A 67,453-nucleotide genomic window follows, 5' to 3' on the forward strand; every position below is an offset into this window, starting at 1 on the left:
TTAGGCTTTTCAATTATGCTGAACAAAATAGTAATCTCAGAATTTTGATCGGATGATTTTAGGAAAAAGGTGGCGTTGGAGGGTGCCTAGTTGCCCTCCAATTTTTGGTCACTTAAAAAGGGCATAAAAACTTTCAATTACCGTTAGAATGAGCTCTTGGCCCCAATGTTCTTGGCCCATTGGGTCGGTATGATCACCCCTGGAAAAAAACAACAACAAATAAACACGCATCCGGGATCTTCCTTCTGGCAAAAAGTACAAAATTCCACATTTTCAAACAGTTCGTGGTACCGAACTGTAAGTAAGGAGCGACCCAGCTCAATGGTAACCGAAACTCTAGAAAACCAATTTTTGAAAACAATAGATACATCAAAAGAATTAGATTTCAATACTGATTTCAAATATATAACTTTCATCAAGTTAAGTCTTACCCATCAAAAGTTAAGCGCCTGAGAAAATTTGGCTGACTTTCGAAAAAAGAGAGAAAGACCCCCTAAACGCTATAGAACTTAACGAAAATCACACGATCATATTCAACGTATCAGAAAACCCTACTTTAGAGGTTTCAAGCTCCTATCTACAAAAATGTTGAATTTTGCATTTTTTGCCAGAAGAAAGATCACGGATGCGTGAATATTTGTTTTTTGTTTTTTTTCTTCCCCAGGGGTGATTGTATCGACCCAGTGGTCCTAGAATATCGTGGGAGGACTCATTCGAACGGAAATTAAAAGTTCTAGTGCCCTTTTTAAGTGACCAAAAATAGAAGGTAACTAGGCCCCCTCCCACGCTCATTTTTTTCCCAAAGTCACCTGATCAAAATTTTGAGAGAGCCCTTTTTTGTTCAGCATGGCTGAAAATATGATAACTATGTACTTTAGGAGGACTTAATCCCCCGAAGTCTACGGGGGGAGGGCTGAAAGTTATGAACTTTACCCAATGTTAACATATAGTATTGGTGATTGGGAAGTGTACAGACGTTTTCAGGGGGGATATTTTCTGGTAGTAGGGGGATGAATCGGGGGTTATGTGGGAGGATCTTTCCATGAAGGAATTTTTCATGGGGGAAGGGACATAGCTATGAAGGGGGCGCCGGATTTCCCAGCATTATTTAAAAAAAGATCAGAAATTAAATATAAAAAAAAACAAGTTTTCCAACTGAAATAAGGAGTAACATCAAAACTTAAAACGAACAGAAAATATTACGTGTATGATTGGGTTCACCCCTTAGTGAATACCTCGCTCTTTAAGCCAAATATTTTTTAGTACTTTCATAAGAGCTATTTATTATAAATAACGGCCTTTGTGATTAAGGTGTCATTTTTAAAGAATTTGAACAAAATTCAAACTTTAGCTTAAAGAGCGAGGTATTGACTAGGGGGCGAGCCCCCCAATATACGTATTAAAAATATATGAATATAGAAGTTCGTTACGTGAGTTAATTCGAAGGTTACGTATATTTATTACTAATAAATACGTTCGTAAATAAAATTAAACAAGTTTCGAGAGAGCCATTTAACCAAATAAAAGTAAAATTAATATGCAAATTTTGTTTTAATTATTCATGTACGGTGGATCAAAATCAAAACCTGCATTAATTCAAAAACGTTCAAAAATTAAATAAAAAAAAAAGTTTTTTTAACTGAAAGTAAGGAACGACGTTAAAACTTAAAACGAACAGAAATTATTCCGTATATGAAACGGGCTGTCCCCTCCTCAATGCCTCGCTCTTTACACTAAAGTTTGACTTTCTCACAACTCTTACAATTTTTTAAACAATAAAAAACTTTAGCCTAAAGAGCGAGGCGTTGAGGAGGGGATAGCCCCTTTCATGTAGGGAATAATTTCTGTTCGTTTTAAGTTTTAACGTCGTTCCTTACTTTCAGTTAAAAAAACTTGTTTTTTTTATCAAACAGTTCGTGGTAACGAACTGTAAGTAAGGAGCGACCCGGCTCAAGGGTAACCGAAACTCTAGAAAACGGGTTTTTGATACCAATAGATATATCAAAAGAATCAGATTTCAATGCTGATTTCAAATATATAACTTTCATCAAGTTTAGTGCTACCCATCAAAAGTTACGCACCTGAGAAAATTTGGCTGATTTTCAAAAAAAGGGGGAAAAACTCCCTAAGAGTTATAGAACCTTAATGAAAATCACACCATCATATTCAGCGTATCAGAGAACCCTACTGTAGAGTTTTCAAGCTCCTATCTACAAAAATGTGGAATTTTATACTTTTTGCCAGAAGAAAGATCACGGATGCGTGTTTATTTGTTTTTTTTGTTTGTTTTTTTTTCCCAGGGGTGATCGTATACACCCAGTGGTCCTAGAATATCGTGGGAGGGCTCATTGGAACGGAAATTAAAAGTTTTAGTTCCCTATTTAAGTGACCAAAAAAATGGAGGGCAGGTAAACCCCCCCCACGCTTATTTTTTCCCAAAGTCATCCTATCAAAATTTTGAGATAGCCATTTTGTTCAGCATGGTCGAAAATATGATAAATATGTCTTTTAGGGTGACTTAATCCCCCGAAGTTCCCAGAGGGAGGGCTAAAAGTTATGAACTTTACCCAATGTTAACATATAGTTTTGGTTATTGGGAAGTATACAGACTTTTTCAGTTGTTTTTTTTTGGGGTTGGGGGAGGTACGGGTGGGTCGGTAGTTATGTTGGAGGATCTGTTCATGAAGGAAGTTTTCATGGGGGAAGGGAAATTGCCATGAAGGGGGCGCTGGACTTGCCAGCATTATTTATTGGTTATTGGGAAGTATACAACCATTTTCAGGAAGGATTTTTTCTGGGGGGGGGCTAGAGGAGGGGGTACTCGGGAGAAGATGTCCGTGGAGGATGTTTCTTTGGGGTAAGAGACATTTCTATGAAGGGGGCGCCGGATTTCCAAGCATTAGAAATTAAATCGATCATTAGACGATCAGAAATTAAATAAAAAAAAAACAAGTTTTTTCAACTGAAATGTAAGAAGGAATATTAGAACTTAAAACGAACAGAAATTATAAAGTATGTGAGGGGGTTCTCCCCCAAGTCAATACCTCGCTCTCTACGCTATTTTTTTTAGTGCTTTCAAAAGAGCTATCTATTCTAATTAAACGGCCTTTGTGATTCAGGGGTTTGTGAATCAAAATTGTTTTTAACTTTTAACGTAAAGAGCGTGGTATTGACTAAGGGGAGAACCCCTTCATATACGTAATAACATATATGTAATAAAAAAACAATAAAAAAACAAGCGATTCGGCTCAATAGTAATCGAAACTTTTAAAAACGGAATTTTGATGTCAATAAATGTATCAAAAGAATGTGTTTATAATGCTAATCCTAAATATATAAATTTTATTAAGTTTAGTATTACTCATCAAAGGCTAGAGGCCTGAGAAAATTTACTCGATTTTTTAAAGAGGGGGGAAACATCCCCTACAAGTGAAGGAATTTTAATGAAAATCACACCGTCAGAATTCAGCGTATCAGAAAACCCTATTACATAGGTTTCAAGCTCATACCTGCAAAAATCTGCAACTTTGTATTTTTTGCCAGAAGAAAAAAATACGAATATAGAAGTTAGTTACGTAAGTTAATTTGTAAAGACATCCATTTAGCAAAAGAAAAGTAAAATTTTTATGCAAATAAAAGCTGCATGAAATTAAATAAAAAAACAACAAGTTTTTTAAACTGAGAGTCAGGAGCGACAATAAAACTTAAAACGACCAGAAGTTAGTCCATATACGAACGGAGCTGTCCCCGCTGCGAGGCCTCGCTCTTTACGCAAAATTTTGACTCTTTGTAACAACTCTACTTTTTAAAACAATAAAAACTTTATCGTAAGAGCGAGGCGTTAAAGAGGGGACAGTCCCGGTCATATACGGAATAATTTCTATTCATTTTAAGTTTTAATGTCGCTCCTTACTTTCAGTTTAAAAAACTTGTTTTTTTATTTAATTTAATTAAAGATAGAAGCTTGAAGCCTCTACATTATAGTTCTCTGATACGCTGAATCTGATGGTCAGATTTTCATCAAGATTCTGTGAATTTTAGTGTGTATTTCCTCTTTTTTCGAAAATAAGGCAAATTTTTTCAGGCTCGTAATCTTTGATGGGTAATACTAAACATAATAAAACTTACACATTTAAAACCAGTATTAAAATCCAATTCTTTTGACATATCTATTGGTATATAAATTTCAGTTTTTTAGAGTTTCGGTTACTATTGAGCCGGGTAGCTCCTTTCTTACAGTTACAAAAATGTTAAGTAAAATCTTATATTGCTGAGATTTCCAGGAATTAATATAATTATACATTAAACATAATCATTTTCAATATTGTTCATCATTATTATCATTATCGTTATTAGTTATTATTCATTATAGCCATTGCTATATCAATCATTATATTATCAATTATTGTATATTATATCAACCACAATGTATCATCAGCCATTATTCCCTATAGTCATTATTATATCAATCATTATGTTACCAAACATTATTATTATCAATGTTAGTAACAGTATTAATATCAATTAGTTTATTTTCATTAGTGCTTTCCAGTAATCTTGATTGCTACGGTGATTTGTTTTTGTCATTGTTTAAAACATCAAAAACAAACAGTTTTCAATAAAAAGCAAATGATACAATAGTCTTTAGAAGCTTTAAGGGCAGTGGTGAGGGTGGGAGGGGGGGTAGCCCTACTTCTGTTTTTAAAGCTTGACTTTTTTGTCTACTTGTTTTTGGGTTATGTCTGTTGGGGTTATTATCTTCATTTGTTTTTGGGGTTTATTTATTCATTGATAATAACTTCTGGTCGTTTTAAATTTGAGTAAAGTACTTTATCTCTGGTCGTCTTAGGTTTTAATATGGCTCTTTACTTTTCTTTGAAAAATTTATTTTTCGGAAAAAGCTATTTTTAATTAATGAGAAAACAAAATTAAAACTGGGTCAAAACGGAAGTGGTACCTGATTAATAAATTAAAGTGTTATTTTTTTCCACTTTTCCCATGGGATTCAATCGGGGGGTATTTGCCCCCCCCCTCCTTGTAGTTTTCATCTCTCGAAGATTTTGAAAAATGCATTTTCCGGGTTCTTTCATTGAACTCTTTTTTTAGTATTTTCATTGAAACACAGCAAGAAACCTCCTCTCCTTAGATTCGAAAACTTAATTTTGTCCTTCTACATTTTCCCGAATAGGCACCACTGCTTTTTATATATATCCAGTCACATCTCTTTTTTAAGTAAAGTTAAAAAAAAAAAATTTTGGCTTTTGTCACTTCTAAACAATGTTTTGGCATTTATGAATGAATGTGTGATATAAATCAAATTAAAAAATTGCTGAAAGAATAATTATCTGTTGTAAAAAAAGAATAATACGTAGTTTTCATGGAAAAATGCCTTATCAACACCGGGCCTTTAAATCCGGCCGGGAAGCATTAACAAATTTGCACAAGCATTTAGTTAGTTGGCGATGAAAGATAGGCTTCTCAAATTCTTCGCATCATGTTTGAGTAGTAAGAACAGTTAAGTTTATGTTTTTCTTTTATTTATCCTTGGCTATTAAGCAATAACTGCTAAATGATCAGACTAGGCGGAAGATATTTCATGCGTTTATCTTCTGAAATTACAAAAAAAAAAACTAGGTGATATATCTCTCATCAGGGGTTGAATTCTACACATTTATGAAATCCACCCTTTCACTTAGATAGAGCCCAGACACGTTGAAAAAGTCCTAGTCAAGTTCCAGTTCCAATGAAATTCATGTGAGAATTCAGAGGATAACAAGCTGACCAAAGCACCTTGGTACGCCGTAGAGCACGCGCAATTTTTTTTTTTTTTTGGGGGGGGGGGTACGGAAAAATAAATGAAAAAAAAACATCATCAGCGTCTCTTTAAAGTATCTAGACATACATTGTGATTGACAAGTAGGCGCAGTGTGATTTTTTCGATGGGATGAGAAAAAGTGCTTGACCAGTAATTTCACAACATGTTAAAAGTATAATCAGAATAATCAGAAAAACGATTGATTTTTTACTAATTTAACTTATAACTGAGTATGTTAACGACAAATAAATTAAGTATAGTCATAAGAGTTGAAGGAAGAAGTAAAAGGAGCATCACAAAAAAATAAACACCAAGTTAATTTACAAAACGAAAGTCAATTTCTTTGAAATCTCCTTCACATTCTCTAAAAGAGCCCTCAAATTTGAATGCTTTTCGTTTCTTCTATATCCCCGTCATTTTAATCTAGTGAATGACAAATAGTTTAATGGTTCTTAAATAATTTACTTTTTGTACGTTTTTTGTTTTATTTTCCGAATATTTTTTTGTTTACTGTTATTGTTTTTTTCTTCGTTACAGCCCTTGGAGACTTCTTTTTATATACTTGACTTACTGACTTATGTCCCATCCGTCCTTGAAGGTCGTTTTGGGGCCTCTTCTTTAACCAGTTCATTGATGTGCCTCCTGTAAGTGCTTCTGTTGTCGGCCAGGCGGCAGAGTTGTGGCAGGTTGTAAGGTGAAAAGTTTTCTTTTCATCTCTTCGGAGGGTAATCTCTGGGTCGAGAACCCTGTACTCGTCCATCAAAGGTTATCTTCGGGAGAGGAGTGCTAGCCATGCGTTGTGTATGTCCAAGCCATTTGAGAAATATACATAAATCATATATATATATATATATATATATATATATATATATATATATATATATATATATATATATATATATATATATATATATATATATATATATATATATATATATATATATATATATATATATATATATATATATATATATATATGTATATATAAATCTTTTTATATATAAATCATTATAATCAATTATTTTGTATCTGGAAATCAAATACGCTGAAAAAAATGGCTATCTCAAAATTTCGATTGGACGTATTTGGGGGATTGATGGGCGTGGGGGGAGCTAGTTGCCCTCCAATCACTTTTGACTATTAAAAATTTTACTAACGCTTCGAATTTCCAATCGAATGATCCTTTATTTAAGTTTCTACGACAACGCTTTCTATAAAAACCTTTATGCCCCCAGGGCATAACTTAAAATCCTTGCCCTGGGGGTTTTGGGGGAGTGTCCTCCTAAAAAACATATTTATTAGACAGCGCTAGCGCACTGCCTAAGTAATTTCTAAATAATTTCTAACTCTCTCCTTGGAGGTAACGAACCCCTCTGTCAATATAATAATGACGGTATCTCGTAACTCTGTTCCTACCCTGTCTGGGTTCCGGGAAAATTAGTACCCAGTTCGTAGAAAATATCTTACTTGTATTCTTCCAAACGGTCACAATAAACACATCTATAAATTCCCATTACAGACTCCCTATACGGGGTCTCAAAGTAGACTAACTAAAAAAACCTTCGCTTGGCCCAGCCAATCCTCTCAATCCCCATTCAAAACCCATTCTACTTTTTCTTCACTTTACCTTTCAATGACTCAGACCAGGAAGTCCAAAATAAAAGTTAGTTCAGAGCTTACTTATTGCGGAAGAATCGAGCTTAGCAACCAGAATTCAACTTAGGATTAAGAATTATCTTACAGGCAAATGTAATTAAAGAAAAGAAAATGGGTCATTTATCTGAAAAGAAAAGAAACAGGGGTGGAACCCCAACAGTGTTATTTTCATTTCTGAATATTTATTTTGTTATTTTTTTTATGCTACGGCCCTGCGTTAAAGGCCATTGAGACATTTGTGGGGTTTCAAGAAGAGTTTTGGTTTTTGTTTGATTACTCAATTAAACAAACATTTGATTCAAAGGTTTTTTTTTACATTAAGAGAATTTTTGAACTTCCATTTCTGAAATGTAGTTCTCGTGGAGGCTTTGACCTTGGCATACAGAAGGATGTGACCTCGGTTCCATTTGTGGAACCGACGGGAGATTAGTATAAAGACAAAAATTTGTGTCTATAAAGTGGCTGCTAGATCTGTTCTCCTCTATGCAGTTGAAATTTGGCCACTGAAGGCACTTCATCTCCATGGTATGAAAGCTTTTAACCACCCTTGCTTACAAAAAATCCTAGAGATTCGATACTACGGCATAGTTTCAAATGCTGATGTGCCTCACCACTGCTGTAACATCGAGCCCACAGCCCCGATTTTCAAACAGAGAAGACTGCGCTTGCTTGGTCATGTCCCAAGAAGACCCAATGGCTGCATTATTAAGCAAGTGCTTCTAGATGCTCCTTTGCCAGGTTGGCGCACACTTCCTGGCAGTTAATTGAAGAATTGGTAGGCAACTGTCAAAAAGACCTCTATACCAACGGTATCGAGGTTTCGAAATTTTGAAAGAAAGTGGGAGATCTGCTGGCTCCAGTTTGCTGAAGAGCTTGCACGAAATTACGAGAAATGGGAGTCAACCATAAGGAGTCTTTTAGATGTCGGGTGAGACGTCGACTTCTGGTCCCGCACCAAGTACAAGTAAATGAATATTCTATAATTTTCTTATAATTTTTTTATGGTCAGTTAGCAATACTATATGTTAACAGAGGCAAGGGTGCTTTGAAAACTTTAAATTAATGAGGAAAGAGTTTATTTTTCGACAAGGAAGTCTAGAAAATTAACCCCCACTCTATTCCTGGAGGTGCCTTTGTTTCAACAGCAAAAATGCAACCAATAAATGAAATATTGCAATTAGACATTTGGTCGAGATAATTGACATACTCAAGGAGGAATGACCAAGCAGGGGTTCAAAAGCAATTTTGTGTTGTTTTTCTATGCATTTATTTTGTCCTAACTTTTTTACACCAATATTTTTTTTTTGACTATCTGTTTCATGGATAGCGAAAAAAAATTAAAATATTGACGTTAAAAAACCTATGTTTTTAACCAAAACTATCCAAAATCAAAAAACTAGATAGCTGAAAATTTTTGAAATAGCTTGTGATCGCGTTTTATTTTTGTTATCTCAAATCAAATTTGAATTATATTTTTAAAGTTTTAAATTAATAATCAGCTTCAAATATGCACGGTTTCTTACGACAACACTTAGAAAATGAGTTTACTTGTTTTGGCGTATTTAGTTCAATTATAAGAGGAATTTGAGCAAGAGTAAAGATGATAAATCATCCATCCGAATATTTTGAAGGCAGTAGGGGGAAAAAACTTTTGTCCTATTTGTTGCATTCTAATGAGCTGTCGTTAAATTATCAAGAAAAATACATCATAAATATCTTGTACCGTAATGTCCTGTACCCTGCCAGTTTCTTGGGAGGGAGGCAAAGAGAGTGGGTGAGTTTTGAGGTGGGAAGATAGGGACCAAACACCACTAGCACCACTCAAAGTGTCGCATCTGATGTCTTCATTAGAAGAGTAGAAGATTTGAAAAAAGACTGGATTTTGATAAGGTTAATCTACAATTGAAAATGATTAAAGCTGAAATTTCTTTGTAATTGCAAAACATAGACTTTTGATTTCAAGAATCATTTTCTTCAAGAAAAGTCAGAATCCAATGTGCACGAAGTAGGCATAAATTAACTTGTAAAAGTCTTGCAGTTTAAGAAGGCTAGTTGTTTTTAAGCTGGTAAGCCTACTGTAGACAGAAAATAAAAATAAACAACAGGTAAAACAATAGGGAAATCCCCTATTGTTTTACCTATCGTTTATTTTTATGATGGAAAGGTAGTGTGACCTTCGTCGTCATTTGCAGGCAGATGATTGATGTTTTCACCTCTTCTATTGTTTAAATTATCTGAAAAGACAAGTTTGCAATAGGTTTGGATCAAACAAAGTCGTCAAACGGTAGATGGTGTAATTTTTCTGACACTAGCAGCGTTTTCCACGCTTAAAAATTTCTAATGCTCTTTGGGAGGAAATAAAGAGGGAAGGTTTGAACATACTGGGGTGGGGGAAGAGCTCACGCAGCTGTCTCGACCTCAGGTGACTTGGTGCTGTGGTGAGCTGTAGCTGCAGCAGTAGCAATAAAATTTTAGAAAAGTGCAAGCTAAATGTATTATGAAGAGGGATTCTCTTCAATATTTACGGAGCTAAAAAGCCCTCATTTGTGAAGCATATGTGTCCCAAATCTTTCAAAATGTATTCACTTTTAGTGTCCTTACTTCCCACATTAAAATTTAGCATAAAGAGGAGGGGGTAGCAGGTAGACCCATTCGTATTTATGATAATTTTTCTTCTTTTGAATTATAATTTCCATGTTTACTCGCATTTTTTGCCTTGTTCCCATTTGTTTAAAATAAGTCAATTATGGACCTCTCAATAATTCGGGTTTTCGGGTTTAGGGAACGTGCCCTTCAAAACTGGCTAATTTTTATAAGCTTTTACAGTACTTTAAATCAAGGGTTTATATCATGACTTTGGGGTTTTTGACATTTAGACTGAATTTGGAATAGTATTATAGTTTTGTGACACAAATTCGCCGGAAACAGCAGTTCGTAGGGACACAGCCAATGTTTTTACAGAAAAATTTATTGTCAAATCAGAAACATTGTCAAATCCATGACTGGCCTTCTCAGTACAAATGCAAAATTTGATGTTTCCAAACAGTTCATGGTAACGAACTGTAAGTAACTCTTAAGTTTTGTTACATAAGATTCATTAAGTTTAGTCTTACCCATCAAAGGTTACGAGCCTGAGAAAAATTGCCTTATTTTCAAAAAAAGAGGGAAACACTCCCTAATAGTCATAGAATCTTAGTGAAAATCAAACCATTAGGTTCAGCGTATCAGAGAACCCTACTATAGAGGTTTCATGCTTTTATCTTAAAAAATGTGGAATTTTGTATTTTTTTTACCAGAAGAAAGGTCACGGATGCGTGTTTATTTGTTTTTTGTTTGTTTGTCTTTTTTTTGTATTTTTTTCCAGGAGTGATCGTTTCGATGCAGTGGTCCTAGAATATCGGGAGAGGGCTCATTCGAAGGGAAATTCAAAGTTCTAGTGTTCTTTTTATGTGACCAACAAAATTGGAGGGCAGCTTGGCCCCCTACCACCTCCCTTTTTCCTCAAAATCCTCCAATCAAATTGGAGATAGCCAATTTATTCAGCATGGTTGAAAGGCCAAATAACTATGCTTTTGGAGATATCATGACCCCTTTCTCTCACAGCCCCTGGGGAAAGGTCTTTAAGTTATATAATTTGTCCATTGTTTTCGTATACCATTTGTTATTGGGAAGTATGCATACATTTTTTGGGTGGGGACAGGGGCGGCTCTTGGGGTAAGCGAAGTAAGCGGTCGCATCGGACGCCAGTGACAGGGGGCTCCTTGAGCAAAGGGTGCCCTCTGTGGCAAAGGGTGTCAGAGGCGCACTCTGTGTCTGAGGGATAGACCACCGCCGGGCGCCATGTGACTTAATCAAGACAAAAAATTTTATTGTTACACTTTTTACTAGAAAACCCTGCATACCTTAATTAAGGACGTGTAATTATATTCCGGTCTACGAGGAGGAGCGCTAAAGAATAGTCCACCTACCTCTAAAAAACGTCTAGGGCTGGTCCTGGATGGGGAGTGCAAATTTTCTGCTGGTGGGATTTTTCACGGGGATAATTTTCCATGGGGAGGGAAGTTTCCTGAGAGTGAATTATGCAGGGAAAATTTTACACTGAGGAAATTTGCCAGAATCCTTATACAAAATTCTTGTTATATTTCTTGCTTTCTCTTTTTTATCTCAATTTTACGCGTGGAGTTTTTAAGGGTAAATTACCTGGGTAAATTTTCACCGGGATTGAATTTTTCTTTTGAACTCGTTGGCAGACTAAACCCACGTTAAAAATAGCTCAGTAAGATATTGAAGAGGATTACACTTTAAAAGATTATATATCTACACTTATATACACTATAAAATAATTACACTATCTGTCAGAGAACCCAAGAACAGCTCTTTGTCTACGATTAAATAAAAAAAAACAAGTTCTTTCAACTGAAAGTAAGGAGGTACATTAAAACTTAAAACGATCAGAAATTGTTAAGCATATGAAGGGGGTTACCTCCTCCTTAACACCTCGCTCTTTACGCTAAAGTTTGAATTTTGCCCCAATTCTTTAAGAAAGACTTCTGAAACCCTATTTTCGTTTAATTGGAAAATAAGAAGCTTTTTTTTCAAAAATACTAAGAAACTTTAGTGTAAAGAGCAAAGTGTTGAGAACGGGGCAATCCCCTTCATACACAAAATCTTTGGATATTTCGGTTACATACGCAGTGGCCGTCTTCAGTAGATAGACTAAAATGATACAAATAGAATATCGACATTTATACAAAACAAAACAAAATTAATCATATGCTGCTTAACGCTCTTTCTCCAAAGCAGTTACAGATGCAAATCCTTTTGACTTCCCAGTTTCCGGGTCTTCATCAACAATCCATTATGTCAACCATGAGGAAAAAATTCAAATCTGAAAGTTTCACGTCATTTCTTTCTTAACATATTTTTAATTTCCCGAACCAGTTTATTATGTACGAAAATGTTTCTCTGTTTTCTAGAGAACAAAAATTTTAAACCAAATTTCTTAGGGAAACCATTGAAATTATAAAAAAAAACTTATTCAAGAGCCTGGCTTTGAATAGAGATACAGATGAATTTGGCATAAATTCTATTTATGATAATTTACTACAGTCAAATAAAGTAAATTACGTTTCTCAAGATACCAATGACCTTTGTTGACTTGGTAATGAACTTTCACATAAAAATAATGTCAATGGTCCAGAAACTAGGAAGTCAAAGAGATTTCGATCTGTATCTGCTTTGGAGAAAAAAGAGCGTTAAACAATCAGGATTTTTTTGGTATAAATGTTGATGTTCTATTTGTATTATCTTAATTTATTTACTGAAAACGACCATTGTGTATGTGACCAAAATATCCGGAGATTTTGTGTTTTGCTGTCAAATAAAACAATTTTCTCTATTGAACGTTATCTATACGTCCAATCTGTTTCTTTGAATGTTTCACATCGGAGAAACAGTCTTTGGCCTTTTCAGGGTGTCACAAATCGATACAGCAATTTCTTTACATACAGCTTTCGTCTTCATCGAGGGCCCATGGTATCTTTCTACATTAAATAAATAAAAAAGTTTTATTTTAACTGAAAGTAAGGATCAGCATTAAAACTAAAACGAACAAAGATCATTCCTTATATGAGGGGTTGTTTCCCTCCTTAACACCTCTTCAAGGGAAAGTTTTGAATACTTCTACAAAAAACTTCTTATTCTAATTAAATGTCCCTTGCGTTTCAGGAGTCGTTCTTAAAGAATTGGGACAAAGGGTCAAACTTTAGCATTAAGAGCGAGGTATTGAGGAGGGAGCAACCCCTTCATAAATAAATAATTTCTCTTCTTTATAAGTTTTAATGTCGTTCCTTACTTTCAATTAAAACTTATGTTTCTATTTAATTTCTGATCGTTTTTCAAATAATACCGGGATAACTCTCTCCACCTCCAGGAAAAATTCCTTCCACTCAGGGGAAACTCATCGGTGGAAAGTACCTCCCACGTAAAATATCCCCCAGAAAATTACCTCCGAGCAATTTCATCCCTGCTGAAAATTTCCCTGCTGAAAATTCTTGCGGACGATTCCACCTGAAAAATTTTCCTTATCATTCTTTCAATTCAAAAAGTCTTTAATTCCTAATCATTCTTCAAACCATCCAGAATCGTCCTTACCACGGCAAAATTCCAACCCCGCTGAAAATTTCCCCCGGACAATTCCCTTGAACATCTCTGCATTCAAAATGAGTTGGCAAAGAGAAAGTAAGACAAATTAAAAGAATTTCGTGCAGTAATTCTGCCAAATTCCACCTGTGTAAAATTTTCCCTGGAAAGCTCGCCCCCGGAAACTTCCCTTCCCGTGGAAAATTCTTTCCAAGGAAACCCACCCTCATCAAAAATCCCCCTCCAAATAAATTTTGGTAAACTTCCCAATAACAAATACTGTGTGTAAACGATGACAAATTTCATAATTTTCCCCAGGAGCTGTGGTGGGTCATTTCATCCCCAAGTACAGTTATTGGACTTTTCAATTATGCTGAACATAATGGCTATCTAATAATTTTAATAGGCCTACTTTTGGGTAAAACGGGTGTGAAAAGGAGGCTAGTTGCCCTCCAATCTTTTTGGTCCCCTGAAAAGGGCACTTTAGTTTTTAATTTCTGTTTGAAGGCGGACTTTTCCAATTTCCTAGAACCATTGGTTTGATACGATCTCCTCTTGGAAAAACAACAAAAAAAAAACAAAAACAAATAAACACGCATCCGTGGTCTTTTTCTGGCAAATAATACAAAATTCCACTGTTTTGCTGATAGGAGCTTGAAACCCCTGTAGTAAGGTTCTCTGACACGCTTAATCTGATGGTGAAATTTTCATTTAGATTCCTTAACTTTTTGAGAGTATTTTCGAAAATCAAGCAATTTTTCTCAGGCTTGTAGGTTTTGATGTGTTAGACAAACCTTAATAAATCTTATATATTTGGATTCAGCATAAAAATTAAATCCTTTTGATATATCTACTAATAAAAAAATTTTGTTTTTAGAGTTTCGATCCCTCCTTACTTACAGCCAAGTCCTTCCTTACTTACAATTCGTTGCCACAAAACTGTTTGATATCCTGTAAGTCTAAGCCAATCTATGAAAACAAAATTTGTTGACGCCTTATTTAGGTGTCGCGTGTAGATGTCAATTCTCAAAACATGTTCTTTTCATTAAGGTATTACTGATCCTGCCTACATGTCTTATAAGTTGCAAACCTATTAGAGACAAAATATTGGACCCCTTTTGAGACATACTGTTGGTTACCTGGCAATACATAGTGCTCTTTACTCACCTTGCTGCTAAACTTTGGACAGATTGCTGGTACCATAGATTGTTATAATGCAAACATGTTTAGATGCAATGGAGGAAAAATATTTTTAACCTCTCCCCCCCCCTCTAATCACTCTCACCAATTTCAAGTTTGAGGTACGCTTGGGTTTTCTAGTCCTCCCTGAAATTGCTAACTTGATACCCCAAGCTGTTTCAGATACATTGCAAATATTGCATATATGCCATTTTGATGGTTTAGTTCCAAATAGAGTATTTTGGTTCATCTTACTACTAAGATTTGAGTAAATTCTGATTTTCATATGGGTCAATTTTAAAAAATATTTGGGTGAACCGGAAATATAACATTTTTAGCCACCCCCCCCCCTTACGTGAAATGGTTAAAACTTTAAGTCCCCGTTTTTATATCCCCTTTCTTCTCCTAAACTACCCGAAAGGTTCAACTCTATCTCCCTAGTCGTTCCCCAGATGTTGCGTGTTACAAGTACATGGGAGCTCTTAGTTCAAAACAGTTTTGATGGACCCGGGTGAAATTGTTTTACTCACTTGTTGCTCCCCCAAAATAAAAATAAAAAATTCCCTTGCCCCACACTTCCCTCTTCTCTCTTTCCACATCACTTGTAAGATTTAACTTTATTCCCAACCTGTTCTCAAGATACAGCAGATATGCTCTTTCGAGGATGCACACAGTGTCTTTTGATTGCCCCCCTCCCCGGGTAAGAAGTTAAGATTCACTTGACCTTCTAAGACTCCCTGGCAGTTTCAACTTGATTCACGAAGACGTTTGTCGTTCCTAGGGCATCCCCATAAGAAATTTAGGAACCTTAGTCTAGTTAACGATCCCTAATACCAGACTAACACCAGGCATGGACATCTTTTTTACTAAATTTAACAGTGTTACTAAATTTAACTGTGTTCCATTGGTAATTTACATAATTTAGAGCTATTGCCCTCGGATGACGGGGACATGTCGACCCAGGTAGCTCGCTTGTTAGACCGTTCGACGTTTTTGAACTCTCAAGGTTTTAATCCAGTATCATAAGAGTTACCGAAGAGCTAAATAGGGTACGGAAGGAAGGCTGGTTGCCCTAAAATAACTTTGGCACTCCCAGGGGCACTAGAATTTTAGTCAAATTTCTGACAATTTGTTCCAGACCAACATTTTCTTTTTGTTTTTCAATCTGCATTGGGGTCCCTTTAGCCCAAGTACTCAAATGTATAAGTTTTGTAACCGACCGGCGAAAAAAAAGTTGACCCTTTTTATGGGCCCCGTTTCGATGGAAGGGGACGGTACTATGGAACTATTTTCGTAAATTAAGTCCATCCTGCACTAAAATCTTGGGGTTTTAAGTTTCAAACTGATTAGGCACAAATAGTTTTGGTCTTTTTCCCAGCCCACTTTCCGTTCCAAAACAAAATATTTGATTCTTTGGACCTAGGTTGATCCCTTCAATTTTTAAGTTAATTTCACGCCCAATGTAATATATATATATATATATATATATATATATATATATATATATATATATATATATATATATATATATATATATATATATATATATATATATATATATATATATATATATATATATATATATATATATATATATATATATATATATATATATATATATCAAGGAGGCACACTTGTGCATCAATAAAGAGGCGACCCACCACAATGTTAAGCGATTTCCGGTCCTAGCGGTCGCAGAGAGACAGCGGTAATCGCATTTTGTAGCCCAAGCTCAAACTAAGAAACGTGCAAAATTTCACCCCCTCCGACTTTATCTTCATGGGAAAAAGTGGGCCGGAAGTTTTGACCCTCCGACCACAGCCCCCCTTTAACGTTGTCAGGTTGAAATTTAGAGGTTGAGCTTTCCTAGGGCCCGGGAGCTTATCCTCGAAATTTCAGCTCAATCCGATCACTCCTTCCCTGTTTTCCAAAAACCAAATATAGCCACTTAAAGTTCAAAATTTTTTTTTTTATTCTTAGCCACGCCTACAGGCCACAGTTGGCAACTGATCCGGGTGAATGAGAACTCATTCGAAGCAGAATTCGACCTGTTAGGGCCTTTTGATATTTTCAGACCGAAAAAATTATCCCCCGAATTTACATTTTCGAAAAACCTCGTTTTCCTATAAGAGCCCATTTCAATTTTTCCTACCGCAGCCCCCCTTTACAATTGTCTGATTGAACTGAAATTTGCAGGATAGGCCTTTCAAGTGCCCGGGAACTAATCCTCGAAATTTCAGCTCAATCAGATTACTTCTTCCCTGTTTTGCAAAAAGCAAATATCAAGTTTTGTGGGATTTACTTGCATCAAAAATAGATTCCACTTACTAAAAAACATTTAAAATTGCGTCTCTTTAGTAACGCGGTCGATACTGCTGACTGTCAGGCAGAAGACCCTGGTTCGATTCACCGTCAGAAGAAATTTTTTATATACTGAATTTAAAGTTTAAAAAAGAGACTCAGTTTCTTTTTTAAATTATTTGAAACAGATTTCGTTTTCTAAAGAGTTGAAGAGGCTGAGTTACAAGGTCGACCCTTAAAACACCCTGTCGAGAAAGAAAAGAATAATACACAATTATCTAACAGTTAGTCAAGCAATAATAAGTAATAAACTGTACAAAAACGTGCAGAAACTATTTGAAAAAAACTACGTTTTCTAAAGAGTTAAAGAGGCTGAGTCAAAAATTCGAACCTTAAAACGTACAGGGATTAGAAGGTACAGTTGGGGGGCTGCCGCCCCCCAAACCTCCCGATTTCGCAGCCTTTAAATAAAAAAAATTTTTTAACTGAAAGTAAGGAGCGACATTAAAACTTAAAACGAACAGAAATTATTCCGTATATGAAAGGGGCTGTCCCCTCCTCAACGCCTCGCTCTTTACGCTAAAGTTTGACTCTTTCTCAAAACTCTGTTTTTTAAACAATAAAACTTTAGCGTAAAGAGCGAGGCGTTGAGGAGGGCACAGCCCCTTTCATATACGGAATAATTTCTGTTCGTTTTAAGTTTTAATGTCGCTCCTTACTTTCAGTTTAAAAATTTTTTTGTTATTTAAAGGCTGCGAAAGCGGGGTTTGGGGGCGGCAGCCCCCCAACTGTACCTTCTAATCCCTGTACGTTTTAAGGTTCGAACTTGTGACTCAGCCTCTTTAACTCTTTAGAAAACGTAGTTTTTTTCAAATAATTTCTATATATATATATATATATATATATATATATATATATATATATATATATATATATATATATATATATATATATATATATATATATATATATATATATATATATATATATATATATATATATATATATATATATATATATATATATATATATATATATATATATATATATATATATATATATATATATATATATATATATATATATATATATATATATATATATATATATATATATATATATATATATATACAACCTATGTACAAACAACTGTCACTTTGCATTATTTAAAGACTTTTCCCCTGAGGATTTTGGGATCATTCCATCTCTAGGGGCATATCTGTTGACTCTTCACCTATTTTGAAGAAAATTATTATCTCCACATTTTGATTTGATGTTTTAAGAGGTTTATAAGTGGTCAAACCGCAATACAAGGGTATGCGATGGGGGCTTGTTGCACTCCAATCACTTTTGACGTTGGATAAGGACTGTGTGGCTTTCAATTTCTAATCACATGATCCCCCTCCAAAGTTTCTAAGATTACTCCTCCCGAATGAAGTGGCCAAGAAATAAACTACACATTGAAGGCGTTTGGTTCCTTTGAAGTTGGCGCAACAGCGCCACTGACACTAGAGCGTTGCCTCTGATAATGGTTGAGAATGTATTTTCACCTAGGAACAAATATTTGAAAAGGGTCTTTGCCAAGAAAATTACTAGCGGGGTTCTCATACAAAATTTTAAGATAAATGTCGTAAGTTCAAACTACATTATTGACAGATCAAAAAACACTTCTGTCAAGTTCTTAACGAAATTAAATAAAAAAATAAGTTTTTTCAACTGAAAGTAAGGAGCTACATTAAAACTTAAGACGAAGAGCAATTATTACGTACATGGGGGGTTTCGTCCCCTCGTCAATACCTCACTCTTTACGCTAAAGTCTGATTTTTTTTTTTATTCTTTAAGAATGACCCCTGGATCACAAAGGCAGTTTAATTAGAATAAATAGCTCTTTCGAAATTACTAAAAATGCTTTAGGGTAAAGAGTGAGTATTGACGAGGGGGCGAAACCCCTCATATACGTAATAATTTATGTTCGTTTTAAGTTTTAAGGTAGCTCCTTACTTTCAGTTGAAACAAATTTGTTTTTTTATTTGATTTGTTATTATTTTTTAAAAACGCTGGGAAATCCAGCACCCCCCTCATGGAAAGATCCTCCTGCGTAAGTCTCCCAAACCCCAATAAAAATACCCCCTGAAAACATCTGTATACTTCCAAATAACTAATACTATATGTAAACAATGGGCAAAGTTCATAACTTGCAGCCCTTCCCCCGGGGACTTTGGGAACTAAGTCATCCTCAAAGACTTATTAGATTTTTCGTCTATACTGAACAAAATGGCTATCTTAGAAGTTTGATCCGGGGACTTTGGGAAATGTGAGCGTGGGAGGGGGTCTATTGCCCTCTAATATTTTTGGTCACTTAAAAAGGGCACTATAAATTTAAATTTCCGTTTGAATGAGCCCTCTTACGACATTCCACGACCACTGGGTCGATGCAATCAACCCCGGAGAGAAAACAAATAAAAAATAAACACGCATCGGTGATCTTTCTTCTGGCAAAAAATACAAAATTCCACATTTCTGCAGATAGGAGCTTGAAACTTCTACAGTAGGGTTATTTGATTCGCTGAATCTGATGGTGTGACTTTCATTAAGACTCTATGACTTTTAGGGGGTATTTCCCCTAAGGCAAATTTTCTCAGGCTCGTAACTTTTGATGGGTAGGACTAAACTTGACAAAAAAAATATTTAAAATCAGCATAAAAATAAAATTCTTTTGATGTATCTATTGGTATCAAAACTCCTTTATTTAGAGTTTCAGTTACTATTGAGCCGGGTCACTCTTTAATTACAGTTCGTTCGCACGAACTGTTTGATAAATCAACACGAACCTCTATTGACCAGTTCATATTACCTACTAATTTATCTTCTTCGACCGACTATCATCGGTAAAAGTTTTTTACAATGCAAATAGTTCAATATCTTAATTCGCAATAGATTAACTTCTTAAAAGGTGGGGTGTTGGGTAAGATTTTCTAGTTACTTCTGTTTCTTCAAAAGTGTAATTTTAGGCCTCCAAATTAGTTTCCTAATATTCGCGAAGTGAATATTTTTTTTTTATTTGCCTAATTTTTTAAGGGGTATCAACTAGAAATCAGCAGTTCCCACTTTTTTGGGAAAACACTTTATTTATCATTTGAATTATGACCACATTTCTGACATAATGAAAAAAAAAGTATAAATTTATTTTAAGCCTGTAGTTCAATGTACCATTTACTGTTCAAGTGCTTAATCATGTATAAAATATGGCTTATTTTTCAATGTCGGAATTCGCTTCGTACCGTGATGAAAATATGAAGGCATCATATATTGCGGTAGTTAATTAAAAAATGTAATAACGGTACAATTATGCACTTAGAATATCAACTTAATGCATGATAACAATTTTCTAATTCCGGGCATTTTATCTTCAAATTTTTGGAAAAAGGGCTTAGTTTCTAAAGCTTAATTAGGGCCCTATTTTTAAACACGGTAATTTTGACTTTTGCATTATTTTCACACTTCGAAAGTTGTAATATACTTTATCCATCTTTTATGTTGTAACATGTCTATTTGTTTCATAAGATGGTGTAAACCAGATAAATATGTCAGATGCTCTGACGTACGTAGGGGGAGGGGGCTCATGACATGGACCTCCCTGAAATCCTAAATTTTTCCGAATTTCTGGTCACTTTTTATTTAAATACTCAAATAAAACTTCTTACTGTTACTCCTCCCCTGTATAAATTTCCTGTGTGCATATCTAGCCCGCTGTAACATGCACGAGGCTATATATATATATATATATATATATATATATATATATATATATATATATATATATATATATATATATATATATATATATATATATATATATATATATATATATATATATATATATATATATATATATTTAATTTGAAATCCGTAAACAAAATAAAAGAAAGGATAGAACATAAAAAAAGAAAAATTGGCAATTACACTTTATTCAATTACAATAATCTTTAAAAATTGTATTGTAAGGCCAGACAAGAAAAGAAAAAAAAACGAACAAAAATATCAACAAGTTAAATATAAATCAAATAAGAATTCTTAACCGTAGGTGATCTAAAACTTTCTTTTTATATTTTTCAATCAGTTTTGATTCTGCAAATTTTTGGGTTATTTATTGTATACTTACTAATGAAGCTTGGGTTGGGGGTTCATAAGGGTATGTAGAGTCAATACTTGGTGAAACGGAAGAGCCTGGAACAGAGGAACACTGAGTCTATGGAAGATATACATTTTGGGAAATGGCGGTGACTACATAACCGTACAAAATAAGTAAATTAAACGATCATAGTTGCTCGTCTAAACACAAATGAAAATGATGATTGTTTTTTAAGGGCTACACCCTGTGCCCTTATTCTGTATAATTGCCTGCATCTTGTCATCTTTAACCACTTCTCGGAGATGTTGGTATTTTTTGTGACAAAACCTGCCCATGTTGAATTTTTTTGATCTTTTGCCGGACTTACAATTTAGCCTAAATAGTTTTTTGCGTTACGTGCAAAGCTGACAAAAAAGATTATGCTCTTTGATGGCAGATGTGACAACAATGACCGATAGTGAACTGTTTACCGAAGGTTAAAATGGGACTCCATGGAGTTCTATTTTGACTGATAGTGAACCGATAGTGAACTGTTTACCGACGGTTAAAATAGGACTCCATGAAGTTCCATTTTAGCCACTGGAGTGGTAATGTATTACTTAGCCTGAAGGATAAGTGGTACATTACCGCTGCAGGGGTGTTAATTGAAGGAAAACAGAGGCATGGGGGCATATACCCCTTCCCTTTATTCCCGTCCCCTAGATTTTGAAAAATACTTTCTTTGGCGGTAATCCCATTTAAAAATGCCTTTTGATATTTTCAATGAAAAATTGGATAAACGACAAAATCGCACTACCCCCTAGGATTTGAAAAATCATTGTGCCCCCCCCCCCCAAATTTTTTGACGCCACTTTATCTCTTTTTTCACGGCTTAAAACTCCTTCCACCTTCTAAAATCTACTATTTATCACTATTTTCACCAAAGTCTTCAATTCCTTTACAAATACTTCTCATTCAAATTCAAAAGCCTTCCCAACGGCACAAATTTGGCAAGGATAGTAAGGGGGTAGTTAGTTGCCTGATTTAGTAAGTGAAATTTTCTGTTCTCGTTTGAAAAAAGGAAAAAAAAATGTTCTTGCCAAATTTAATTTTTGTTTACCTTCATTGAAAAATCAACAAAAATCTTCATTCCCATCTCAATTTTTTTGGTGAATTAGCGCTATTGTGTGGTCCTACTCAGGTGTAAGCGAAATGAGCTGGTTAAACAGCAAATCCCAAATCTCAATTATTTTGTTCCAGCATTGCTTAAAATAAAAGTCATACATTCTTATTTTGATCAACCTTGACAAGGACCGTAACCAGGATTTTCTTTCGAGAGGAAGGGGGTGTTACCAAAAAGTGATTTTAGGTCAGTAGGGTCCACAAAAAGAAAATATTTTTTGAGGGGGGAGGATTAAAGGGTTTTCAAATACATTTTTAAGACCAATTTCTGACTAGGATAGTATTTTTTAATTTTTTGGGAAACAGTCTTTTTACCTTTTATCAGTATTTTATGACCGACTTACGAGTCGGAGAAATTTTGAAGTAGCTTTTTTTTACCTTCATTGAAGAATCGACAAAATCTTTGTAACCGTCTGAAAGTGTTTGTCAATTAGCACCACTGTGCATTTCTGCTCAAGTCGCCTATATACAAAATGAGCTGCTCAATTAACAACACCCCCCCCCCCCCGGGTCAATTATTAATTTCAGCATTGGTTTAAAGATGGTAAATATTTTCCCAAATCACAAAAAAACATACATTCTTACTTTGATTAACCCGGACTTGGACCGTATCCAAAATTTTTTTCCGAGATAGGGAGGAGGGGGAGGGTGTTGCCAGCAAGTTTTGCTTGGTCAGGAGGGTTTACAAAAGAGAGTTTATTTTCGGACTGACGGTAAAGGGGTTTTTGACTGTATTTTAAGACTGTAATTTTCCAATTATCTAGGAGAAATATTTTTAGAGTGGAGTTCAATCCCGGTAATATTGCCCTGGGTACGCCCCTGTCACCACGATTGTGCTCTATCTGTCACAATAGTATTTTATTTGCCCAACCCTGCTTTGTTCCATATTCGTATCTCTGTTCTTAGGTCTGGAGCACATGAAGTGACAGAGCAGCTAAGCCCTTACCTCAATGATCTATCCCAATTGTTGAAAAGATGGTAAATAAAGCGCTTGTTCACAAAACACATAAAATTCCTCCGGTATCTCACACAAGAAGTTTACGATCAAGGTAGCAACGTGTCCTGATTTCCGTTCGAAGGCAGTATGTGTTTTGAATAATTAAAATTTTAAGTTGAAAAACACACCTAGGAGTTGATTCAAACCGAAACATTAATTATAATAGTCTAATTGTATTATAACCGCCCTTCCGTGTCGCAGCCTCTTCAGTGTTCATTCAGTTACGCGTTGTTTTACAGTATATTCACGGAATAATTATCTGAAAGTAAGTAATTAGATTTGCCTAGAGGAGTGTTTTCTATTTAAACGGGGGCTATTAATAAGCTGGCCCCTTGTCCCCAGTTTAGCTGAATCTTTTCTGAGGTTTTATACTGCTTCCGTGAATGAAAAAGGTTTTGTTTCACAATGGATATCCGCAGACAATATTTTTGACACTGAGGTTTATGGGGGTTATCTATTTACAAGTAGTACCTTGATAAAGCAAAGAGAAGCGCCACAATCTATTCACTCTATTGTGTTGCAAGGGGCGTCAATTCACGAAAAGTTTTGGGAGAGGGGCAAAATGAATCACTCGAAATCTATACGGGCAATTTTGTTGCCTCGTCGATTCTTTTCAAAGAGATTGGAAAGAAGGTTCTTTTCGGTGAAAATTTCAAAAGAGGTGCATTTCGAAATCTATGGGGCAACTGTCCTTCCTGTATCTGCCAATTGGCGTCTCTGTGTGCTGTGGAGCAACCCTACAGATTTTTTTTTCTGATCAGCAATCTGTTTCTTGGGAGCAGTAAGAGGTGGGAAAATGAAACTCTCCTGGTAAGGGGATACACTGGCACTAACTGGGAAGCAAGGGGATACTTGCCACCAAGTTTTAGAAAAGGCCCTTTTTTTGGTGTTCTCATTGAGAAACGAAAAGAAAACAAATTGCTCTCTCGAGATTTTGAAAACATTTTCTTCGTTTCTTCGGCTAAACAAGTGAAGACAAGTCGTTGACCCCTCTGACCAACATTCTCATGAATTGGGGCTTTAAAGGGAAATGAAATGGAAAAGCAATGCTTCCCTGAAGTTTACCAAATTTTCAGAAAGGTTTCAGAAATGTATTGATTTCGCTTTCTAGTACCTGAAGTAGTAGAAGCAAGGCCAGATTGTTGGAGTTCAAATGGTAACATTCTTAGGGATTGCGTGGTATCGAAGAAATTTATAAAGTGAAATTAAATTATCCTGAATGATGCAAGAGATACGGGCTGTAGCTCCTCAAAATTCCTGGGAAATAATTCTAGAAAGGCCAATATAGAGTTCCTGAATTCTTAATCTCTGGTTTTTCTTTTGAGACTTTTTGTATTGATCAAACTGTCTAAAATGGTGTGGTCATACAACTATTGAGCCCAGAAATAGACTAAACACCTTCAGTTGAGATCAGGCTAACAGATGGGGGAAGGGATATGGTTTCATGGGATCATGTCATCTACACATGTACAAGGAGGGTTGCCAGATCTCAGCCAAACTTGATTTTGACGCAGAAACTAGTGTCCTTCTACACTTTTTATGCATGCAAACACAATCCTACCTGTTTGAGAGATGATGAGAGGAGGGGGTTCCTAAATCCTCACCTGTGGGGTATTTACCAATAAGAATTGATGGATCTCAGCCACATTTGGTGGGGATTAAAAGCTTGTATCCCAACTATGCTTTTTCAGGGTGACCCTACCTCTCCTGAAAATCAGTGGCACCAATTGAGGGGCAAAGGGGGTAGTTTCCCTCTAGTTTTTTTAAAAAGCACCTTTTTTGTTCTTTTCATTGAAAAATAAAATAAGCTGAATTATACAAAATCCTTGCCCATCTCTCGACACTATCTCTTACTAGGACCCTATCGCTTGTAATCTCTAAAAGAGATCATTCTTACCTCTTTGAGGGATAGAAAGGGGGAAGCATCGAAAAGTTCTTGTCGTGTGAACATCGGATGTCGTCGATTCTTGTTGGATGTGGTTGTCAAATCTCCACCAAACTTGGTGGAAAGTAAGGGTGGATCTCCTAATTTTAACATTTGGGTCCACACCTATTACAAAAAAGGGGAGGATGTCTGAGTTACTTCTTCCAAACATCAACTAAAAATGCTTGTCTATGTAAATTTACGGGAAGCAATACCATAGTAAGTCTTGATTGTCTTAGTGGGGGTCAATCCCTCATTCAATCTCACTTAGTGGGTGAGAGGAAAAATCGGAGTCTTAAATTTTTATGAAAACATTTACCAAACAGTGCTATCAGGCAGGCACGTACGCAGGAATTTGTTTCGGGGGGGGGGGGCAATTTGTTTCGAGGGGGGGGCAAATCCTTCAAACCCATTATTCTGTGAGAAAAATCAGAAAATTATGGGAAAATGAAAAAAATCGTGAATTTTTTTTTGGGGGGGGGGGCGGGCCAGGAGGCCCCCCATGCGTACGTCCCTTCTATCAGGTCAAACTTCGTGGGAAATAAGACGAAGTGTCTTGTTTGGGCTTGTTTAGTGTTTGCACATAATTGGTCCTCTGTTAATGTAAGGGGATTCCTCAATTTATTCCCCTTAAAGATAAAACAAAATAAGCGGTTAGACCTCAACCAAACTCTGTGAAAAATAAGAGATAGTGTTCTAGTGAGGTGTTCTGGAATCAGGATCTAATATAATTTCGGGCCACTAGGTCCTTGTCATCAGGGCATTTAAAAGAAGAGGGTTATCAAACCTCAACTTAACTTAGTCAATTGTTCAAGTTGTAATTTGTTGGAATTCGTGTCATGCAAGACATCTACTGGAGAGGGGGGGGCTGCCTATACTTGTTTGACCATGATATTTATCAATATAGGTTGTAAAGACTAGGGGTCTTAACCGAACGTGTTGCGAAGTAAGAGTTAGTTGTCTAATTCTGCGAGTTGTGAGCTCATGCCCAATCCGGCCCATGTTCGGGAGAGGGTGTGTACATGTTTGTGATCGGGATACCTACCAGAAGGGGCCGTTAGAACTTGATAGGAAATAAGAGCTATCGTCTTAATTGTGACGCTTGGGAGTCAGGATCCGATCTAAATTCTGTAGGAGGGATAAATTGGGTCCACAATTTTATCTCATCAAAACGATAATCCAAGGGGTGTGTCAAATCTCAACCCAAATTAACATTTATGTTGCATTTTGCCTGGGTTCCTCGGTTTCTGCCATCGACGCGTTTACCAGATGAGGTTGTTGCATCCTCGTAAAAGTTCGTGGGACGTTAAAGTTTGTGTCCTAGGTGCCCTTGATGATATACAAACACAATCCAGTGGGGAGTAAGGGGCCCCTAAATTCTTTTCAGCAAAACGACTAATAGAAACAATTTTTGAATCTCAACTAAAATTGGTGGATAACATAAACAGATCAATAACTTATTTATGTCTTTGGGGGTTTCAAAGTTTGTGGGGAGAAGGATTTCCCTAAATAAGGTTATCATAAAATCTACCAGAATGAGGTGCCGTATATAATATAAAAATGGATGGGAACTAAGATCTAGTGTCCTACTTGTCCGTTTTTGGGTTCTTCACGAATCCCAGCTCTTTCAGCGATAACTATGTGGGGTGGGAGGGAGGGCTAAATTCTTTAGTCAGAAAACACAGCGGACTTAAAAGACCTGGTGGAAAGTGAAATCTTTGAGGTGATTTCTATGTTAAAGCTTGATTGGCTTTGAGCAAGATTTGACCTGAGTAGGAAATGGGAGGGATTATTTTTTGTTTCATAACATCCACTAGATAGGCTGTTCAGTCTCAACTAAACTTAATCAAACAGTTCGTGGTAACAAACTATAAGTAAGGAGCGACCCGGCTCAATAGTAACCAAAACTCTAAAAAAAATGAATTATGATACTAGTAGATACATCAAAAGAATCAGATTTTTATGCTGATTTTAAATATATAAGTTTTATCAAGTTTAGTCTTACCCATCAAAAGTTACATGAGAAAATTTACCTTATTTTCGAAAAAAGGGGTAGACACACCTAAAAGTCAGAGAACTTTAATGAAAATCACACCATCAGATTCGGCGTATCAGAGAATCCTACTATAGAATTTTAAAGCTACTATATGCAAAAATATGGAATTTTGTTTGTTTTTTTTTTTGCCAGAATAGAGATCACGGATGCGTTTTTTTTTTTTTTTCAGGGGTAATCTTATTGACCCAGTGGTCCTAGCATATCATGGGAGGTTCCATTCGAATGGAAATTAAAACTTTGAGTGTCCTTTTTAACTGACAAAAAAGAGGGCAACTAGACCCCTCCCACGCTCATTTTTTCCCAAAGTCACCCGATAAAAATTTTCAGATAACCATTTTGTTCAAGATAGTCAGAAAATACAATAACTACATCTTTGAGGAGTATTTAATCCCCCACAGTCCCGGGGGGAAGGTCTGCAAGTTATGAACTTTGCCCAATGTTTACATATAGTATTGGTTATTGAGAAGTATACGGAAGTTTTCAGGGGGATTTTTTCTGGTATTTGGGGGGGGGACAGGTGTTACGTGGGAGGATCTTTCCATAGAGGAAGTTTTTATGGGAAAAGGGAAATTAATATTAAAGGGGGTACCGGGTTTCCCAGCGTCATTTAAACAAACGATTAGAAATTAAATATAAAAAATAACAATTTTTTCAACTGAAAGTAAGGAGTAAAATCAAAACTTAAAACAAACAGAAATTATTACGTATATGATTGAGTTCGCCCTCTAGTCACTAACTCGCTCTTTACGCTAAAGTCTTTTTGTTGTACTTTTATCAGAAATATTTTTTATAATTAACGGCCTTTGTAATTAAGGGGTCATTCTTACAAAATCGGAACAAAATTTGAACTTTAGCTTTAAGAGCGAGGTATTGACTAGGGGGCGAACTCCATAATATACGTAATACAAATATACGAATATAGAAGTTCGTTACGTTAGTTAATTCGTAAGTTAAGTCAGAACAAAATTTTGAGAAAGCCATTTAGCCCAAAAAAGTAAAATTAATATGCAAATTTTGTTTATATATATATATATATATATATATATATATATATATATATATATATATATATATATATATATACAACATTTTGGCTTCTATCAGATTTGGACGTCTGGTTAATACCAAACATTTTGGGATGTAAAAGCAGGTGCAAAGTTATTTTGTGGTCTGTAGTACTTTTTGAGAGTTCGAGTCCAATTTGATAGACCTGGGTTTCCCACCAATGTGACCCGTAGTTTTTTGTTGCTGAAACATTACGTAGAGCATTCGCTAAAGTTATTCGCTAAAGTTCGAATTTTGTTCCAATTACGTTAAAGTTCAAATTTAAAACGCTAAACACGCTTCAATGCGCTAAAGTTCGAATTTTGCTCCGATTCTTTAAGAATGACCGCTGAATCACAAAGGCTGTTTAATTAGTATAGATAACTCTTTTGAAAGTACTAAAAAACTTTAGCATAACGAGCGAGGTATTGACTAGGGGGCGAACCCCCTAATATACGTAATAACTTCTGTTTGATTTAAGTTTTAATGCTGCTCCTTACTTTCAGTTGAAAAAACTAGTTTTTTATTGAATTTTTGATTGTTTTTAAATAATGCTGGGAAATATGGTGCCCTTTCATAGAAATGTTCCTTCCCCCCCATAAAAACATTCTCCATGGAAAGATCCTCCCACGTAAATACCTCCTCCGACCCCCCGCACCAGAAAAAAATCCCCCCTGAAAACGTCTGTATACTTCCCAATAATGGGGAAACAATGGGCGAAGTTTATAACTTGCAGCCCTTCCCCCGGAGACTGGGCGGGATTAAGTAATCCTAAAAGACAGATTTATTAAATTTTCGACCATGCTGAACAAAATGGTTATTTTGGCCGAATGATTTTGAGAAAAAATGAGCGTGAAGGGGGGTCTGGTTGCCCTCCAATTTTCTTGTCCCTTAAAAAGGGCACTTGAACTTTTAATTTCCGTTCAAATGAGCCCTCTCGTGATATTCTAGGACCACTGGATCGATACGATTACCCCTGGAAAAAAAAAACGAAAAAAAAAACAACAAATAAATACACATCCTTGATCTTTCTTCTGGCAAAAAATACAAAATTCCATATTTTTGCAGAGAGGAGCTTGAAGAATCTACAGTAGGGTTTTGTTATACGCTGAATATGATAGTTTGATTTTAATTAAGATTCTATCACTTTTAGAGGGTGTTTCTCCCTTTTTTCGAATATAAGACAAATTTTTTCAGGCTCGTAACTTTTGATGGATAAAACTAAACTTGATGAAACTTATTTATTTGAAATCAGCATAACAATCCGATTTTCTTGATGCAATTAATTAAAGAAAAAACTTTTTCCACAGAATAAGTTTTTAAAAGAAAAGAATAGAACTCCATTAAACAAAAAATGAGCAAAAATAAATTCAAATAATCTACCAAGCGTGAAACTACCACAAATCAGCATCAATAAATAAATAAAACCCAAAACGGACAGAAATTACAATAAATAACCTAGTCAAACTCAAAACGAGCAGAAATTAACATAAGTTGGGCTCAAAACCCCTTTGCCTTCCCAACGCCGTAACAAAATTTGCACTTTACTGAAAAAAATATAAATATTTTTATTTTTATAACTTTAATAAATCAAATAACATTAACATTTTGATTACTAAATATCAGTATATGTATATTAAACTGACAAAGCACAGTCATTTGTATTTTTTTCAGTAAAGTGCAAATTTTCTTTTTTTTAAGACTTTATAGTTTGGCCTGCTATTTGTATGCTGGCGAAAATTTTTACCAATTTTTAATTACATGTACCCTTTTAAAAATCTGGGCACAAATAGTAGTGTTTAATTTAGATTCATACCTCCTCTAGTTGACCTGAAATGGAAAACTTGATACCATTCGCAAAAAAAATCTCTATACTTTCTTTGATAGCTTTGATACACTTACACTATTTTGATTTTGTTAAATTTTTAAGAGCAGAAGTAGCCCCGAAAGTCTGAACATAATACCCTCAGTCGGTCTTGAGATACTGCTGAGATGCTTTATTGAGAATTAGCATTAACACGGTGCATTTTGATTTAATTTTAAGGCACCATTTAGTTTTTAAACAAAATGGGCAAATGGATGGGTGGGCGTGGGAGGGGGATTAGTTGCCCTCCAATCACTTTCGACTATTAAAAAGGGCATCAGCCTTTTCTATTTTCAATCGAATGAGCCATTTTTGAAGTTCCCACGACAACTCCCTGGATACGAATTGCCCTGGTCTAAACAACAACAACAACAAAATAATACATTATACCCACATCGATCTTTACTATAAAAATGTCAAGCCTTCCAATCACTTTTGACTATTAAAAAGGGCATTAGGCCTTTCGATTTCCAATCGAATAAGCCCTTTTTGAAATGACAACGCTTTCTATAAACACCTTATATGCCCCCGGGGCATAAATTACAACCCTTACCCTCAGGGTTGTTAGGGTGGTTGTCATCCTCTAAGACCTAATTTCCAGAACTTTCAACTACGTTAAACAAAATAGCTATATTAAAATTTTCATTGGATGTGTTTGGGGAAACGGTGGGCGTGAGAGGGGCGGTAGTCGCTCTCCGATCACTTTCGACTATAAAAAATGGCAATACCCCTTTGAATTTCTAGTCGAACGAGAGTTTTTGAAGTTTCTACAACAGCACTTTCAATAAAAATTGTATTGAAAGTTATGGCCCCTAGGCATAACTTACAACCGTTGACATAAGGGCTGCGGGGGGTGTAACTCTCAAACACTTAATTTCCAGAACTTAAAACTATGTTGAACAAAATGGCTATCAGAAAATTTTGATTGGATGTGTTTGGAGGAAACGTGGGCGTGAGAGGGGGGTTAGTTACCCTCAAATTACTTTTGACTATTAAAAAGGACACTAGCCCTCTCCATTTCCAATTGATTGAGCCCCTTTTGAATTTTTACGACAACTCTATTTATAAAACCTTTTATGCCCCCAGGGCATAACTTACAACCTTTGCCTTAAGGGCTCTGGGGGGTTTGTCATCCTTAAATACATAATTTCCAGAACTTCCAACTACGTTGAACAAAATGGCTATCTCTAAGCTTTGATTGAATGTTTTGAGGAAATGGCGGGCGTGAGAGGGGGTTTAATTACTCATCACTCACTTTCGACTATTAAAAAGGGCAATTTCAATTTCCAATCAAATGAGCCCCTTATGAAATTTCTACAACCACTTTCTATATAAACTTTATATGCCCCAGGACTTAACATACAACCCTTGCACTCAGGGCTCTGAGGGGTTTTTCATCCTAAAAGACATAATTTCAAGAACTTTCAACTACGTTGAACAAAATGGATATCTAAAAATTTTGATTGGATGTGTTTGGGAAAATGGTGGGCGTGAGAAGGGCGTTAGTCACTCTCCAATCACTTTCAACTATAAAAGGCACTAGCCCTTTCAATTTCCAATTGAATGAGCCCTTTTGAAGTTTTTTCGACAACGCGTTCAATAAAAACCTTATATGTACCCAAGGCATAACTCATAACCCTTGACATAAGGGCTATGGGGGGGGGGGCAATCTGTTATCTTTAAAGACCTAATTTCCAAAAGTTTCAACTACGTTGAACAAAATGGCTATCTAAAATTTTTGATTGGATGTGTTTGGGGAAAAGGTGGGCGTGAGGGGGGGGGGCAATTACTCTCCATTCACTTTCGTCTATTAGAAAGGGCAATTTCAATTTCCAAACAAATGAGCCCTTTTTGAAAATTTTACAACAACTTTCTATATAAACCTTATATGCCCCAAGGGCATAACTTACAACCCTTGCACTGAGGGCTCTGAGGGGGTTATCATACTAAAAGACCTAATTTACAGAACTTTCGACAACGTTGAACAAAATGAATATCTTAAAATTTTGATTTGATGGGTTTGGGGAAATGGTGGGCGTCAGAGGGGGGTTAGTTGCCTTCAATCCCTTTTGACTATTAAAAGAGCACTAGCCCTTTCAATTTTCAATTGAATGACCCCTTTTTGATGTTTTTACAACATCGCTTTCTATAAAAACCTTACTTACTCCCAGGGCATAACTTAAACCCTGCCCTTAGAGTTGTAGGGGGATCGGTTGTCATCCTTAAAGACCTAATTCCCAAAACTTTCAACTACGTTGAATAAAGTGGCTATCTAAAAATTTTGATTGGAGGTGTTTTGGGAAATGGTGGGCGTGAAAGTGGGGTTAATTGTCCTCAAATCACTTTCGACTATTAAAGAGGGCACTAGCGATCTGAATTACCAATTGAATGAGCCCTTTTTCAAGTTTCTACGACAAAGATTTCAATAAAAACCTTATATGCCCACAGGGCATAACTTATAACCATTGCCCTGAAGACTGTGGGGGGAGTGTCCCGCTCAAAGGTATAATTTACTGAACTTTAAACTGAGTGGAACATAATGGCTATGTTATAGGGATGTGTTTGGGGAAATGGCGGGCGTGGAAGGAGTGATAGTTGCCTTCCAATTACTTTCGACTATTAAAAAGGGCACTAGCCATTTCAATTTCTAATCGAATGAGCCCTTTTTGAAGTTTCTACTACAACGCGTTCTATAAAAACCTTATATGCCCCTAGGCCATAACTTAGAACCCTTGCCCTGATTGCTGTGAGGGGGGTTGTCATCCTCCAAAGATCTAATTTACAGAACTTAAAACTACGTTGAATAAAAGGGCTATCTCAAAACTTTTAATGGATGTTTTTGGGGGAATGATTGGCTTGGAGGGGGCTAGTTGCCCTCCAATCACTTTCGGCTATTAAAAACGACACTAGCCCTTTGAATTTTCAATCGAATGAGCCTTTTTTGAAGTTTCTACGATAACACCTTCTATAAGAACCTTATATGCCCCCAGGGCATAACTTACAACCCTTGCCCTGAAGTCTGTGGGGAGTGTCCTTCTCAAAAACATAATTTCTATCCGGAAATCAACTACGCTGAACAAAATGGCTATTTTAAAATTTTGATTGGATGTGTTTCGGGAAATGTTGGGCGTGGAAGGGGTGTTAGTTGCCTTCAAACCACTTTTGACTATTAAAAAGGGCACAAGCCACTCCCATTTCCAATTGAATGAGCCCTTTTCGAAGTTTCTACAACTTCCTCGATACGAAGTGCCCTGCTTTAAAGAAAAAAAAATAATACATTGTGCCAACATCTTTCTTATATGCCCTCAGGGCATAACTTAAAACCCTTGCCCCGAGGGTTGTGAGGGAGTGTCCTCCTCAAAAACATATTTTCTATCCGGAAATCAACTAGGCTGAACAAATTGGCATATCTTAAAGTTTTGATTGGATGTTTGAGGGAATGATGGGCGTGGGGGGGGGGATCATAGGCAGTGCTATTGCGCTGCCTATGATCTACTAGTATCAAAATTCCGTTTTTTTTTGTTTTGGTTACTATTGAGTCGGGTCGCTCCTTACGTACAGTTCGTTATTACGAACTGTTTGACTATCCATAGTAATTATTTGTTCTTTGTGTTTCATTCTTTATTATTGCCTGCTGACTTTAATTCAGTTTTAGCATTAAACACAAATAGTACCCCTTTTCGGTGGCTTGGTTTGAATATAAATTAGGGGGTTTAAATGGATACCAAACTAGCTCTACACCTTGAATACAATGCTGGCTTCCTGTTCATCTTATTTTGGTAGAAGTAGAGAAGGGAGGGCTTGGTTTGACTAAAAAAATTGTTATGTTAGAAGGATATAATCCTAGGAATCAATCAAAAGATAAAATTAAAGTTGAAGAAGGTTATTACAAGTATCTATTTTTATTCCATTCCCTTCAGGACACAGAGTCTCCTTAGATTTGAAATGTGTCTGTACTAGGTGGATAAAGATTAATGAAGGGATTCAAAATTCAAATTAGGGATAATTTAGGGATAATTAGGGAATAATTTGAAGATCTTACTTCCAATCTTTTTCTACCTCCAAAACTGTAAAAGTTTCTTGAAAATATGTCGTAGCTTAAAACAAGTTTGAATACACCTCAATTCCAGGGAGCCACCTTACCAAGGCACACAGTCCTAAAGAAGCAGGATCTAAGCCAAACATAAAACCTTCTTCTTAATTCGTAAAGGGCAAAGGGCAAAAGCAATAAGTAAAGGACAAAAGTTGTAACTTCCCCAGTTCTTCCCAAGTCTTTAGAACTTTCCTAGTTCTTCCCCAGAACTTCTCCCTAGACTTATATGCGTTGATCTTCTTTACAGTTTTTCAGAGATAACTTCCCTCGAGAGGATTCATTTCTAATTTGAGACCGTTTGGAAGTTTAAAGTAAATTGTCAAAGTTTTTGGCAGAACAATATTCATTCAATTTAAAAAAGGGAGAAGGGGGAAAAAAAAGGAAAACACAGAAAAAGGGATGGCAACCATGATGAAATTTAAATTGTCAAGTTGGTCATGCCTTAAAATGTTAAGAGTTTCTTCTGTCCATCTTCTGAAATACTAATTTTTAATATATTCCCTAATTAATGGTTGCAAGTCGCTTCGGGAAAATCTTCGACCCTCCCCCCCCCCCAAAACAAAAACACACCCAAAATGTTGGGACGGCTGTGTATATTCTAATACCTTCTGTTTTTCTATATATTTCACCTACAATGGTACTTTTTCCAATGTCTCCCTTCTTGAAATATTAGTCTCTGTGGAGTAAATAATTGGTATCAACATGTAGTACCCTCATTAAACTGAAAAATAGATTTTGGGGGGGAAATTACCGTTTTCAACAATTCTGGGCCACAAAACAGCAATTCGTTTGTGATTTATAATTTATTGTTAATTTATGCTATAAATATGAAGCCTACAACTTATCATAAAAAATGAAAAGCTGACATAAATATGTTTAAACATGAGGAATGGGAACATTTAAAACTTACCAAAAAAAAGGTTTGAGGGGACTGCCGGCCCCTTTATCTAACAGTGTTATGCCATACTTGTAATTTAATTAAGTTTTATTAGGATATAATAAATATAGCTGGTTAATACTTGTAATTCATATGCCTAGGTATTGCTCTCCTTTATATTTGAAATGAAAAATTTACCTCGTAAAATTCTAAATATTAAAGCAGATATACATACATGTACGCATTCGTTCTCAAAAGAATGTTAGATAAACATGTTTAAAATGTGTATTCTATTCATTAAACCAGAAATTGAATTTGATCGTTAACACTTGAAGACTGGGGGGAGGGGGGAGGATCGGATACAATAATTAAACTCAGATACAAGACAGGCATTACACAATTCCATACTTATTTTTTAAAGTAGTACAAGTAAGGAAGGGGTTGAGACCCAAGATTTAAATAATTATATATATATATATATATATATATATATATATATATATATATATATATATATATATATATATATATATATATATATATATATATATATATGTATATACATGAGTAACAAATAAAACTTTTCATCAAGACATTGAAAAATATTATTTAGGAGAATGAGAATTAAGATGAACCCCAAAGTAGGCAACTGTATGTAAAATTTAAGAAACTAAGAGAAAATCATAGAAATCATGACATTCTCTAATCCGAATACAGAGAGGGGGGCATTGTAACTGACGCCTGTCCCTGTTTACCTACTTGGTATCTACTGTCCATTACCAAAATAATTTGTAAATGAAAGCTGTGAATTTGTGAAAACTGTGAAAAAACTGTGAAAGGACCAACTGAGTGACTCGGAGAAGTACAATGGCTTTTTTTTAAAGTGTTCAATGCATTTTCTTTTGTACACAATGGTAAATGAAAAAAAAAATCCCGGTGCAATAATGACACAGAGCTGGGTTAACATTCGTTTTTTGTACTGTTTTTCTAGCCCTTTTAGGGCGGGCAAGTGGATAGGGAATGGGCCTGAAGCTCTGCCCTCCAGTATGGTTTTTATGATGTTCCTCTTATTTGAAGATAATTTGTTTCTACTTTACTATTTTGAAGCCGTTGGCAGCCATGGATGCGTCTCAAGTAAATTTAGGTGTACGTGCCTGAGCTGGTGGTGTGATTCATTTGGCTCATTGCTTCCGTTTAAAATCAGGAGCTAAGTACTTTGCTTCTTCACTTGTACCAGAAATGCAGAAGAACTGGAGGCACAAATGCAGTGCTGCATGAAAGCTTGGAGGCTCGTACGAGCAAAGGAATTTGCTCTTGGGCAGTATTTCAGAGTGACCACCAAATTAAAAAAAAAAAAAATCAGATAAGTTAAATAAAAAACTTGGAGATCATTGAGAATTTTGACGAAATTTTGAAACAAGGAGGGAGCCCCCCTCCTCCCTGCATTAATATCTGCTTTGAGCTTCGAGTGATGAGGCTTGGTAATACAAGGACATGAAATAGGCCATTTATAATTAGCATAAAGGGTTGCTGAGCAGAAAACAATTGTGAATAGTGCTCTGAGTGATAAATCAAGAAACACGACCTCTTAATTTTGTGTTATCTCAGCGTGTTTGATCAAATCCCTACCATTCTGCTCAATCTAAAAATGCCAAGTTAGTTTGGAAAAACATCAAATTTTCATGTAGCCTTTTTGTGTTTATGTGTAACTAAACCGGCTTAAAATATTTTTAATGTCTAAACTAGTACTTTATTTGGTTTAATTGTGTTTCTTAATCTTTTGTAAATAAATCTTTTTGCATTATTTGGAATCCACAGTGAATTATTGAGGTTGTTCTTTGGTGTGTTCAGGAGTGCCAGTTCCAGGGAATATAGTAATGGAAAATGCATTTCTCCAAATTTAGGGGAATTTTTTTTTTTTTGCGATAATTTAATATTAATACCAAAAAAAGTAACTTTCAAAATTTAGGGGGGAGGATGAAGACACCTAGAGAGCGGTTCCTCTTGCCCTCCCCCCCCCCCTAATTGGCACCCGTGATTCGATTATTTGAAAGCTAGTGAGCTTTCGAAAATTGATATGCCTATTTTTAGGCTCTGTAATCAATTTGATTTATGGCAAGGTTCTCAGAGAAAGAGAAATAAATTGTATTCGTAATCCTCGAAACTCGTCTGACAACCCAAAAAAAACAAGGTCAAATCTGAAAGAGTCTGAAGTAGCCGGGATCAAAATAGAACAACAATTGTACATTCCTTTGATTCATTTGATTTAGTTGTTCATCGCTAAGGCACGTCTACAATTGGCGTTTTCGCAGAAAAAGGGACGGAAAACTGGTAATCTGGATAATGTAGACCTCTATTGTCGCTCCAGCACAAAAAGACCTCTCTAATTCTAGTATGGCAGTAGCTAGAATTTATGAATTATAGACAAACTTGTTGGGCAGAGAAAGGATTATCTTCTAAGAGTTAAGAAGAATTTTGGGTACTTGTGTCTTATAGCCACCACACTCAAATTCTGTCAAGAAGTGAAGCTTGGTTAATGCAAATGAAATAAAATAAAATAAGATGAAAATATGATACTTCATTTACAAAAGTGTGAAAGCTGCAATAAAAATTATGGAAGGGCGGCTGCCCAAAGTACATTATATTAAATTCATAACTTAAACTAACCTAACCAAAATACCAAGTAAATATTTAATTAAAATATAACTGCAATGTCGTTTCCCACCAAGCTGAAGCTAATACTGTCTGGTATAAAGACTCTGAAAACCGGATATTGTCTCATTTTCACGATATAATATCTTGAGGGTGGTGGCTATAAGACAAAAATACCGTATTTTGTTATATTTGGTGCACAAATATTGAGACTAATCGGCGGAAAAAAAAACAAATGTTGTCAAGTTTATCAGAAATACTTTTTTTTGTAAAACATAATCTTTTCCATTTTATTGTGAATTTTTGCTTTTTTTAGATTTCAAAACGACTTATTAATCATGAATAAGCATTTTTACAAGGGTTTTCTCCTTCTACACTAGCTAAAACAGTGACGCTTTGTTAGTTAAAATCAGTTCTAGAATAATTTTTTTTTTCAATCATTTTTGACGCAGCATCCGCAAAAAAAACCATTTTCGTTGTAAAAAAAATGAAAAACATAAAAATATGACCTGAGAAAAATTTAATTGGCAAATATGACAATTTTAAATTGTTTGGCCAAAAACTAACGGTAGTTGGAAAATATCGAAGAAACTATAAAAAGCATCTAATGGACTTTTAAGGGCAGTATAAAGTCAGAAATTTGCTTTTCCTGTAGTTAGTTTAGAGATACTTTTTTTTAGAGAGTTTAGAGAGTTAGTTTAGTAGTTAAAACCTTGAGCGGGTATTAAAGCAAAAAGTGTTCTAACAATGATTAATGTATAGCTTTTTACCCGAAGGTGGTAACAGATAAGAAATTTTTAATTTAGTTACAATTTACAAAGCGATAATGTGTAATGAAGCATAATCTAAAGTCTCCACATAGTGAGGGGCGATTATGTTAAAACAGTTAGATGTGCAAAACAATATTGTTGCGCAAAAATTTCGAAATTTATTAGTGTTTTTTTATTAGACCCAAGCCCCCCCCCCATGAAGTTATCTGGGTAAATACCTTATTTTGCTCTCATTTGAACACGCATTTCCTTTAAAAAAAAATCTTCTGAAAGGGAAGGGATCTTGAGCAGGCTTAAAAAAGAAGATAGTTATTTTGTTTAAGAAGAGTTTGCAAATTCTCAAGTTTTAAAGCCTACCTTCGCAGATATGAAGTTAGAGTGAGGAGGCGTTTGATCCTTCACTCTGATATCTGGATTTCTTTTCTAATTTTGTTTAGCTCTTCGAATTATTTGGTTCTTTTTTTGTGTTTTAACCTTATTCTCCTCCCCGCCTGTCTCGTAACAATCTCTTTCATCCATGCTGGTATACGCGCAACTAAAGTAGACTAATTAACCGAACATGCACTTCTTTGAACTTATACTAGCTAAACCAGAGGGTTATATCCATGGCAGTTTCGAATACGGCAGAGAAAAGGAACCCGAGTGAAAGTGGATTTAGTGTCACAAACCCCACGTCCGACAGAACCTATTGCACTTAATTTCAATTGATGGCAGTAATTTATTGAATAAGCATAATTATAGTGCACTATTGAACGCGGTTTGGCAATCGAAATGAATATCTTGTAAAAAATCCAAAAATCTTGCAAATCCATATAACCTTTGAAACTTACCGAAAATATAGTTAGTTACGCTAATAGATAAATATTCAAAGATTTTATATTTCTAAATGGATGAATTGCTGCTTATTGAACTCTGAAATTATAAAGATTTTGGGCAAACTTTTCCCTTCTATAGCCAGTGCCACTTAAAAGTAACTCCCCATTCAGTGTAATATGATTATATAAAAACATGAAAATTTGTGTATTTTTAACTCATATACAGTTTCAAATGGCAAAATATAACCTTAAGGTCTGATCAGCAAATTTCGTGTATTAATCTTAGTTTTTTGCATAGATTTTCTCTCCAATAATTCCGCTACATACAAATAAAGTTTAATAGGGACAAATCCTTTCGTTATACAGTGAACGGCCACTGTGTATGTGACCGAAATATCCAGAATTTTTTTTTCCAGATATGGAACTGTTATTTGTACCTCATGGAAAGGCAGTTTGATCTTTGAAGATATTTAATAATTCCGCTAGATGAAAATACATATAGATAACACATAGCTAGTGCACGGAGCTAGTATACTTCAGCCACTAGTAACCAAAGGAGCTTGTTGTGATAGAAACCTCCTTGGAATTATTGAGAAAAACTTTAACAATATTAAACAAAACTCTACTGCCTATAACTTTGTATTTAATCGAGACATGAAACCCCATCACTGACCTTTTAAGGCTTCACAACTGCAGAGAAGAGGGGAGATTTAAAGTATTGTAAAAGTTAATAATATCATGATTAAGGAAGGCTCTTTACTTTACAGCAGGATTCGAGTATAATCAACCAAATTTTCGGTAAAAATCACCTTAAGTTTTAGTACTTAAATGAAGAATCAAGGTGGTTAAGACGATAACTTATTTGTGTCTCTTATCTACCTGAGGATGAAAATCTTTTTCAAAAATTAATTGTAAATACATTTCAAGAAAAAAATTGTTCTAAAAAAAATGAAAGCTACATTAAACAAAAGACGAGTAGAGTCAAAGTAAAATAATAGTTGAAATTTAAAACAAGCAGAAATCATGAATAAATGAATGAATGTGACCCAAAACAGACGCAATTTTTTTGTTTTAAGTCAAACTTAAAACGAACAGAAATTACAGCAAACAGACGTAGAGCTAAAGCCCCATAAGCCGTCTAAACATCATAGTTTCAATTAAACTTTACTGAAAACTATTTTTATTTCGAGCAGGGTGTTTTATTTGTCGCAACATCATTTACAGAAAGGAAACACTATAATAACCAATATTAAGGAGAATAACTGACTTAAATTTAATATATAAGAATATCAATGCTAGATTAATATTAATTCCTATTATTGTAACTAATTTGTAATAATATTCATGACTGTTTAATATATAATGATATTCACTCTTGAAACTCTCAACCATTTTGGCTTTATTAAGTTCGTAAAAGGTAAAACGTTTAAATTATCTCATGTTTTCAGTAAAAACATAATATCTTTTGATTTAACTCAACGTCTTCCTCGACCTTCCCTGGGGTTTTACCTTAATGTCCTTAGCTTTTAGGACCCAGCATCAAATATTTCCCCTTTCCTTGTAATAAAAATTATATGTAAACAATAGGCAACACCAAAAAGTAATTCACAGCCTTTTCCCTGGGCGCTACAGGTGATTTTATTCACCTTTATTTATTGACCTTTCGATTATTTTGAAGAGAATTGATATCTAAAAATTTTAATCATTTTTGAGGGGGGAGGGATTCAGCTTAGAAGGTTGAGGGAGGGAATGGTTGCCCTTCAATCGGTTTCGACTTTTTGAACCGGTACTGAAATCTTAAATTTCTATTCAAATGAGCCCCATCCGAAGTTTCTAAGAAAACGCTTTCCATACGAAGTTGCCTGGCGAAATAAAAGAATAAATAATACTATAATAGATAAGTCAATTTAATTTTCTGTCATTCTCCGTCTTTCTCTTTTCTTCTTTTTCTTCTCTTATACTTTTTTTGCTATTGCATTTACAGCGAGTCATAAATAAATTCGATTCAATGCATTGATGCGATATCGCTCTGTATCTAGACACAACCATTGCGCTGTATGTGATAAAGTAGCAATACAAGGGGCATTTTGGACAATAGAGAATAATTCTAGCTTCAATAAAATCCATTAAGGTAAGGGGTTGGACAGGATGGGGGCACACTCTAGCAAATTTATAAGATAAAATCTTAATTGTCTAATATTTAACTTAAGAATCAAAGGGGTAAAAGACAGTAGCTAAGATGCTTTTTTCTCTACTTCAGGATGGCGCTCTTTTTCAATAACAAAGTAACAATACAAAGGCCATCTTGGGCAATAGAGAATGAGATCCGAGCTCCAATTGATAGCACAGTGAACCCTATGTTTATCTACTTAGCCAACTTTAGCTTCCTATTTCGTATTACAATCTTATTGGATCAATTATTTGCCACCCAGGATACGAAATCCGCAAGGTAAAGACATCTTCTTTTTTCTTTTTCAGTGGCCAATCGTAACGCCATCTTATTGCGACCCCAATGGGTTGTTAACAACTATTTGACTCTTCCATTGGTTACTCAGGGAACAGGAAAGAATTCAATTCGAGGGCTATTTCAGGTTATTATCCCAGTAACGCTTTTCCTTGATTCGCTGTTTGATGAGTCCGCAGGGACTTTCAAAAAAAGGTAAATCTAGTTTATTTTACTTGGCATGAAATGGGTGGTTCCCAGCTTGAGGTGAAAACTTCAAAGACAGGACACTTTATTTTATGAAATTTGAGTATTGCTTATGCCTATTCACTAGTCAGGCCACTTTCCCCATACTAATACAAGTTTAACTTTTTAATAGTAAGATTTGTATGTCCCAGGGTTAGGGGCCCAAGGCCAGTATATTTCGTAATATCCTGCGTATTATAGTTGTCACTAACTGTAAAAAAAACAAAAAAAACACTTTGACAGGTCTTTCAAAATTGAAAATCACAACCGTAGAAAAAAAAAATCACCAATCACAGTAATAATATTAGAGTAAAATAACTCTTAACATAAAACTTACTAAAAATGTTGTTCTTCAACTGGCTTATCTCATAATCAAGAATGACTATCAGCTATTTAGGTTTTCGTCGAAAAAATTGATTTTGCTCTCTGGGTAATAAATTTACCAAGGACAATAAAAATGAAATCATATTGTTGAAACTGGTTAAGTAAACTTATATTACCATATATATCTTAAAAAATTAGGAAAAACGTAAATTCAACTTTTAGTGAAAAAAATCTTTATATGCAGCTGTACCGTTTTTTTATAGCAAGTGCAAATTTTTTTAAAAAGTATGAGTGAAAAATCAGCGAAAAATAAATAAAAAACAAATGGTACCAAATAGCTTAAAAGGTTTAGCTTTCTTTTAAAGATGTAATTGTCTTTGAAATCAAGAGATTTTTCATTTTTTTTTGGATTTTTATAGACAGAAAGCGGTGTCAAATTCAACTAATTAGTTTTACTTATCTATTTTCACAGTTCAGCGTGGCAACACTGATGATTATGTGGCTTTGCTCTAAGAAAACTTCATTATTTAGCAACAGCCAATAAAACATTTAAAAATCGTGGTGCTTAGGTATTAATGCGTGGTGCATGGGCGAAGGGAGGGGGAACCAGGGGGCATCTGCCCCCCCCCCTAGACCTTCAAATTTCCATTAGATATGGCTGAAAAAGCAGATGGTTGGAAAATCAGTGATAAAAGGCCCTCCATCACACTATCGACTGCCCACCCCCTAGACAATATGCTTCCTACGCCCATGACGTGGTGCGTGGTAATTTGGGACTAAGGGAGGTCCAGGTTTTTTTTTATGTCCTTGGATCTTGTAAAGTTTTGACTAATTTAACATAAGGAGTGGAGGGAAGACTAGAATATTGGAACAAATTCTAACTATCTAGAAAAATAACAGCGTAAAATTCACCCAGACTGCTACCGAAAAAAGCATGTAAGTAGGAAACCCGCTAAAACGAGTGGTGAATCATCGCGGCGGGAGATCCTGTTCATTTCCAAGGCATGGGGATAAGTTGCAGATTTACAAAAGCAGTGGCAGATAAATACCTTTAAAGGTTCGTGCAGGGGCAGATCCGGGACTTTTTTTTAGGGAGGAGGGGGGCGCAAAATAGGTTGATCCGACAAACTTGCGTTAGGAGCAAGTTTAATTAACGCAAAATTGCGTTAATTAAGTAAATTAGACTACTTCAGACTACGTTAGGGAAGGCCAAGCACCCCCCTCACGCCCTGGATCACTGGATTCGTGTAAGGTATATTGGGTCCCTTTATACAGTGGGAAACTATAAGTAGTGGAAATTATTTTCCGACTTATAGATAAAGTTCCAAGGACATAAAAAGAAAACTACCCCTGGGCCTATAGGTCTATTCAAGAGTGAAAACCGCGATTTTTATAATGTTTTTCCTTTGGCTATTTCAAAATTATGTGGTGCTTAGGGCATTGTCAAATTTTCCTCAGTGTTTCCAAGTTGAAAAATAAATATACAAAACTAAGTTGTTGAACTTGATGAGCTTCCGCCCGTAAAAACTCAAACATTAATTGTTAAAGGCAACTACACTTTTAAAGGAAAGCTATATGTTCTTAAACTGTTGCTATATGTTCTTAAGCTGTTTGGTGTCATCGATTTTTAACTTTTTTTTGCCAATTTTAACCCACGTTTCTTTTTTTTGTATTTTTTGCCGCTACAACCAAAACTGCATACGGAGAATCTTTATCATCAAAAATTGAATTCCTGTTTTCCCAAATTTTTTAGTACAAGAATTTAGGCAACATCTAGCGCAAGTTGTGCAGATTTTCACTTAACCCATTCAAACTATTATATTTCATTTTCATTGCCCTTGGTACTTCAGAGTTTTTCCAAGTGACTGCTTAGATATTACACTAGGACATTTGTTGGGGTCCCTAGGGGCTCACTGACGTGTTTTCTAGACTATTTGTACGTATTTACATGCGCAGCAATTATTGAAATAAGCTATTAGATTGAGCACCCTTTTTAAAGCTTAAAATAATAATATAAACTGTTATTAAGTTTTTACTGTTTTATCATTAGGAATTGTTTATGAGTTGATTTTTTTTCAATTCAATGGTTTTATTTACAAACAAAAACATTAGACTACTAATAACCTAACTTACTAATGACCACCCCAAAAAAGATACAAAAAAGCACATGCGACGGGGCGGCTCATCAACCATTTTACCATAATAATAATATTAAATAAATAAAACTACGAAACTTTTCTTAATAAATATTTTTTCAAATTACTTATAAATAGCCTGAGGTGCTAAAATAATTTTTTTTTCAAATTACTTTTAAATAGCCTGAGGTGCTCAGCCAACCGAATACTCTCTCGAATAGAGTTCCATGCATGGGGCCCTCAAAATCTAGTAGAGAAAACAGCCCTGGTTCCACTTCTATGTGGCCCAACAAAAGTATCAGCATGACGGGTTTCATAACTATGTAGTGACCTATTGTTACTAAAATAATCATGACTTACAAGACTTGTAGAATTCCAACGGTAGTCAAATGTCGCAGCCCTTTGAGAGTACATTTACCCTCATGAGCCTTATAGCTATACCAAAGAATATTGGTAGCTTGCAAGAGCAGAAACCGACCCTGTTATGAACAAAATAAAACGCTATCTAGTATTTGGGGTTTCTTAACATGGTAGTCACGGTGGTTAAATATCACAGCCCTTTAAGAGTACATTTACCCTCATGAGCCTTATAGCTATACCCGAGAATATTGGTAACTTGTAAGAGTAGAAACCGACCCTATTATCGAACAATAAAACGCCATCTAGTATTTGGGGTTTCTTAAAATTCCTAACGCCATGTAGCATTTGGCGTTTCTTGGGATTTTTCAGTTTAATAATTAAGTAAAATTTATGTAATTAGTATAATTAGAAATATTAGTGCAGTAAAAAGTTTCTAAAGTACAAAAAAGGTGTCTTCCTATTCAATATAATAGTAATTAAAAAATAACCGTAGTCTTTGGTGATCGGAACATAAGAAAACTTAAGAACATTAGAACACATAAGAAAACGATGCATCTTACTCTACGTGCTAGCGTAGACTTATTCAAAAGCTAATTGCTTTTCCCGGCCTCAAGGGTCTACTTTCTATGCTCTTTGGGGCCCCAGACAACCTATTAGCCCTCTATGGGTTTCAGAATTGTCGAAAGGTTCAAACAACGTTCCACTAGGAGTAACATGACCAGGGCAGCCCTGGGTAAGGGTAACAAATGGTATTGTTCGCAAATATATCTTTTAGTAGAAAATATTGCAACTTTTTACAGCCAGCACTATTCGAGGAATTTGAAACTGCGTAGATGAGAGCGTAAATAAAACCAATTGCTCGGCCAAACAACCCCTCCCACCACAGCCAACTTTCAGCAGGAACGTAGAGAGACCTTAATTTCATTGATATCCAACCGCCTATAGTAACAGAAAGCTACAGAAAGTAAGTAACAGAAAGTAACAGAGAGTAACAGAAACCACCTATAGTAACAGAAAGCTCAAAAATTATTCGGAAAAAAAACTATCTAATAAGAAAAATATAGCATTTCAAGTTGATTATTACCTATTATGAAATTCCTATTCATAATATTGCCACCAAGTGGTTAGGGGCTAAGGTAAGGTTGGAAGGGCAGGGTGGGGGAGGGGAGAGGGAATTGAGTATTATGAGTGATGGAGATCTGATTAGTTATTTTATTTTTCTTTTATATTTTATTTATATATTATTATTTTTAATTTAGTTATTTATTTATTTATCTATATTTTTTTCATATATATATAGGTTATAGTTTATCTATTTTTGGTCTATTTATAATAGTTTTAATTAAATAGTTGCGGTTTATGTAAATATTTGAGGTAATAGGTAGGTAGTTATGTGGACTTTCGAGCGATCGAAAACCTTCATAGGTTTTCTCCAGCGTGAGTTTTGTCTAAGTTATTTTTTGTTTGTGAATGTGGATTAGTAAAGTCATGTACTTATGAAAAAAAATAGGTTCTGGCATAATTATTCATTTTAATTCCTCTTCGTTTTAGGTTTCATTTATCATTAATTATAGTTTTTGATCGTTTTGAGTTATATTTATTATGTAACTTTAGTTTTGCTTGTCTTATGCTCAAATATAGCTCTTTAACTTTCTTTAAAAACGTTTAAACGTTCCTGAAACTTAATGCAGTAAAAGAATCTAGGGTTATTCTGCGCTTCAAAATATTAACTAGTTTAAAATTACCTATCAGTTATTGTCTACAAATCTTCATATAGTTTTTTTTAAAGCAAGATGAAACCCAAATAATATAGAAATTGTACTAAAAATTTGTCACTAAATTAAAGTAAAATAACTAAAAAAATAAAATTTTGCATAAGAAATATCGTTGAATAAGGTTTTTTTTTTATTAGGGTTGATCTTAGTAAAACAGAGGGCTGTAAAAAATTAGCATGGAGCTCTTTTAACGTAAATTTCAACATAAACAACCATTATTGGCCTTGATTTGACAAAAAGGCCGACAAAACAAAGTCGTGAAATAGATAAACACCTTACTAGTATTGAACCTCTATATTTTATATTTATTAACCTCCAAACGCATAATACCCTTCTATGGTCTATTTTATCTATAAATATGAAGGCAGTAAAATCAAAATGACAATTTGACCTGGACTGTGGATCTGGTGAGTCCAGGAAATCTAAAAATGATTTCGGATTTTTTTTTTTCTGTTCCAGTAACATTCAAAGGCAGGATTGAAGCTGTTAAAATTCCTGGCCTTATTTAAGCTGAAGTGCCGGTGTATATAAAAGATAATTTTGAAAAAAGATCTTGTCAAAGGCAACCATGGTTGCCATGGACAAAATGTTGGCAGCCATGAAGGATCACGCAGAAACTCTTTTTAAAGGGAATGGAGTTGGAGTTTTTTTTCACTAACACCAATTCCAAATCCTTGACTTCTAATAACTCTGACTCTAGAGCTCTAATTTCTGATGACTCTTAATTCCATTTGACTCCAACTCTATAGTTTATGGATAAAAAAAATTAATAAGCTCTATTTCATTGATGACCGTAGTCTTTTACACAGTTTTGTACAAATGCACACCGACCTTTAAGGAGTGGTTTGGTATTTCATCCAGAAGAAGTGGTCCAAAGCTCCAAACAATAAGTTTTGGCCCATATTTTAATCTTTTGGGTGAGACTTTTTCGACGTATATTTTTGCTATCAAACTCATGTATCTCCCCTTTCCCTGGGTTTTCAGGAATATATTTAGTTTCAGCGTCTATTACTAGGTCGCATTCACGTCCAAGATTCAAAAAATACAATTATAAAAGTTAGTGACATTTTCCCGAAGGGCACAAGATCAAATAACCTACGAGTAAATTTTGGCAGGTGGGGGGGGGGATCAATTCCTAGGCAGTAACTTTCCAATGAATAGGAGTCATGGTAATAAATTAAAGCCGTTGAAATATGTCAATAGGTATTAATGTGTTCATTAAAATGAAAGTGGCTTGGTTTCAAATATATTTTAAAAATAAGGGGAAGGGAAAGGAGAGGGGAAATATACCCAATGGACTTGGTTCAAAAGGTTCCTTTTTAATGTTTCCCTTTTTCTCCGTGGGGTAAGGCATTGTACCATCATTATCCTGGTAGCGCTCATTTGAGGAATACTTACCCATTTCAGGAGACACTTACCCCTGGGTAAGTGTCTGTAATTGGCACTTGCATTAATTGCATTTTTTTTATTTGTATAGGAGCCTTGAAGATGATCAGCTTCAAATATTCAAAGCAGTGGAGACAGCGTTAGCGACGATGGGGGTGGATGGGAGGTCGTGCCTCTTACGAACCATTTGCGAAATACAGAAGAATCCTATTGGAGAAATGACTATAATAGGTGAAGTTCTTACAGTACTGTTAACGTAAGTCTGATCCGATTTTCTTATATTCACCAGATGAAATTGGGTAGACCCTTCCTCAATAGACGCAACTCCACAATAATATTAGCATACGAATATTCTCTAAATCATCCGGTAATACCAAATTCAAATTCATTTAATTCAAAAACAAGACATAGCTCTCATGGGCAAAGCCCAAATATGATGTCTCTTAGTCATAATTAGCAAAATAAAGTCGTCTGATAAAACTTTGTCAGGATAAATAAACTAAACACTAAAAACACTAGAGATCATTGTAATATTTCACAAAGCTTAGCACAAAGCTTTTACTGTAGCGCATGGTATTACAGTGGACTGGGGTTAGTTTCAGAACCTTCTCAGCCACTTCCCTGGGGGGACGAGATCTTATAGGGACAAAAGTAGCCAGATCTCTGGCATAATTTTTCTCGGCGGGAAGAAAGGGATTCAGGTTTAAATTCCTTGATGTAAAAGGAGTAAAGTAGAGGGGAGCCGCCATAAATGATTTGCAGTGGTCTCTTCTGAACTCGTTCTATTTTATCAGTTTCATCCTGGGTAAGGGCAAAGTGCCAAACCAGACAAGCACATTCAACTAAGGGGTGGATGAAAGTGTAAAATATTAGTTTCAGCTTGTCCTTAGGAACTCTAAATTTTTTCAGTGTTTTTAACATTTGGATTGCGCGGTTAGCTTTTTTACAATTGTCTTTGTATTCTCCCGCCATGAGAGGTCAGAAGAAATGACCACACCAAGTAAAGTTATTTTATGGCTTATTAGCTCGGAAGCGATAGGAGGTTCGAAGGACGGTTGAGCATTCTGAAGAAAGCATTTGTCTTTATTCTCGACCATGTTTAGTTCAGCCGCCTCTGAGGTAACTTGGTCGATGAAACCAGCAGCATTGCTCGTCGAATCCTTAGATACGATTTCCGTTAAGGACAAGTCGTCAACGTATTTCCATCTATCCTCCAGCTTAGCAGCAATTTCATTTATCATGAGGAAGAAGCCCAGCGGCCCGATCACAGTTCCTTGTGGAATTCCACAAAAAACTGGCAGAGAAGTGGAAAATTGGTCTTTATACTTCACAGTTTGCTCTCTATTTGTTAAGAAGCTCTTGATGATTTTGATAATAAAGCTGGGTGTATTTTTTCCGCCATTTTTTCTAAAAGGATTTTGTGATCAACAAGGTCAAATGCTTTTCTGGAATCAATTGCAATTAAATTTATCCATTTTCCAGGTTCATCCAGGTGTTTTAAAATAAAATCAATTAGATTAACGAGGTAATGAACTGTCAAACACCTAGGGATGTTACCAAATTGCTTTCGATCAGTTACTTTCAAAAGATATTTTTTCAGCCATGCGGCAATAAAGCTTTCGTATATTCTGCTAAAAACTGACGTAACTGTGATCGGCCGGATACCAGAGAAATCATTAGCTGCTCCTTTCTTTGGAATGGGGGTAATAAACCCTTTCTTCCATTTCTTTGGAAAATATCCTGAAAATTATCTGAAAGGGAAATGATAATTCTTTAGCAAATGCTTTAATGAGAGCAACTGGAATGTCAAAAGGGGCAACAGAAGTTCTTTTTAACGAAGAGAGTTTACGGATTATAGTTGCCGATGAAATATCAGCAATTAAATTATCATCTGAAGGAGTAGTTAAATTTACTGGTGGATCCTCGGGTGGAAGAGGGGGGTAAGACTGCACAATTGAAGCAAAATGGGCATTTAAGTCATTCGGAGTTTTCTCTAGAGGCTCCTCCTTCATGAAGCCAACTGGTTGAGAACTTTTGCCAGTCAGACTTTATACTTTATTGAAAAACAGCGACGGCTTGGACTCCAAAAGATGGTCAACTTCATTTTCATAATAATTTGCTTGTGCCTTTTTGATTTTCCATTTTATTTGGTTTGCCAACTGTTTTGCTTGTTTCTCTGGACGTTTTTGTATTAGGTGCAATTTATGTTTTATCAGTTGCTTTATTTTTGAATTTACGTATGGTTTATCACTAGAACAGAATTTAGTTTTACTTTCGGGAAAGCACTCGAGAAATTTTGAATTTACCTTATTATGGAATTCTTCTACTTGGGAATCCAAGTCTTTACCTGAAGAGACCACGACCCAGTTTTCTCCCTTTATCCCGTCACCGAATTGCAGCAGACCATGGTCAGTGATCGGCCTTGAAGTGACTTCAGTTACTGAATATTTAATTTTTACTTTTTCCAAGGGGTTCCACTGTAACATATAATGATAACTTCCACCAAGTGGTGCTAGTTTACTTGGACTCTGGTTATATTCCGAAATATGTGTCAGGATTACATCTAGAGAAGTATTTTCAGTCTACCAGTCTAGAATAATCCCATTTCTCCTTTTAAAAGTCACTTTTCCCAAGGGTCTTCGATTTTTATAAGAAATGGCTAGTAGGTAAATAAAAAAGGGCCTCTATATTGAAGCCCTTTTCATTGCCCTTTTTGAATTGCCCTATATTTGAAGCCCTTATATAATTATAGCCCCTATATATAATTGCCCTATATTTTCAAATAAATTGCCCTATATTTGAAGCCCTTTTCATATATTGAGGCCCTTTTCAAAAAGGGCCTCTATATTGACATGTCAAGTTTCTTGCGGTTATATGATGATCAATTTCCGCGGACCTCCAAATATCAGTTCAATAGTTCGATGTTTCTTCTCTGATTGTTAGCATACAGTTAGCAAATATTATTTTTCATTAGCATATAGTGTTGTTCAATGATTTGTTCGTGCATGCAATCGACAGAAATATTTATTTTGAACTTGGTTATTACTTTCTGGATTGTTTTGTTTGCAAAGTGACCTAGATTTTTTTTTTACCTCCCACCTTAGATTTTGAAAAACCATTTGGTGTTTCTTTTCAGTTAAAAATGCCTTTTATAGTTTTTGGACCCTGGTTCTTGGATACCAGGGTTGGGTCTATTTACCAAAAGTTTTGGCACCAGATTGCTCATTTTGTTACCCGAGAGACTTAAAGTATTTAAAGCCGAGGATACCGATTGCTAATTTCGGTGCTCAGGCAAGTCAATCCGGGAAATAATTTTTAATTCTGGTTTTAATGTATAGGCATTTTATGTTTAATGTTTATTTTTATATTTTTTTTTATTTTATATTTATGTTTAATGTTTGTTTAATGTAATGTTAATTTTATGTAATGTTTAGTTTTATTTCATATTTTATATTTGCTTAGCCGAGGACTGCCCTTGGATATAAAGCCGAAATATTCATTTAAGGGTTAAAAATTTCACTGTCTTAGAGTAATTCCCCATTGTTTTACCTGTATTTGTTTGTATGATGGAAAAACAATGTGGTCTTCGACGTTATTTAATTTATTTAAACAATTCCCTAGATTACAAAGCATGGTAGTACATCCATATAGAAAGTTACAGGTGAAATCATTATTTTCTAAAGCCATTATGCTAGAAAATAAACGTCATTTATATAAATGCAAGAAAACTGGGACCAAATCTTAGTCGAATGACCACCTCTGCCCAAGGCCGTACCCAGGATTTTTTCGAAGGGATTTTACTCCAAAAACATTTTCGGAGGGGGGGGGGGGGGGTTACACAAAAAAATAAAAAACGCAAACAAAATTTGTTTACATCCATTTTTGTTATGTTATTACGAGTCAGACAAACATTTCGTGGGGTTTTCAAACCCTCTAACCCCCCCCCTCTCTAGGTACGGCCTTGCCTCTGCCCCTTTACACCTTTTTCAGACCATATGTATAATCAAAAGAAAATAGACGTGCGAGTATTTTCGAGAAAACAAGTATCTACAAATATCTTGAAAATCAAAGTAGATAATGAAACACGGATTAGATTTGTCAACCAGCTGTATGTCTTTTAAGACATTGAATTAAATTTCATTTCAACATACTGTCATCATCACTACTAATTGACATTTTCAATTAGTAGAGTTGAGCTAATTTTAACGAACAATTTTAACGAACAATTTTAACGAACAATTTTAACGAACAATTTTAACAATGAGACAATTTTAACGAACAGAATTATCGCGTAGGAAAAATCGATTACATTGTACTCTCAGCGTCATCTAATATAGCCGTAACAAGAGATGCTGAAGTTCGGAGGGAAATAAATCTTTCCTATACAAATTAATTTAATGTGCAACGTCGTTGTCATACTTAAAGGGCCGGACACAAGTAGATTTTTTCTGGCACAGATTCCAGCAGCTTAGTGGGCAAGCGATAGCGGTGCAAAAAAGGCCTTTTGTGCAAGATTTTTAAAACCAAACATCATGGATACCAACAGTCAAGGCCGTACCCAGGATTTATTTTTTTGGAGAGGGTTTTGCTCAAAGATTTTTTTTTTCGGGGTAGGGTCACACAAAAAAATCAAAAAATGCATACAAAATTTGTTTATATTCATTTTTGTTACGTTTATACGAGTCAGGCAAACATTTCGAGGGGGGTGGGGGTTGAAACCCCCTAACCCCCCCGCTGGGTACGGCCTTACCAACAGTCAACTATGTTGGAAACTGTAGTTTGACTCCGTTTTGATTAAAGCAGAAATCTGCTCTTATCCTCTTTCATTCTGAGTAGTATTTTTTGGATTAAGTTTATAATATGAGTACCATGGGCTAACAGCCCTTTTCTGATGACAGAACTGTAAGAATTTTAACTCGATCCCTCAAGCTGTCCGGGAACCAAATAGTTCCTGGTAACGAACTTTAAGGAAGGAGCGACCTGTGCCAATAGTAACAAAAACCTAAACATCCATGGGGAAATACAATCTCAAAGCCGAATCAGTTTTTTTTAACGTTTTTTTTTAGCTGTGAGTATAAGTTGAGCGACATCTTTTTGCGCTTTTCTTCTTTTTCCTGAATTCTGAATGAACCACAAATAATGAAGAAAAAATAAGTATTCGAAAATTCTCCAAACATTTGCAAAATCCTAAAAGTAACCATATCGTACTTTAAAAACTTTTTACATTTTTCATAGTTTTTATTAAAATTTTTATTGAAATAATTATCATTTTTTACCCGTAAACGCAATATTCAAACTCGCAGTTGTGTTGTAAATTAAACCTCCAAACTAATACTAATAAATTTAATCCTGCAATTAAAAATTAATAAATAAAATACCATTTAATTAAACATCTAGTCAGGCAGTTACATAGGAATTTCTTTTCGAGGGACCTAAAAATAAAATATCCGATTTTATTTAATAAGTTGGACAAAAGTGAAACTAAAGGGTTTTGGAAGGGGGTCCAGCCTTTTCCTCATCAAGGGGCGTAATTTGATATGGGGCGGAGGGGGGGAGGCAACTGCCCCTCCTTGACTTCGGTTCGCCCCCCTCCGACCATAGTCCCCCCTCCTAGCTAAAATTTAGTTTATTTAAAAATCTTGACAAAACTAAGATAAGCCTGCGTAATTCAAGCATCCACAAAAACGGGTCAATTTTCTTTCGTATATTTGTAACTTTACGGTATTATACGGCTCATTATTTTCACTTGATTTGAGGAAATTGGCTCAAACTTTGCCCCTCCAACCTCCAAGGATTTTGACGAAATGATACCCGTGTTCCTCAGTGTGTGAATGAGCCACTGCTCGGAAAATTTTCTTTTGACCCATTGCTGAAGTCAGCTCTAGCTGACTTGCAGCTTCTATCGCGGTATTTACTTTTAAAGCTCCATTTTTCTTTGGCATATCAAAGACATAGCGTGAAGTTGAAAACCCATTCTCTTATAATTTTGGCAAAAAGAGTTCTCACAATTTCATTGGCTGAATTCTTTTCCGATTTACCAGTATAACGTAAAGTTAGAATATAGGTTTACAATAGAATAAATAACCATTTATTCTTGTGCTTTTTTTCAAGTGTAGTTGATAGAACTTAAGTAGTATAATTATGATAAATACTTGTAGTTCAGGAACTTTTTCCCTGCAAAAACTTGGAGTTCCCATTTACAAAAATCTTCCAATCTTAGCAAATGGCAAGGCCATACACAGGATTTTTTTCGGAGGGGGTTTTACTAAAAAAAAGCATTCCGGGGGGGGGGGGGTACAGAAAAAAACAACAAAAAAAACAAATAAAAGTTTGTTTATATCTATTTTTGTTACGTTTCCACGAGCCAGACAGAAATTTCGGAGGGGGGGGGTCAAACCGGGTACTCCCCCCCCCTGAATACGGCCCTGGAAAATGGTTTCATGCGTGGAATGAATTAAGCTAGCTTTATCTTAATTTTACGATTATTGACTATATATTGACTGTATATGACTATATTGACGACTATTGACTATATTGACTACATGACTATATTGACGACTATTGACTATATTGATATCTTAATGACTTGTGTGGTCATGTGCCTCGCATAGATGCCATCTATGTGAAAGACATGATATCTATGTGTACATGTGCCATCTCTGTGCCTCACATATACGAAGAAAGACTGGTCTGAAGCATGAAATAAGAGTATTTTACGCCATTTTTTGGTTTAAAAAAGAACATGTACTATAAAGCTTATTTGGGGCATATGCACTCATCCCAGGGCCGTATCCAAGAGGGCTTCTACCCAACCCATGAAATATTTCTTCGGCTCGGCAGATTAGTCGTAAAACGCGAATAAAAGGAAGCCTTAAAATAGACGTGCCTCTCAATTACTCGGACTATTTGTCTTGGCTTTTTCTACAATTAGCCATGTCTTGATGCCTACTGCGAAATACTTGATTTTCAATTCAAAATTATTGTGCTATTCAATTGCCTTAAATATTGTTTCTTGTTAAATCACATTATGACAGCATTTCTACCGTGGTCACATTTTTTTTCATTTTTTTTTTACTGTTACCTGTGATAAATTTACAGAAATAAACCCATTTTCAAAATGCTATATTATTTGCATTTAAGAGGTGCATGTTTTGCTTACATAAAACATATTCTGATTACACAATACACAATACAATTTGAATAAAATCTTATAGAACACACAATAGAAGAGGCGCAATTTAGTCAAAATCTGGGGGGGGGGGCAACGCTGGAGCCAGATTTTCCAAATCAAGTGAAAACTTCAAAATGGCCATATAGTGGCATAAAGCTAAAGATAAACTAAAGAAGACTGACCTGTTTCTGTGGATGCTTGGATCATGCAGGCTTATCTTAGTTTTGACAAGGTTTTTGAAGTAATTAAATTTCAACTGGGGGGGAGGGGGCACATGGTTCTGGGTAGGTCAATCTGAGGTCTGGCAGGGATAGTTGCTCTTCTGCCCCATAGAAAAATTAACCCCTGTTCAATAGAGGAGGATAAATGAGACTCTATTTCATCTTTTCTTATACAAAACGATTTACGCGATTGATAGCATTAAGTGTTATTACAATTTCTTCTATCCGTCACCAAACATTGGTTTATCTCGGAAAACACGATATTGAGAACTGATAATCAGGAATAGCCAATCTAGATAAATATGATATATGTATCGTTAATTTTATATTTTGTTGAGGAGGGGAATCTACAATAACTAAAGAAATGTGCAAATTATTTTTAAATATTCTGAGATTATGAAAAACTCGTAAAACAGCAAGCTTTACAGGTGAGATAAGGCACCGACCTAAAAACGCATGATCCCAACCTAAACTTGTTATTGGGCTGCTAAGAGATGGCACAAGGTGAAGTGACTTAACCAAAGTTTACCTATTTTACTGCTGTACTGTTATTTTTATATTAACTAATAATGAATAAATAGATATATATATTTAACAGCTATTTTTTCATCAGTTAGTCTTTTCAATTAATTTATAGCTATAATATTTTGTGATTATAAATATACCTGGATTAATTAGTAGATTGATGTATTTTAATTACTTTATTTAGGTTAATATGAAAATGGTAAATCAATTTCATATATTTGTGCTTTTGAGCGATGAATTAGATTTCCATCAATTATTTTGTTGAGCAACTTCTTTGGAGCTAGAATCCTCCTTAGAATATTAATTCCGTTTTACCCCATCAGGTGTTAGGAATGTACTACGGATAAAGCAATCCAAGTAATACGAACTTTATCTTACAGGCCTAAAAGGGGTATAAACGACTTCCTTCATGACTATTTAGAAGCAGAGCGATTAGGACAAACTGAAGAAGCCTCACAAGAGACTTGTGGCAGCTACTATCCCAAATGCCCAATGTCTTTATTTAATTTGTTTAAGTCCTGGAGTACACCTGAAGACAAGCCTGCAGATCCTGTCTATAATAACGGGGTGGAATTACAATATATGGATGGACAACCTCTCGACGGTGAAACAGGGAGAAGTGACAAAGTGCCTATTGAAAATCATTACTTGATGCATGTGAATTAGCGATTTCATTGAGGTTGCTAAAAATGAGGTTGCTGAATTAAGCTCAAGGCTCACTTGATTTCTCGCCAAAGAGAAGTTCTGCGATATTAGAAACAAATTTGGAGATTAACCTCCCGGATGAAATGTAAATCTATTTTGTTAATACGAATAAATTTTATACTGTTATATATTAAAAGTTAAATACCAAAGATGAGGTTGCCGATTTAAGCTGGAGACTCATACGATCTCTCACAAAGAGAAGGCTCGCGATATCAAAAACAAATTTGGAGCTGAAAGTCCCGGATGAAATGAAAATCTACTTTAATAATAAAAATAGATTTTGTACTGTTGCATATTCAAAGTATAGTATCGGAGATGAGTTTGGCTGAATAGGCTTGAGGCTCAAACGATATCTCGATTGAGCTTCAAGTTGGTTTACGATATTAGAATCAAATTTGGAACTCAAACTCCCGGATGGAATGTAAATCTACTTTTTTTTAATAAGAATAATTTTTGTAGTGTAATATATTAAAATTAGAAAATCAGAAATGAGGCTACCTAAATAAGCTTGAGGCTCACACGATCTCTCACTAAGGAGGAGATTTGCCATATTAAAATCAAACTTGAAGCTGAAACACCTGGATGAAATGTAAGGCTTTTTTGTTAATAAGAATAAATTTTAGACCATTTATATTAAAAGTTGGATATCGAAGAAGAGGTTTCCAGGAGGTTTTCGACTTTGGTAACACATTTCAGGCTCGAACTCTCGGACGAAATGTAAATTTGTTATGTTAATAAGAATTAATTTTTATATTGTTGTGTGTCAAAATTTGAATATCAAAGATAAGGGTTGCCAAATAAACTTAAGTCTCGCAAGGATTTTCACTAAAAAAGAGGTTTGTGATACAAAAAATAAATTTTGAGTTCAAACTCCCATATGAAATATAAATATGTTTTGATAAAAATAATAAATTTTTTGCCGTTATCAAAAATGAAGTAGCCAAAACAAATTTGAGGTTCCCACGAACTCTCATTAAAGAGGAGGGTTGCGTTAATAGAAAAAAAATTTGAAGCTGAAACTCCCGGAAAACATGTAAATGTGTTCAGTTACTGAAAATAAGTTTCGTGCTGTTCTATACCCGAAAACTGAATATCAAACTTGAAGCAACATGATCAATCAGAGATAGTTTTTACAGGTTGTAGGAAATTTCAACAAGAAATCAACCGAGTCCGTTGATTTTGAATCAAAATGAAGTATTTGCAGGCATCAAACCATGGCTAAGGCCAAGATTGCCATACCATGGCATGGCTAAGGGCAATTATAGAAAAAGCCAAGACAGATTGTCCGATTGAGTGAGAGGTCAATCTGGCATAAGCCCTTTTTATGATTGTATAAAAATGATATCGTTTCATTTGTTGATGGATAAGTCTATCTATCATCCGTTCATATGTCATTCCTAGGGCAGAACTAAGGTAGATAGTCATAGAACTAAGGGATGGAAAATTGGATTGATTTTGGGTTAGAAATATTGATTAGTTTATTATGAAGGACTATTCTTAATTAACACATTTTAAATTATTATGTAACGTAAAAGTCAGTATTACACAATGGTTTTGCAAGACCATAACGTGCCATCTTCACGAGCTGAATATATTTTTGACTTTCTTGAAGCATTGGTAAAACTTGTAAAACGGATTTTTTACGTAAGGAGAGGGACGACAAACCTATGATAGATACTAATTGTAGCTCAACTATAACAATTTTAGTTAGGAAACAAGGTGAGTGATTGTTAGTGGTTTTGAAGATATTATTACGACCATTTCAGATTATAGAGTGTCACTTGACGTATTTTTGAATATAAAAGTGAGTTGCAGCAAACTTTTAGATCTGCTCCTCGTCATTGAAGAGGACGTCCTCGTCTTTTGAAGAGATAACTTAAATGGCTCTGTAAGAACCCTTGAATTGGTAAATGTTTTGCTTAAATACTGTAGTTATTCCTAGTTTCACTATTCTCGTGGCTCTATAGAAACCCAACAGCACAACAGCATTCCGAGATTATTTTTTTTAGCAAACGAGTAGCGTTGACTTAGTCTCACGTAAGAGCAATCAGTCTCACGTTTATTATTTTCCCCTCAGCTACTTTTGTACAGAAGGGGTGATCCTAGGAATTTTTGAGGGAGCTAATTTGACCGAAAACATTAATTTATAACTTACTATTTATGGATCCAAAGGGATTGGACGACAGCCAGGCCACCTCCTGAGCCCTTTGTTGCCCCCAAACATTCCCAAAATCCGCCATGACATCGGATCAAAAATTTTTGAGTGTTAATTTGCTAAAACAGTCGAAGAACCAAGGCTTGGAGTGGCACAGCCCCAGCCACCAGGTTTCAGGGGCTTACATTATGCAGATTGTCACAGCAGACAAAGATAGATATATTTGATTTTAACTCTGTAATATGTTTTGACCTACCAGGAATTACTCTCTGGGTCAAAGGAATATCAAGCTTGTCGGGTGGAGTGGATGGTGTTGGGAGGCTAGAAAATTGTATTCTTTGGACCAATGGAAACACGAAGCACGAACAAATATTGAAAAAATTTGGTTGCACAAGAAGGGGATTGAAAAAAAAAGGAAAGAAAATTTTCTGAACGACTTGGCAATTACCTCTATATAAGAAATAAGTTCAGGGAGACGACCAGCTTGAAGCATATTTCTATAATTTTTTGGGGCCGAATGGACCCTAATGCACAAAAAACTAGTTGTTTTTTCTAGAACGGCTTGAAACTTACCTCCGTCTGTCCCTGGGCCAAGGGTACCCTAAAGTAGAAAAAAATTAGGCTGAAGGCAATCACACGCCAAAACGTCGAAAATAGGCTAAAAAATTTGTTTTCATTGGCCAAACTATTCCTGATAAGCTTAAACCAAAAGGAGCTACCAGACTTAATCGCATTCCCCCGCTTTTGATCAGCTCAAGATAGGAGACTACCCTATTTGTGGCTCCCAAACATTGGGCACAAAACGCCTGTCTCTGACCGACTTGAAAATTCCATCCATTAGACCCTGAGATAAATGGAGCTCAATGGGGAAAATATAAAACTCAATTTGACACTATAGTTTTGTGATGCCCCAAAAGTGAGAGCAAAACATTTTACCCTCTGATTATCCAGATACATGCACTGCATGCAGATTGGCCTAGGTATACCTCACCGAAGGCAAACAATTTTTGAAAAAATAACTCGGTTGAGGCTAAAAAAAATCATGGTTTTTCAATATTCAATAGAATAATGAACATGTAGGCAGGAAAAAGGGAACCTCAATTAATGTAACAAATAAAAAAAATTGATTACATAAATTCGACACGAAAGAATGCAAAAAAAGAGAATTTTCTTCTTCAATTTGACATAAATTTACAGGTTATATGGGTCAGGTTATAGAAGTCAAACAAATATCAATGAAGGCTAAAGTATTGGAAAACTAATTCTATTTTTATAGTACTTTTTGATAAAAACTAACTTTTTTTATAAAAACTAATTTTTGAAAACTAATTCTGGTCAGGTCGAATCATGATGCCCAAAATAGGTCCAGCATCATACTTTCTAGGATCAGCTCGCAACTGATGGATCATGCTGAATGGGTAAAACCAACTCCATCAGAGACAAGATATTTTGAAAAAAAAAACTAAATCGTTGTATAATATGTAGCTTTGTGAAGCCCCCAAATGGTCCAAAGAGTTATTTTCTCTGACAAACTTGAAATTAACACGGTATACAGACTTGGTCAGAGCCTACTCAACGAGAACAAATTCTCCAAATTTAAAACTGAGCTTCCAAACAGGTTGAATTCATATACGCGAGTCCAAGGGCCAAGGGGACCCTAATGTAGCAACTAGTTCTTAGGTTGGGGGCACGGGCACCCAGACAAAGAGGCTCCAAAATGGTCAAGAAAAAATTTGTTTTTCGATGAGCTTGACATTTTTTAGGATGTTTAACAGGAAAAATGGTCTCAAAAATTTATTTAGGAGACGGGAGTGTCAGGGAGCCAAAAACAGGCCTAAAACTATCCAAGGTTTATATTTATGGTTGTCTGCCAAACGGAGTCAAGATGGCGTTAGCCATATAGAAGACCGGAAATATATAGATTTTACGGTCAAGTTCGGCCAAAGAGTTGGAGGAGACAGCAGCCAAAATTGAGACCCGCAAATAGTACCAGATCTTCAAAGAGCTTTGCACAAAAAGCAGCAGCCCCGAAGAAAACAAAAGACGTGAAAACAAAATCGTGAAAACAAAAGACGAAACCAACACATCAAACCGTCAAAACAAATTGGATCGGTGGAAAGACCATTTCAAGCACCTGTTAAACAGAACAGGACAGACTAAACCCTAAACCCAAATCCCTCCTCTAAAGCCACCAGCAGAGTAGTACCCATGTGATACATCACTCCGGTCAATAGAAAAAGTAAAAAATGCCATAAAATCCTTAAAAAAACAAAAATCCCCAGGCGAGTACTCCCTGCCTGTAGAAATTTATAGAGCAAGTCCAGCACTCGTGGAAGCCCTGACAGACCTACTTTGTAAAACTTGTAAGGTGGATTATGTATCCCAGGACTGGTACAACGCCATTGTAATTCCTATGTTCAAAAGGGAGATAAAAGCAATTGCAAGAGCTACAGAGAAATTTCACTTATTGACATAGCCAGGAAAAGTTTTGCAACACTTGTCAAAAACCGTTTCTGAAATGAGCAAGAGCAACAGACAAGAAAGAACCAGGCTGGGTTCTCCCGAGCGATGGTGTGCGTTTATCATATTTTCACTTAGTGTCTCCTCCTCTAACATGCATTCACTCCCGGACTAGACACCCTTGAAATCTTTCTCGGCTTCACTGCCACGTTTGAATCGATATTCCAGCCTTTCTTCTGGCAGATAATGCTTGAAGATGGTGTCCCTACTAAATTGGTCAACCTGCTCAAAGCTTATTATGAAGATACGAAGAGTGATATTCAAGCATATGGCGAAATGACAGAGCCCTTTGGAATAGAGAATGGTGTTCGCCAAGGTTCTCCAGCGTCCTCAATTCTTTTCATTTTTTAGTAGATTGGATTATTGAGACAGCTTTAAACAAAGAAGATGGCGTGGCATTTTTAGCCGAAGAAGACATGCTGAACTTGAATATGCTAATGATAGTAATCTCCTATCCGACTCAGCAATGAAAGCAGAAAAATAATACAAAGAGTGGCGGCACATGCAGATATGGCAGGTCACGCAATCAGCATTCCAAGAACTAAATATTTATCGACTGAGAATAATACCAACTCTTATATGCATCTTAATAGAGATCCTATTGACAGAGTAGAGGAGTTCAAATATTTGTGAGAACTTATAGATTCTAAGGGTGGAGCATAGAATGAGGTCCAAGCTAGGATCAGCAAAGTCTTTTGGGCTTTTTGGCAACTGTGCAAACCCCTGTGGTCGAAACAAGAGATTGAGCACATGAAAAAAAAAAAAAAATCAAAATATACTCGGCATGCGCCACTAAAGGCAGTGGAAGAATGACAACTAGACGTAGATAATTTCTTAAGGCAGCGGTCGTCAACCTGTGGTCCATGGACCACTGGTGGTCCATGAGAATGTTTAGGTGGTCCAGAAAGAAAAGAGATTATTATTAAACAATGTAAATTTTTTGTATTTCCTGAACATAAAAAAAGAAGCAAATTTAATGAAACTTATCGTAGACTAAAAAATTTAAAAGTTACTTTTAATATTATAAGTCTTTATTGCAATTGTATATTCTTGAATTAACATTCATCTTTGTAAGGATGCATTTACGATTTCTAATGCTGTACATTTTTGAATCAGCAATACATCTATGACTAGATGCATTTCCTTTTGCCTTCCTATTTTTGCGAATAAATTTCTGCGAAAAAGTTTCATTCTTTTTCAATTTTCAATCCAATCTCCAGTATTCGTTTAGTTACTGATATTTATACGTTCGTGATTACCTGTGGCCCGGCATAAGCTCCTTGAGCCCTTGAAAGTAAACTAATACCCATGTGAGCAAGCGTTCTCAAAGTTGAAACATGTGAAGTGCACAGATAAAAATTATTTAATTAAATTATTTAATAAAAAAAATTATTTAATTGATTTTCCTGAAACTATTGAGTAAGAAAAGGCAAGGACCGATAATGAGTGAAAAAAGGCAAGTGAACATTTTGCACTTCTTTGGAAAAAGTAAAGTTAAAGTGACAAAAATAGCAATAATAGTCAGCTGGTCAGTGAATTTGACTTACCGAATTTGACTTACCAGAGCATCCAAGGTCCTCGTCAGACAACATTACAAAGAACATTCAAAAAGGAGGCGAAAAGAAAAACGTCAAATATCAAGAAAATATGATTCGGATTACGCGAAATTTGGATTTATTCAAGAACTTGGTTGTGACCTGAACCCAAGTCCTCCCTGTGTTATTTGTCACGAAACCGTTAAATTATGCCCTGAAACCGTCAGTACTTAAAACATGAAGGTATGAAAAAACAAATTGGGGCTTTAAAAAATAAGGTTGCTGAAATAAAGTCTCTATTAATGGCTTCCTACTTGATAGCACTCCGAATTGCACAAAATAAAAAGCCATATACGACAGGAGAAGACTTAATCAAACCTTGCATATTACAAGCAAGTTTTACTTACCAAGGGCACGAAGAACGTAGAAAAGCAGGACAATGGACATGGCATAGTAGTGGACAATCTATAGAATTAAATTCAAGTATTTTCCAGGCATCAAGACATGGCTAACTGTAGAAAAAGCCAAAATAGTCCGAGTGATTAAGGGTCAAATCTGGGATAAGCCCTTTTTAGGATTGTATAAAAACAATTCAGTGGGAAAAAGGATTCAGTTTGCTGTCAGCATTCACAGCTGACAGCAAACACAGCTAAAAATGGTACATTTATTGGTCCATGAACGTCTAAACGTTAGTGACTGCTGTCTTAAAGCACATTGGCCTGCCTTAATATAAAGAGAACATAATCAAAATTGAACATATGCAATCTTCAGCGATGATAACTGACAGTCTAAGATTGTGGGAATTGTTATCTCAATTAGTAACTTTTATTCAAAAAGTACCGAATTCTTTAATTTCTATGTTGGCGTTGACTGCTGCAATTGAAGCTGCAAAGCCAAATATAAACTAGGAAAGAAAGGACAAAACCAAAAACATGCAACACTGCTAATGCAACACAATTCTCCGTAATATAAAAAATTTGAGTTTAAATAACACATTACGGTTATTTGACTGAATGGTGGTTTGGACTCGACCGATGGATTATACTGTGGTTAAATAATGAGTGGTCAAGTTCTGCAAGATTGGAATATGCGGTCACCTTTTGTATTAAGGAATAGTTTTAGCTTCAATTAAGCTTATGTTTTTTAATTTTCCGGGTATTTTACCTCTGTATAAGGTATTTGACTAATTGGTAATGCGGTATTTTCACTCCAGGGACATGCACAGAGGGGAAGACTTGGGAATCACCCCCCCCCCCCCTCATATGAAATCCTATTTCAAAAACTATTTTGAATTTCTGGGTACTTCTCATTCAAATTATTAAGTGATTTTGTCTTATTATTACCCCCCTCCCGAAGAAAAAGTTTTATAATTACCCCATCTAAAAAACATTATGCGTATGTGCGTACTCTACAACAATGGTCGTAATGACAGCATTTGAGACCCAGGCTAACACCTTGACTTTATTTCTGTCAAAATAAAATTTTTCAGACAATTATTTTTTCGGGAAATTTAAATTTAGTTTCCTATGAGCTCATGTGTTTAATATTCGAGGTATTTCACCTCTATAGAAAATACTTAATGAATTAGTAACAAGGTACTGTACCCCGTTGATGTAATTGGCACTAGTTGGGAATGAGGTCATCACCTTGACATTATTTCTGTCAAAATAGGATTTTTATACAATTCTAATTTTGTTTTAAGAAATATTTAGATTTAGTTTCAGGTGAGCTATTTCTTATTCGTGGCATTTTACCTCTATTTAAAACGCTTGACTGATTGGTAATGAGGCAGTCCTCTCGTTGATACTAATGGCATCATTTGAGACCAAAGCTACCTGTTTGACGTAATTCCTGTTAAAGTGATATATTTTGACGATTCTAGTTTTGGTTTAAGAAACATTTATATCAATATTATTTCCTTTTCGGACAGATCAGGTTTCGGCAAGTTAGAAATTTAATATATTTTAAATACAAGCAATTAATTTTCATTCAAGATAAAAATTTATATCCCAAAGGAATTTAAATTAGTTTACAGATTGGTAAAATTGCATGTAGGGTACAATATTTGAATCACCTCTATAACATGTACTGTTAATGCTTGGTGAAATCCATGGCTATGCAAACGAAATATGATATAAAATGAAGTTCATTTCATAGTATGAAACGAGCTTCCAACACAAAATACTGAAAAATTTTGAAATACTGAAAGTATAATACAAAATACAAAATACTGAAAGTATTTACTAAGAATATTTTACACGGGGGTATATTATATTGTACGAAATATAATGTATAGGGTGTAAGAATATTATACAAATCGCTCGTTATTCAAATAAGGTGTTGGCTTGTCAAATTTGCTTATTAAGTCGAATCATGGTTTTTTAAATATGGCAACCTACATGAAAGTAAAATTGTTTGAATGCGGAAAAAATTACTTTTTTAATAAAGAGCTGCCTAATACTCATTCTTTCCAACGATAGAAACAAAGATACCTTTTTTAACGTCGGCTAAGGAAGTATCCAACGATAGAAACAAAGATACCTTTTTTAACGTCGGCTAAGGAAGTAACCAACGATAGAAACAAATATACCTTTTTTATGGTCGGCTAAGGAAGTATCCAACGATAGAAACAAAGATACCTTTTTTAACGTCGGCTAAGGAAGTATCCAACGATAGAAACAAAGATACCTTTTTTAACGTCGGCTAAGGAAGTAACCAACGATAGAAACAAAGATACCTTTTTTATGGTCGGCTAAGGAAGTATCCAACGATAGAAACAAAGATACCTGTTTTAACGTCGGCTAAGGAAGTATCCAACGATAGAAACAAAGATACATTTTTTAACGTCGGCTAAGGAAGTATCCAACGATAGAAACAAAGATACCTTTTTTATGGTCGGCTAAGGAAGTATCCAACGATAGAAACAGAGATACCTTTTTTAACGTCGGCTAAGGAAGTATCCAACGATAGAAACAAAGATACCTTTTTTAACGTCGTTTAAGGAAGTATCCAACGATAGAAACAAAGATACCTTTTTTATGGTCGGCTAAGGAAGTATCCAACGATAGAAACAAAGATACCTTTTTTAACGTCGGCTAAGGAAGTATCCAACGATAGAAACAAAGATACCTTTTTTATGGTCGGCTAAGGAAGTATCCAACGATAGAAACAAAGATACCTTTTTTATGGTCGGCTAAGGAAGTATCCAACGATAGAAACAAAGATACCTGTTTTAACGTCGGCTAAGGAAGTATCCAACGATAGAAGATACCTTTTTTAACGTCGGCTAAGGAAGTATCCAACGATAGAAACAAAGATACCTTTTTTATGGTCAGCTAAGGAAGTAAACCCCCTCGGGTGCACCCACGTTCATCTTCTATACCCCAGTTCGGATGTACACTCCAGTTGAACCCAGCTTAGCTCTAGTTTTGGAGAAGTGTTTTACAACAGACCCTCTGTAGAAATAACATTGCAGAATATATATTTCAACCATCGAAAAAAATTTGCGGTTTTTTCCCTCTTCACCCCAGGGACTATCAAATATCTGTTTGGGTAGAACAGTACGTTGTTAAAAGTTATGAACTTGGTATTTTAACCCAAAACATATGATTTTATGCGCATTACTTTTGCAGACTCGGTGTAATCAACATTAACCTGCAATTAACGCAAAGATGATTTCTTTAGCTTGTAAAACATGCTAATATTACAAAAAACATTTTGAATTGCATTGAATTGCACGTCAAACAAAGAGGCACAGATTGGGAGGGGGTGCAACCAGTCCTCCCCAAAAATTTGAAAATAAATTTTTGGAGGCATTTTCATTCATAGAATATCCCTAAATAACAAGAAATCCTTTTTTTTACATCTTCGTTAAAAAAAAAGTATTGACAGAACTGCAAGCCATTTGCTTCAAGAATTTATGTATCTATTTCTAAAGAATCTAAACAAAAATCTTCTATTCACCTTTTTCAAATTTTTCAAGAGCAATACGTATTTCAAAATTTTACTTTCTCAATCTTTTTTATATCGTAATTCACTAATCACTAATCGTTATACTATTTCGGCTGAATTTTTGACTCCAAAAGTGAAAAGTGAGTTCATGATGGATTGTAGAAATTTGGGGAAATTTCGAAGGGTGTTAACTTTGGAAATACGTCTCAACCGTTAAAAGAAAAGATAATACTTGTCAACCGCAAAGAACTAAAATAGTAGAATATTCTTAAGTTTGATTTTTGATTCTAAACCGATTAGTAGGTAAATTCTTAAAAACGGCAGTAAATGCCTCTACTTATGCCAATATTTATAAAAAATATAGATAGATTAATTTTTTAAAAGCCTAAGTTTCATAAGGACTCTTAACAGACTAAAGATACTGTATGTAATTATTAGGTTTCATAAGCATAAAAAAAACATTTGAAGCTCTAATACAATTGAAAATTGTTCTTACCCATGCGTGTTAGTAGAGAAGGGGTTCG

General features: G+C 35.3%; 1 protein-coding gene across 1 annotated transcript; it reads left to right on the forward strand.

Annotated features, from left to right (window-relative positions):
• Positions 1-23,581: 23,581 nt before the first annotated feature.
• LOC148948136 (uncharacterized) lies at positions 23,582-56,903 on the forward strand. The gene is made up of 4 exons (XM_089095202.1): positions 23,582-23,647; positions 41,956-42,136; positions 48,238-48,402; positions 56,444-56,903. Coding segments are annotated over exons 1-4 (633 nt in total). The 5' UTR covers positions 23,582-23,646; the 3' UTR covers positions 56,730-56,903.
• The last annotated feature ends 10,550 nt before the right edge of the window (positions 56,904-67,453 follow it).

The sequence above is a fragment of the Artemia sp. Qi Xiang Cuo genome, chromosome 10, assembly GCF_049724085.1.
Source record: "Artemia sp. Qi Xiang Cuo chromosome 10, ASM4972408v1, whole genome shotgun sequence".
In the NCBI taxonomy this organism is placed as follows: Eukaryota; Metazoa; Arthropoda; class Branchiopoda; order Anostraca; family Artemiidae; genus Artemia; species Artemia sp. Qi Xiang Cuo.

Excerpts from the sequence above, each read along its gene's own strand:
- LOC148948136 (XM_089095202.1), top strand. Across the intron at positions 42,137-48,237 it reads GCAGGGACTTTCAAAAAAAG|GAGCCTTGAAGATGATCAGC; the intron begins GTAAATCTAGTT and ends TTATTTGTATAG. Across the intron at positions 48,403-56,443 it reads GTTCTTACAGTACTGTTAAC|GCCTAAAAGGGGTATAAACG; the intron begins GTAAGTCTGATC and ends TTTATCTTACAG.